The sequence below is a fragment of the Ranitomeya variabilis genome, chromosome 6, assembly GCF_051348905.1.
Source record: "Ranitomeya variabilis isolate aRanVar5 chromosome 6, aRanVar5.hap1, whole genome shotgun sequence".
Classification (NCBI taxonomy): Eukaryota; Metazoa; Chordata; class Amphibia; order Anura; family Dendrobatidae; genus Ranitomeya; species Ranitomeya variabilis.
The window spans coordinates 34,527,036-34,599,124 of NC_135237.1; the positions used below are offsets into that span (position 1 = coordinate 34,527,036).

Sequence of the window (72,089 nt, forward strand, 5' to 3'; positions counted from 1 at the left end):
AGATGAAGACACGGTCAATTGATATAAAATTACAGAAAAACTAATTCTCAAAAGAAAAGCGAAAATATAACAACGCTCTAAACTTATTTCAGAAGTTTTGATTAAGCGGATTAGAAACTTTTAGTAAATAAAACTCCGCTAAGGACGGCTGATGACCTTGATGCCAAATCGACCCAAGAAGTTTATCATCTTCTGGTGTGTTGGAATTAATTTAGGGCATGCAGCAGATTTTTGGTTGTTTTTCATCATTGACAATATTTAGGAAACTGCCCCAACAGTGATGTACTATTACTGTTGTGCTGATCTTGATTCTTGATTTTCAAGCACCACTTTTATAACATCGATATATCGCAAACTGAGCATGAGAAACGTTGGGCCAAAAAAGCAGCATGTATTTTCCGCATATTTTTAGAAGTGGTATTCTAGAAATGTAGTCAGCCACATGGTCTGGTGCTTTTTATATAGCCACACAACTCCTGAGTGAAATATAATATTCTTACATCAGCCCGATTAGAAGATAAAGTGAATTACTCCGAAGTTAGTCACAAAGATTGTCAGTGGTTTTTTTGTTTTTTTAAAATTTGTTTATTAACCATAAAGTAAGAGTATACAATATATACATTTGTACTCATTATTATTACATTCAATATGGAACATGTACATTATATGTATTGTTGAGTATCACAATTTGTATATAACATATTATTTACTCCATTTAAACCATATAAACAAAACATGGAGTCATGAGAATTTACAGTTGTTAAACCACAACTACAACTATATCCTAGTAACTACCTTTCTGCCGCTTGATAATAAACTCGTATCTTTTCTGCGCAACATCTAGAGAGATTTGACACTTTGCACTAACGTAAATGACTATAAATTTACAAAGTAAGGTGAGAGGAGTTCCATCCGCTCCAAATTTTCTCAAATTTACCCGGACATCCTCTATTTTGATATAACGTACGTTCATATGGGATGACCGAATTTACCAACTCAATCCAGGTTCTGAGGGAGGGGCATGAACCCCCCATCCACCGCATCGCTATCACCTTCCTTGCCATAAACAGTGACTCCCGTAAAAAGATCCCAACATGATGACCCCAAGTCTCTTCATCCCACACCCCAAATAAACAAATTAATGGCTCAAGAGGAACAGGAGCTAATACTATGGATGAAAGTAATGATGTCACCTCTTTCCAATATTGAAGGATAATAGGACAGCTCCACATCATGTGGATAAAGTCTGCGTCTGGTGAATGACAGCGCAGACATTCTGGGGAGGGAAGTCGACCCATCTTAAAAAGCCGTATGGGGGTCAAATATGATTGGTATATTATATATAGTTGTGTCATTCTGCTATTAATCGACGGGGATACCCTAAGTGGGGATTCTAAAATTTCCTCCCATTCTTCTATTGTCAGTGGTTTTTGCATTAAAGAGAACCTGACAGCAGCTTTTTGTACTTTTGTACTTCTTTTTTCCAATCTTTGGTTCCATACCAAAGTAATATATTTTATTTTTTTTGCAAATTGTGATGCTAGTTAGCCAGTTTTCACAGACAAGCCACGAGACAGGGGCATAAAGGAGCCCAGGGTCAAATACTAGGAGTGTACATCAAAGTCAATGGGGCTAGACAAAGGAATAGTCAAATGGTAAAGTCCAAGGTTGGGCAGCAAAATCAGTGAATAGCAGAGCACAGAGCTCAAGGAAGACACAAGACTGAGCAAAGCTACGAATAGCAATGGTCTGACCATTATAGGTGACACCTGACAAGAAAGGATGATACCTGGAGGAAGCTCAGCAGGGCTGGATTCATTGGGCCTCTGGAAAATCCTTAATTTGCATGGTGTAGCCTGGCACGCCCCAGCCCTCAATTGGGCGACCGAGCTATCCCATTCACAAAACGAACAGCCCAGCATGTTAGCCCAGCATGTCACTCACTGCGTCCCTAGGACAATGTGTTGCAGAATCGTGACACAAATAAGGCTCAAGTGCAGAGAGCTCGACCCTGCACTTACAGCTCTCAGTACTCTTGGCATCTTTCTCCTGCAGTACAATGGCCCCAATATAGCTCTCCAAACAGTATAATGGTCCCATACAGCCTTCCATATAGTATAATGGAACCACATTATCCTCCATATAATATAGTGGGCCCCACATAGCTTTCAACATAATATAATGAATATAATTGCCCCCACATAACCTTCCATATAATATAATGGGCCTCACATAGCCTTCCATACAATATAATGAATATAATGGCCCCCACATTGCATTTCATATAATATAATGGCCTCCACATAGCTTTCCATAAATATAATGGGCCCACGTTGCCCTTGATTAAAATATATACACTACCGTTCAAAAGTTTAGGGTCACTTAGAAATGTTCTTATTTTTTAAAACAAAAGCACAGTTTTTTTCCAATGAAGCTAACATTAAATGATTCATAAATACACTCTATACATTATTAATATGGTAAATGGCTATTCTAGCTGCAAATGTCTGGTTTGTAATGCAATATCTTCATAGGTGTATAGAGGCCCATTTCCAACAACCATCACTCTAGTGTTCTTATGGTACTTTGTGTTTGCTAACTGTGTAAGAAGGCTAATGGATGGTTAGAATACCCTTGAAAACCCTTGTTCAGGTATGTTAGCACAGCTGAAAATGGTTTGGCTGATTAGAGAACTTATAAACCTGACCTTCCTTTGAGCTAGTTGAGAATCTGGAGCATTACATTTGTTGGTTCCAGTAAACTCTCAAAATGGCCAGAAAAAAAGAACTTTCATGTGAAACTCGACAGTCTATTCTTGTGCTTAGAAATTAAGGCTATTCCATGTGAGAAATTGCCAAGAAACTGAAGATTTCCTACAACGGTGTGTCCTACTCCCTTCAGAGGAGAGCACAAACAGGCTCTAACCAGAGTAGAAAGAGAAGTGGGAGGCCGCGCTGCACAACTGAGCAACAAGACAAGTACATTATAGTCTGTAGTTTGAGAAATCAACGCCTCACAGGTCCTCAACTGGCAGCTTCATTACATAGTACACACAAAATGCCAGTGTCAACGTCTACAGTGAAGAGGCGACTCCGGGATGCTGGCCTTCAGGGCAGAGTGGCCAAGAAAAAGCCATATCTGAGACTGGCTAATAAAAGGAAAAGATTAATATGGGGAAAAGAACACAGACATTGGACAGAGGAAGATTGGAAAAAAGTGTTATGGACAGAAGAATCCAAGTTTGAGGTGTTTGGATCACACAGAAGAACCTTTGTGAGACGCAGAACAACTGAAAAGATACTGGAAGAGTGCCTGACGCCATCTGTCAAGCATGGTGGAGGTAATGTGATGGTCTGGGGTTGCTTTGGTGCTGGTAAAGTGGGAGATTTGTAAAAGGTAAAAAGGATTTTGAATAAGGAAGGCTATCACTCCATTTTGCAACGCCATGCCATACCCTGTGGACAGTGCCTGATTGGAGACAATTTCATCCTACAACAGGACAATGACCCAAAGCACACCTGTATTGGTATCTAGGACACTAATACAGTTACAGTGCCTTGCAAAAGTATTCGGCCCCCTGGAACTTTTCAACCTTTTCCCACATATCATGCTTCAAACATAAAGATACCAAATGTAAACTTTTGGTGAAGAATCAACAACGAGTGGAACACAATTGTGAAGTTGAGCGAAATTTATTGGTTATTTTAAATTTTTGTGGAAATTCAAAAACTGAAAAGGCACTGTAAGCTGGGGGTGGTGCCACCGCTAATACTGGACCCCCCGACTCATGGGCCGCATAGCCATTAGTGGTATGCCACTGGTGGCAAGCTGACATTTTCAATGATACTATTTTGGGGAAATTAAAACTTTCAGATCGATTTTTATTTTAATTTTTAATGAGTTGTGGCCAAATAAAACCTGCAGTCCTTTGAGTTAGAAATTTTTTCAGTTTTTTTTTTATCTGTCATTGCGGCATTTACTGTTTTAGTTTCATAATCTTATATTTTGATCAGCTTTTTCCAGATGCAGCAATACCAAATACATTTATTTTTTTGTTTGTTTTTATTTCTGAATTATTATTGGAGGAAAAGTGGTGATTTAGAATTTTTTTATTTTATTTTTTACATATTTTTAAAAACTTTGTGTGATGCACCTGACAATACAACAGCTTGTGGGTCCACAGTGCACACAGAATGCTTATATAAAGCAAAAGAATTAGATAATGGAACACTCAAAGATGTTGTAACTTGTAGTTCAACGGCTGGATACATTTGGCTGGATATAGTATTTGCTAAACGCGTTTAGGAGGATAATTTCACTCCTTCCTTAATGCTAAATAAGAAAAAAGGTCACAAGAGAACATGGCAAAATAAAACTAAATTATAGAAAAAAATAATGCAACGCAATGATAAAAACATAAATAAAGGAAAATGGTCTAAATCCAGTTGTGTCCATAAGAGGATAGAAGCCCATTCCATGTATAGGGCATTGGCTGCAGGTGATTGTCGGTTATGAGGTCACGGAATGTTGTGACGGTGACTCGGCAACTGGCGAGCGGAACTTCTTTGAGGGTTACAGTTAGTGGAGTGTGAGTATCTTTTTTTTTTTTCTCCTGGTTTCTGTTCTGTCCTATCCTTGTGTATGGGACTTCCACTCCTCATTTCACTCATTCTCTAATAATATTTTAACTTTTATTTAGCTAATGAGCAAAATGTGTAATTTATGCAACCGGCCTTCTATCTTTGTATCCACCATCCATACGTGGGTACAATACAGAGCAATGTATATGGAGCGCCCCACAGGACAGTGGGGTACTCGGAGTCGGGTGCTTCGGTTCTCAGCGGGGATGTCACGGTGGCTGACCTGGTCTGTGGCCCTGGGGGGTGTCCGTTGAAAAATGGGGGAAAGGTCTTTAAAGGGATAGTTCGTGTCGCCACCTGTGGTATTCGGTCAGGGTGACCGACGCTGCTTAGGGGTCCGCTGGGGTGATGTTATGGCAGCTAGATGGTATACCTCCCCACAGGTGAAGTGTATCCTCAGGGCTTCCCAGAGGTGTAGGTGATGGATGGTGTAAGGCGCAGTGAATAACGAGGACACCAGGTTGCAGTCTCTTTACCTTTACTGTAGGCTTCAGTGTCCACAGTCCAGGGCACCGGATCACAGGGTAGGCAGATTCTGGCCGGTCTGAAGGCAAATCCAGAGTCTCCTTATCCAGGTGGAATTCAATAGCCTTCCTATGCACACAGTAACACAGTAGGTTCCCACTTGCATAAGCTCTAATAAGGTCCTCACTGTTATTACTCTTCTCACTGTTCCCCGTGGTCGGATAGAACAAAACCCGTATGACTGATGGCCTGAGGCTTTTTATAGGTACCCTAGAGACGCCCCGACCCCCACAAGTTGCCACCGTGTCTCCTGTGTATAAAGGTCGGGCAGCCAACTTGGAATTGACTGTCCTGCCAGTCTCTGAAGTAAAGCATAGAGATCCTTACTCCCTTGGTATTCTGGCCACCGGTATTCCTGCGCTTCAGAAGGAGGCAGCCTCTCACAGGACAGAACTCCTTCTGGTTTCCTCTCCTTTTGCTATGACTTCGTTTCTCACTCACTACAATACACTTCCTTTCAATGTCTCTTTCTTTGGATGCTGCCGCACGTGGAGCAGGCGCAGCTCCGTGGACCCTCGTCCTCCTCAGACCGCAGTCTGAATCTGACTGAAACTCCCTCCAGCCAGCTCGGTCTGGAGACCTTTCTCTCTCAGTCTCCAGCCAGGAACTCCCTAACTTTCCCTCCAACTACCAGTTTTACCTAACTGTGAGGAGTGGCCTAGTAGATAGAACCTTTGCTCCCCCTGGTGGCTGGAGTGTGAAGTGTGTTGTGTGTGGTTGTGATACCTGGACAGAAGATCTCCTTTATTGCCTCCAGACGTAATATTGCTCTCCCTGGTGGAAGAACAACATTACTGCAACGACCAGGACTCTGGGGCGCTGCACTTAGATAATAGATTACTCATAATTAAGAATATATCATAACTGCCATAAATCTTTATCTATCACCATTTTAATCATAATTACATAATATTTAGATGGTCTAAGGGGTGAAGTTTCTCCTTGGAGAGTGCCAAGTTGGTGTAGGGAGACTTATAGGCCATAAAATGTTTCCCTAGGAATTTAAATCTGCAAGTGGTTTGTCAAGAGAAAGAGGACAGGAGCTCTAGTGCCAACTGTGGGACGTATCTTTTCACTAATGAGAAGCAAAAAGCCCCAAACACTTGTCTGCAAATTAAGTTTCTGGTTTTGTTTTCTATCCAAAGTCTTTAAAGGGTCGATCTTGACCTTTAGGATTTCTACCTGCAATGGTTGGCACTAGAGCTCCTATCCTCTTTCTATCTGAAGAAGTTATTTCCTTGATATGTCAATAATTACATTGATATCTCTTGTGTAAAGTTTTGGTATAAGGAAAGGAATCGAAGAGGTTGTACAATATTTTAAAAATGTTGTCTCCTTTCTTATAAAAACAGCGCCACACCTGTCTGTCAGTTGTATCTGGTATTACAGCTCAGCTCTATTCACTTCTATGGAGCCGAGTTACAAAACCACACATAACCTGTGGACAGGTACGGTGCTGTTTTTTGTTTTAGGAAACCAGTTATATTTTTCTAATCTGGTACAGTCCCTTAAAGGACCATTTCATGTAAACTGGATTGGTTGCAGGTTTTTGTGACTTCCAACAGTTACTGTTGTAACTGGTGATTAGTAATCCATGGCAAGTGATGACATCACACAGTGACATCACGGTAAGGGCCGAGGGGACACTCACTAGAGGGATGCAGTTGGCAGTGAAGTGTAAGTCATCTTTATATTGGCCTCTTTATATGTTGTGACGGATCGCACAGGGGAAGGGGGTGTGCCGACTTCACTCACCTCCAGGGAGGGGAGAGAAGGACCCAGCAAGGATAGGCTCCCTGGCACCACCACTTGCCTCAGGTCAGTCAGGGAACTGCACTGAGAGCAAATAGTCACCGGAGAGGCTTCCCTTATAGGTATGAGTTATTGAGGTGCTCCCAGTGAGGGGGATATACATCACTAGTCCAGGCTATGGACATATATATATACCTCCCGGCAGTCACTATCAGAGTTCCTCACTAACACAGTACAGTGTGCCACCAGTTCCTCGTTCGAAATAAGCCCCGTCTGACAGCAGGCTTATATCAGATCAGAAACGAACAAGGGTAGCGTATAATATGACCAACTGAGCGTGCGGATGTCGGGATTCATGAATCGAGATAAAAGAGCAGCCCGAGATTAATTTTATATTTAATCGACAAAAAGACGCACTAGAAATATACAGATATATACATATACAGAACAATATACCAGTATGCAGTCAAGAGTGTAGTACAAGGGTAAGGTATAGATAGGTAGCAATTATCGTGTTATGTAGCATGTGACCACAGGGAGGCGCTGATGGATCACAGGTCCAAATCTTAGTTATGTGCTTTCCTAGCCGCGTCAGGTAATGGACCCTCCTGCCAGTAGAAAAACTCAGTCCAAAATGAGGGGCTGCCTTATATCTCCTAGGCTGCTCCCTCCCACACCCTGCACCCACCCCTGGGTTTGTGCAGCCTCTCTCCTCCCATATCTGAGAGTATGATTTTCTGTCCAGAACCGAGGAGGCTCATTACTTTCCGCTTGAAGCTCTGAATGGAAAGGCAGCGGTGCCACTGGATTCTGCTGGATTTTATCTGTGCATAGAGACTAAATATGCCTACCATATGTAATTCCTGGTAGCTATGCTTTGTAACTCAATAACACAGAGTGCTACAGGTGTCTGCCGAGCACGGGCGTGTGGGGGGAGGAATGCCGATTCCAATTATGTGCTCGGCTAGTCTCAGAGATATTGCATTCTGTTATTATAGGTCATTTTCCAGATTCAATACCTCAGAGCCTTGATGTGACCTGTGGTGCCACGCTGTCTCCATGTGCTTGGGGCAGAAAAAGGAATCCAGTTTGGCTGTAGCTGCAGGAGAGCTCACATCTTTGTGTTAACCGCTGGGCACAGAGCTCCAAAGAGCTGGTTCCTGGAGTTTAATTTTAGGAAAACATTGCATTGCTTTTTATGGCCTTGGGGAATGCATGCCAAGAGAGTGGGGCTGAGTGGTCTGAAGCAAGTATTTTTGGGCCAAACTTTATCTTGTCGGGGAACTCCATCAGAAATCAAAATTATATCATGTAGATAACGTTTTATCATATTTTAGACCTCCCCCCTTTAGAGGGTGCTAGGGGGCATCACATTCCTGTGTTCCCCACAGCGCACTCCCACAATCTCTCCTTGCCAAGATAGCCCGTCAGTGTTGCCATGGTAGTGGCACCTTTTGTGGCGAATTGTGAAGCGGTATTGCTGGAGCGCCAGGCTCCAGTGAAGCAACCTCCCATTCGTCCCAGAGACAGTGTGCAACCAGCTGAGGGGGTTGTGATCTGTCTCCACGACGAAGGGGTGCCCGCACAAGAAGGGCTGCAGGGCCCATACAATTGCCAGGCATTCCTTTTCCATCGTGGAGTAGGCCACCTCTCTCGGCAAAAGCTTCCTGCTCAGGTACAGGACAGGATACTCCTGGCCCCCTGTGTTGAGCTGGCTGAGCACAGCACCGAGGCCAAAGTCACTGGCATCAGTCTGTACTACAAACAACCACCACAAGTCAGCAGCTTGTAGAACTGGGGAGCTGGCGACTGACCAGTCCACCATGAGCAGCTGCCCCGTGGATCCGCTTAAGCACCTGGGTCAGATGCTCTAGGTGATCCTCCCATGTGGGACTGAAGATGGCAATATCGTCCATGTACGCAGCTACCGTGAACGGCAGCTTTTTCTTGGTGAGGTCCATCAGGTGCTTGGCCAGGGTGCTATAGTGTGAAATACACCTCCTGTAGTACCCAGCGGTCCCGAGGAAGGACATCACCTGTTTCTTGGTCCTGGGGGTGGGCCAGGATGTGATTGCATCCACTTTCCCGGGCTCTGGCTTCAGAACCCCCCCCCCACCTACCCGGTGACCTAGGTAGAGGACCTTGCTCATGCCCAGCTGGCACTTTTCCGGCTTGATGGTCAAACCTGCCCGGTGGATCCACTTAAGCACCTGGGTCAGATGCTCTAGGTGATCCTCCCATGTGGGACTGAAGATGGGAATATCGTCCAGGTACACAGCTGTATACCCCTCAAGTCCCTGGAGCAGTGTGTTTACCATCCGCTGAAAAGTGGCAGGGGCATTCTTCATGCCGAATAGCATCACGGTGGACTCGTACAGTCCAAACAGGGTGATAAAGGCATAGCGCTTCTGGGCCTCATGGGTCAGAGGGATCTGCCAATATCCCTGGCTCAGATCCATGATGGCCAGGTACTTAGCCCCAGCCAACCGATCGAGCAGGTCATCGATGCGTGGCATAGGGAACACATCCATCAGTGACCATGAGCCCCCAGATGTCCACGCAGAATCGGGTTGTTCGGTCCTTTTTGGGGACGAGGACTATGGGCGATGCCCACGCACTGTTGGATGCCTGGATCACCCCCAGCTTCAGCATCTCGTCAATCTCCTGGTGCATCTGCTGCTGCACCTCGAGAGAGACCCGATATGCTGATCGCTGGATTGGGGGGTGATCCCCAGTGTCCACGTGATGGACAGCCAACTCAGTCCTTCTGGGAAGGCTGCTGAACAGCTCCCGAAAGGGGTGTAGAGTAACCACCAGCTGGGACCGTCAGTCCTTGGAGAGCTGGTGGCCAACCTCTACGTCCTCAATGGATCCACCCGCCTTGGCTTGGGTGAGCAAATCCAGGAGGGTTTCGGCCTCTCCTTCCTCGGGAAGGTTGCACACAGGGAGGGCGCCTGCCTCCCGCTCATAATGGGCCTTCATCATATTCACATGGAAGGCGTTCCTCATTCCATAGGCGTGGTCTAGAGTGACCAGGTACGTGACATCATTGAGCCTCTGGTTCACGAGGTATGGACCCTCCCAGGCTGCCTGAAGCTTGTCCTGTGGTACGGGGACCAGTACCCACACTTTCTGTCCCACTTGGTAGCGTTCTGGTAGTGCCAGAGCTTCTGGTCAGCCTGAGCCTGGGCCATATTGTCCTACACCAGCTCTGACAAGGCCATTATTTTGTCCCAGAAGCGCACGGCATAGTCAACAACCGACACTCCAGAGGTGGCCAAGTCTCTTTCCCATGCCTCTTTCACCAGAGCAAGGGGCCCTCGTACACGCTGCCCATACAGGAGCTCGAAAAGGGCAAACCACGTTTAAGCCTGTGGAGCCTCCCGGTAGGCAAATAGTAGGTGTGGGAGGTACTTCTCCCAATCGCTCCCGTGGGAGTCAACATCTTAAGCATTTGCTTGAGGGTGCCATTGAACCGCTCGCACAGACCATTAGTCTATGGATGGTATGGGCTGGCCACCAGATGTTGCATCTGTATTTGCTTACAAAGGGACTCCATCAGCTGCAACATGAACTGGGTCCCTCGGTCGGTGAGCATTTCCTGGGGAAATCCCACTCAGGAGAAAATCTCAAGTAAAGAGGTGGCCACCTTGTCAGCCCGAGTGGACGACAAGGCTACCGCTCCGGGTACCGCGTGGCATAATTCACTACCGTTAATATGTAGCATTTCCTGCAGCTGCTGGGGACAGACAGCGGTCAGATGAGATCCACAGCCACCCTCCGGCAATGCTTGTCAATGAAGGGCAATGGCATCAGTGGGGCTTTGGGGCGCCACCCCGCCTTCCCCACTCTCTGACAGGTGTCACACGAACAGCATTAGGCAGCCACATCGGCCCCCATTTTAGGCAAGTAGAAATGCTGGGCTAGCCTGGCCTTGGTCTTAGCGATCTCTAAGTGTCTGGCCATCAGACCTTCATGTGCGATCTGCCACAACTCCATCTTGGAACGGATAGGGTATCACTAACTGTCGGTCCCTAGGCCACGCCTCTGGTGACTCTTGCTGAACCAACAGCCGTCCCTGGTCCCAGACCACCAGCTCAAGGTCTGAGTCTGTGAAAGGCTGTGCTGCCTGCTCCTTAGGGCCATCAGGCTGTCATTAGCTTCCAACGCTGCCTCAAACCCCTGACTAGACGTGTCCAGAATGGACAAAATTGCCACGTCTTCTGTCAGTTCCCCGGGATCTGTCTCCAGGCCTCCTTCTGTCTCAGGCGCCACTTGGTTGGAAGGGGGAAGGCCGTCGGATCTCCGTGAGGCTCCAGCACTCCCACTCCTGGTGACAGTGGCCATGACCGCTGTAACCCTGGATAGTGCCTGCCTCCCCTCGGCTTCCACACAAGTCGCCGAGTCAGGTGGATTGACCTGGTCTCCTAACATCTTGGGTGTGGGGATCTCGTGCCCTGGGGCCTTACCTGGAAGCTCCACCTCTCCTGTGACAGCACCAACCGCATTGGCATGTTCGCCTTCCTGCAGCTGCGCAGAGCCCAGTAGTTTGGACTCATCTAGGCGTCCTACATTCCCTGTGGAAGCCCCTCCCACCAACACTGGTTCTGTCCTTGCAGCTACCTGCCCCCTACCTCTCCCTCCAGAGCGCACTGTCTCATCACACCTGGGGGCTTTCTCACACCTTCCTGTGTCTTCTGGCTCTGTCTCATCTACTTGTGCTGCATGTGTCCTGTCAGCACAGGAGTGATTCTCAGCTCCCCCTTGACGACGCAGAAGGGACAGGCAACATACAACATTACTTGCAGTAGACAAATCAAGACACAGTGGGGGACCAGGACTTGAGGTCTCAGTAGCCACATACTGTGACACTAGCCGCCCCAAATCTGTGTCAAGTAATACATTCACGGGCATATTCGCTGACAATCCCACCTACCTCATTCCTCTCCCGGCGCCCCAGTCCAGATGAACCCTGGCGACGGGCAGCTCTGGTTCACCACCTCCAATCCTGGAGATGGCGAGGGTTTTTCCAGGTATCAAATCCTGGGGGGACACCATCTCAGGCCGTACGAGAGTTCTTTATTTATTTATTTATTTTTTTATATAGCGCTAACATATTACGCAGCGCAGGGTTATCACAGCGCTGGTGTCCCGCAGTCCCATAGCAGTGGCATGGTTTACGGTGATGGACGGGTAATTGACATAGGACCTCCCACCACCCACACCCATGACAGGGGATGGTTTGGGGATGAGGATGGGGCCTTGTGGTGCTCGGGACACATGGCCCTGAAGTGTCGGGGTTGGTTGCAGAGGTGACACCTCCTGGGTTCTCCCCCTGGCCTGGAGAGGGAAGCAGAGGGGGGTGCCCCTTGCATTCTAGGGGCTGGGGAAACAGGGGCAGGATGAGTCTTACCCCCTCTTCAGGTGCTGTGGGTGGCCCCCTTGGCGTCAGGGGCCCAGTTATTGACATAGTCATCTGCCAGGACAGTTGTAGGAGCGGCTCCCAGTGGTTTCTGGTCACAGAGGTACTGCTGAAGATCCTCTGGGCAGTTCCACAAAAATTGCTCCGTGACAAACGTCTCCTGGATCTACTGGCTGGTGGTGAGCTTCAGACCCTTGGTCCAGTGCTTTGCAGCTCTCATAAGGGTCCGCATGCGGTCGGTCCACGTGTCTTGCAGGCTCCGGAACTTCATGCGGTAAGACTCCAGAGTGAGGTTGAACTGCTGGATCAGGGCCTTTTTGATGCTCTCATAGTCCTGTTACGCCCTGGCAGGTAAGTCCCCGAAAAAACTTCCAGAGACTTACCCCTCAAACGGGGAGGGCTTGAAGAATGGAGTCCAGGTCTCTGTCCTCCTCCGTCAGCAAGGGGAAGACATCGGCTTGCACCTTGGCTGCCTTGGGTTCCGGAGGTGTTGTGGTGGGAGGTAGGGGACCCTGCCGGGCCAACTCCAGCTGATGCTGCCGCTCTGCAGCTTCACGGCGTTCCACCGCCTCTCGCTCTGCCTGGTGCTCTGCTGCTTTCAGGAGGGCTGTGGAAGCTTCCTCGCGCCCCGCCTCAAGACTCGCCAGGGCAGCTTGAAAGAGGGCGTCTGACCTGAGCTGTCTGGGGAGAAGGGCAGTAGGAGGGTGTTCTGCGGCAGCGTAGCACACTGGCGGCGAGACGCTTGGGGGGATCCCCCTTGTTCACCCCTTTGCCGGAACCAGTACAGTCATTCTCCACATTACGGGCTAGCTCTGCTACCATCATTCTTGCCCAGCTTTGAATGCTTGCAGCCAGTCTTTTCAGCCCTCGGTCACGGACACAGTGGCATCCCGAGCACCACACCTCTACAGTACTTGCACTCGGACTGTCTAGTGCTGAGCTGATCTTAAGACCCCAGCAGCAAAAGCTACTGCTGTTAGAGTCTGGAATCAGGGATGCCACGCACACTATTATCTCGATCCCACCGCTGCCACCAATCTGTGACAGATCGCACAGGGGAAAGGGGTGTGTCGACTTCACTCATCTCCGGGGAGGGGAGAGAAGGACCCAGTAGGGATTGGCTCACTGGCGCCACCACTTGCCTCAGGTCAGTCAGGGAACTGCACCGAGGGCAAATAGTCGCCGGAGAGGCTTCCATTATAGGTACAAGTTATTGAGGCGCTCCCAGTGAGGGTGGATATACATCACTAGTCCAGACTGGGGGCATATATATAAACCTCCCGGCCGTCACTATCAGAGTTCCTCACTAACACAGTATGGTGTGCCACCAGTTCCTCATTCGAAATAAGCCCCGTCTGGCCACAGGCTTATATCAGGTCAGAAACCAACCCGGGTAGCTTATAATATGACCAATTGAGTGTGCGGACGTGGGGATTCGTGAATCGAGATAAAAGAGCAATCCAAGATTAATTTTATATTTAATCGCCGAAAAAATGCACTAGAAGTATACAGATATATACATATACAGAACAATATACCAGTATGCAGTCAAGAGTGTAGTACAAGGGTAGGAGGGTATAGATAGGTTGCAATTACCAAGTTATGAAGCATGTGACCACAGAGAGTTGCTGATGGATCACAGGTCCAAATCTTAGTTACAGGTTTTCCTGGCCACGTTGGGTAATGGACCCTCCTGCCAGTAAAAAAATTCAGTCCAAAATGAGGGGCTGCCTTATATTTCCTAGGCTGCTCCCTCCCACACCCTGCGCCCACCCCTGGGTTTGTGCAGCCTCTCTCCTCCCATATCTGAGAGTATGATTTCTGTTCAGATCCATGGAGGCTCATAACTTTCTGCCTGAAGCTCTGAATGGAAAGGCAGCAGTGCCACTGGATTCTGCTGGATTTTATCTGTGCATAGAGACTAAATATGGCTACCGTATGTAATTTCTGGTAGCTATGCTTTGTATCTCAATAACACAGAGTGCTACAGGTGGCTGCAGGGCACGGGCGTGTGAGGGAAGGAATGGTGATTCCGATTATGTGCTAGGCTAGTCTCAGAGATATTGCATTCTGTTATTATAGGTCATTTTCCAGATTCAATACCTCAGAGCTTTGCTGTGACCTGTGGTTCATGAATGTCCCTCTGTAAATATGTTTTTCGCTGATTTTGACATGCAGTGTCTCCATTTTTAATAATTTTTGGAATAAAGAATTTTTTATCTTTAAATACTTTCTGAGCTGGATCTTCGCTTCAATTACATTGCTTTTTATGGCCTTGGGGAATGCATGCCAAGGGAGGGGGGCTGAGTGGTCTGAAGCAAGTATTTTTGGGTCAAACTTATGCTTGATGGGTCAAAATAATATCTTGTAGATATCATTTTCCCATATCTCACATATTCCTTTATCTGTAAGTATTAACCCTGTAATTTCAGAATATCTATTCCCCCTTATAGATTTTCATTCCCTTAATTAATAGTGAATCTTTATTTAATGATCTGAGGTGTCAGTAACCGACTGATCCCCCTTCACTTTTTTCAGAAATATCAAAACAGAAATGAAATTTGATGTCTGCTATAATTCTTTTTTTTCCTATCATTTTAGGATTTTATTGTTTGCGAGCGAGTTATTTGTGAGAGGAATAAGGTAAATGCTTACTTATCCTAAATCTATAATTTCTCTGATAGATTGGGGTCACTTGATGGCGGAGAGTCATCTTCCATGTCACCCATAATCTCCTGCATCTTCTCTTCCCATAGAGAGAAGCTCCATGTGAGTAAGGAGAATGGCAGATGGCTCCGTGTTACCATCGAGCATTAGCCTTAGCTGAGGGTATGTTTCCACTGAGCGGATTACATCAGGATTTGCTGCGGAATGGACATTGCGTACAGCCACAGCGTCCAATCCACAGCGTCCAGATGTTACAGCATAGTGGAGGGGATTTTATGAAATCCCGTATCCACTATGCGTGCATGGCCGCATCCGGCTTCCCTGCGTATCTGGACATGCGGCGCGTCTTTACCGATAGCAGCATATCTATTTATCTTGCGGAGACCCTCCATCTCTGCAAGATAGATATCAATTAACACATCCGGAATCACCGCGCGTATGACAGGGGGCGGCGCTTTGGGCGGAGCGGGGTATCCGCTGCATCCAAAGCGCAGTGCTTCCGAACAGGTGCCATCAATTCTCATTGTCTTCTTACTCTTTAACAGGAGGAAGGTAGCGGAAGAAGAGGAGGAGGCGGAGGAAGAGGAGGAGGCGGAGGAGCAGGCGGAGGAGGAGGCGGAGGAGGAAGAGGAGACGGAGGAGGAAGAGGAGGCGGAGAAGGAGGAAGAGGAGGCGGAGGAGAAGGAGGAGGCGGAGGAGAAGGAAGAAGAAGAGGAGGAAGAACAGGAGAAAGAGGAATATCTGTATGAGATGTATGTATCTGATATAACTGCGATTATTCATTCTCCTATATTCTCCCTGTAATATTACACAGAGATGTCTGCGCTGGTTTTATTAAGGCTCACTAGTATTTCTCTTCCTACCATTTTGGTAAATGTGTACACTGTGTTCCAAATTATTCAGCACAAAGAGTTTAGGAGTGATAAGGTTAGAATTTTTTTGTTTGTCATTTAAACTCATTGATGGTGATGTGTGTCAGGGCTCTTTATATCACTGAAAGCAATTGCAGAGACCTGTGCACATTAGTTTGGCAGTTGTGTCCAAATAAAGGCAAGACTACTTAAGAAGGCTGTTCCACATTATTAAGCAGCCTACATTTTTTGCCAAAATGGGAAAGAAAAAGGATGTGTCGGCTGCTGAGAAGCAACAAATTGTGGAGTATTTAGGTCAAGGCATGACTACAATCAACATTGCCAAGACACTTCATCGTGATCATCGCACAATCAAGAAGTGTGTAGCTGATTCCCAGCACACACGTGTGCGTGCTGATAAGGAAAAATTGAGGGCTCTTTCCAACAGGCAATTGTGTAAGGTTAAAAGAGCAGCTGCAAAAATGCCTTGTCATAGCAGCAGACAAGTTTTTGAAGCTGCTGGTGCCTCCAACGTCCCCAGAACAACAAGATGCAGGGTCCTTAAGAGGTTTGCAGCTGTGCGTAAGCCATCCTGTCGACCACCTCTATCCACTGCACACAAGCAGAAACGGCTCCAGTGGCCAAACGATACATGAAGACTGACTTCCAAGCGGTTTTGTTCACCGATGAGTGCCGTGCAACGCTCGATGGTCCAGATGGATGGAGTGGAGGATGGCTGGTTGATGGACACCCCATGAAAACACGGCTAAGGCGCCAACAAGGAGGAGGTGGAGTAATGTTTTGGGCTGGAATCATGGGGAGAGAGATTGTCGGCCCCTTTATGATCCCTGAAGGGGTAAAGATGAACTCCATAATCTATGTGGAGTTTCTAAAACAACACTTCCTGCCATGGTTCAAGAGGAAGAACCGTGCTTTCCACAGCAAGATCATTTTCATGCATGATAATGCACCGTCTCATGCTGCAAAAAACACATCTGCATCTCTGGCTGCTATGGGCATAAAAGAGGACAAACTTATGGTGTGGCCACCATCTTCCCCTGACCTCAACCCCATTGAGAACCTCTGGAGCATCATCAAAAGGAGTGTCTATGATGGCGGGAGGCAGTTCACATCTAAGCAACAGCTCTGGGAGGGGATTCTGTCCACATGCAAAACAATTGAAGCAGAAACCATCCAAAAACTGACAAATTCAATGGACGAGAGAGTTCAGAAGCTTCTTTCCAACAAGGGGTCCTATGTGCAAATGTAACATCACCTAGAATAAAGTTTTCACTTGAAAACTGTTTGATTTCATTTTGTAATAAGCTGATAATGCTTATAACTTCACAATTGACCATTTTTTTGTTCAAAATAAAAAAAGGATGAAAACTCTGCTGTGCATAATAATTTGGAACATGCATTTTGAGTGTTTATTTTTTTTTTTAAAGATACTGTTTTCATAGGCAGTTTGTTCCAAAACATTGCAATTGTACTAGAATAGTAGATGACTGGAAAATAACAATGACTGCAATTCAGATAGGTAATTTAGAGAAAATGAGGAAATATTATTTGCATAATAATTTGGAACACAGTGTATGTGTAATATTATTATTTTTTTTTATTGTTTTTTCTTTAACAGATTGATACACAAAATGGAGAACGCAAAGTGAGTATTCGGGTATTTATCATATATGAGTGGTATGTGTACCAATAAGGGGAGGACTCCATAATGATGGTACCATGGCATTACCGCTCTCACTCATGGGCATTTACAGTGTTTCCATATGAAGCATAGATTGCTTTCACTAATAGTGACTCTAGATCCTTCCCTAACTACACTATCTAGCTACTTTTCTTTATTTTCCTACTTTCTTTTTGATGACGCTTCATTTGAAAATCCCAGTGCATGCTGTGATACTCAAAGCTTCATCAGGAGACAGAGGCTGCAGTCAATGTACCAGCCTTTGAGCTTTTCCTGAAATGAAATGTCAGCAGTGACCTTCATTTCAGGGGCTGGTCTAGTCCTATGCGATGTGCACAAAGACAGTGCACTTTCTTGCCAGCTCAGATCAGTAGTAATGAGCCTGGAAGCAGAGCAGAGCGCACTGTCATTTCTCCTTGTAAGAAGAATACACGGCTTGTAAAGGCGAGCAACGATCTTCACAAATTATGTCAATTGCAGAAGTGGCGCTGGTCTCTGCATGCTGGGAATGCACAATTACAGTAACTGACAGTGCGCTCTGCTGCCGACAAGAGAGCGCACTGCCTTTGTGCACATCAGATAACTTTATCCGTAGCCTTCCTAAGTATCACTTCTAACCAGAGCTGTATTTTTTTCATATCAGGCACTTTGAGACCAGTTTAATATTCCAATGGATTAATGAAGAGCCACTGCCGTAAGTAACTGGTGTAATCATGGTCCACGACTTTCAATGTTTGTAGTCCTCAGTTTCTTTTCACTATAAGACATAGATGCAGTCAGAGGTGTAACTTGAACTTCTTGGACCCCATTGCAAAATATGCAACAGGGCCCCTCAGCTACCATAACCATTTGTAATAGTGATGAATATATATGTGGCAGATGAGGGGGTCCCAATACGACTGCTCGCTCTGCACTCCCTATAGCTATATGGAAATGTTCATCTCGAATGCCAGAATCTATTTTACATCTATATAGTTATGCCCCTGAATTCTATCATATGTCATTGCATTTACTAACGAGACACACTGTACAGTATAGATGATATTTTCTGTATGTTTATTAAGTATCTAACAAAACTTACATTTGTATAGGCCAGTAACACCAATAAGAACAGCCTGGGCGAGCATGGAATCCATCAAGTAAGTTATTAGAACATTCATTGCTGCATTTGCATTATTGGAACCCATAGACCGGGACTGGGGAAATTCTGGAAAAAATGAATGTAAATGTTATATTTAGTGAGGTAAACTAACTTTAAAAGAATTTCTAATACTTTTTCTGTTCAGAAAAGAGTCAGAGGTTTATCAAGTTTCAAGGGTTAATCACTTGTTCATTTAATGACTCTCTGTGTCGTAACACATTGGTTCCCATTACACAATTACTGCCCGGCACCCTGCACTTGTCTGTCTTAGGCTACTTTCACACTAGCGTCGTACGACGCACGTCGCAATGCGTTGTTTTAGAGAAAAAATGCCTCCTGCAAAATTGCTTGCAGGATGCGTTTCTTCTCCATAGACTTGCATTAGCGACGCATTGCGACGGATTGCCACACGTTGCAACCGTCGTGCGACGGATGCGTCGTGTTGCGTCAGACCGTTGGCACAAAAAAACATTACATGTAACGTTTTTTGGTGCGTCGCGTCCGCCATTTCCGGCCGCGCATGCGTGGCCAAAGCTCTGCCCCCGCCTCCCCGAACATCACAATGGGGCAGTGGATGCGTTGTAAAACTGCATCCGCTGCCACCGTTGTGTTTTTCTTTCATAGTTTGCGTCGGTACGTCACCACGTCGCATTGGGACGTGCGTCGTACGACACTAGTGTGAAAGTAGCCTTAAGGGGTAAATATATGTCAGAAAGGAGGTAATGGAGAGAATGAGAAAAAAAGGACAATAAATGGAAAATCGCCAGTGAATTCAATGTTTCCTGAGTGCCCGTTTGCCCAGTTAGTATTATTCTGTGCAGTGCCCACTGGATGCCCATTTCCAATTTATTGCTCCTATAGCACCCAAATGGCACAGAAGAGCACTAAGAAATAAACAAGTGACAAGTGGACAGTATGGAGGCCATTTGTTTCTGTTCTCTGCCCATGTGCCGCCATTTACCATTGAGTCGCCCAGCCAGGGCAGTGGTGTACTCGGTACCGTGTCCGGTCTGCAGGGGGATGTCATGGTGGCTGCAACCCGGTCCGTGGCCCTGGGGCTCAACGTTAAAGGGGAACGGTCTTTAAAGGAGAAAATGTTTATGAGTCTGTCGTGACGCCACCTGTGGTGTTCATTCAGTAGTGGGACCGACGCTGCGATGAAGGGGGTCCCCTGGGGGATGTTGCGGCAGCACGGGTGTTGCACTTCCCACAGGTGAAGCGTGGTCCCCAGGGGTCCTATGGTGTGTGGCCAAGATGATGGTTTGTGCCGATGAATAAATGGACGAGACAAGTTACAAGTCTGTACCTGGTTTACTGCAGTTGGCAGGCCACAGCCAGGGTACTAGGCATGGGTGATGGTGGTCCGGCCGGCTCAGAGGCAATGGAGGGTTCCCTTTTCCCAGTAGAGATCCGTGAGCCTTTCCATCTAGCGCTTGGTGTATGTGAGGTCCCTGCTGCCTGAAGCCTCCTGCAGAGTCCTCTATTCCCCTTGTCCTGAGACAGGTACCTGTATGACGGGCTGCTTGAGCCTTTTTACAGGGACTCTATCATGCCCCGGGCTCCTCGGGTGCTGCTGCATCTCAGGCGTGGTGCGGGCAGTTAACGTGTAGTGTCATGCCCTCCGGTTCTGCTCTATGTCTTAGAGTCCCACAAAAGCCTCGGGCTCCCGGTACCCGGCTACTGCGCTTCAGTTCTGAGGGTTCCCGGTCACAGTTCCCCTCTGAGCCCTGTTCCTGTCCTTTGCTCCTTCCCTTCTGGCAACTCCACATACAACCCTCCAGGTTGTCTCTCCTTTCCAGAGGCTGCAGCTCCCTCGTGGCTGCCAGGCCTCTCTGTCTGATCTGCGTCTCTCCTAGACGTCTGCTCTCCTTGGTCTCCCTGGACCAACTGACTAGCTCCTCTTCCAGGTCAGGAGACATATAGCCTAGGGAAGCTTCCCTGAATCTGGGTCTTGAGCTCCCCTTCCTGGCCTGGATTCAGAATGTGTTGCATGTGTGTGCCTTACCTGGAGAAGAAAACTCCATTGCCTCTGAGCATGACATTACTCTCCCTGAGGGGAAAATCAACATCACTGCAGCAACCGGTTACCTGAGGTGCTGCACCGTAATCTCCTAAGGCTCACAATGACTGACTTAGGTTTGGTATTTGTTCCACCTCTCGGCCCCACTGCCAGAGAAGGGTAAGGCTGCTGCAGTTCCCCGTCCTACGCCCTAACTCCTGACTGCAGATACTGATCGGCGTGATGTCATAACTGTGCAGATCTGTACTATTATTTATGATACAAGCCGCAGTGTTCTTGGGCTTAGGAGCGCCACCTACTGGAGCTATCAAGGACCGCCCGATGGGTACTCACCGGTTGCCCTAGCGGTCCAGGTGGCGACAGATGGGTGGCGTAGGTAGCGCAGTACTGGAGGCAGACCCCGCACCAGCTGACTACAGAAGGATGAGACGGAGTAACGGTCGACCAGTCAAGGTGGCAAACAGGATGGGAGACCACTGGAACAGGACTTGCAGCACGTGACCACAGGTCAGAGGGGACAGTGGCGGGGCCTAGCGCAGGACTGCCAAAGATGCTAGTGGTATAGAAAAATAGGAGACAAAAAAAAAGAGATATCTTTGTGTGGAAACTTCCTGAAGAAGAAGCCATGAACTTCGAAACGCGTTGAATAAACCACCCGAACACCTTACAGCTATATCTGGATTGATTATTTGTGGATTTTATCCACATTCATCTATTATAAAGATGCTAGTGGAGGTGCCAACCGGACCCTGGGAAGGTAAGGGAACACGGGACAAACATGGAAGTCAGGAACAAGCTGAAGTCAGAGTAACCGGGAAGCACAAAGTAGTATAACGGGAGCAGGCAAATAGGGTAGTCAAAGAACGATGCAGAAGTCAGAACCAGGCGGGCATACAAACAGTACCAAGGCAGTAGGCAAATTCAGAACAAAGGGACAGACCGGGTCAGAACCATACAAGCAAACCAGAGAACAGGTATAAGTCAAAGGCATACCGGGGTTGACACACTCAGCCGAGGGTGAAAGTATAACTGACAAGGAGTGGAACCAAAAAGAGGTATAAAAAGCCTATCTGAAGCCAAACAGAGGCTGCCAACATTAACCCCCGAGGCTCCAACCACTGTTAAGACAAACAGGTCATGATAGGAGCTGTGCAGAACTGAGTGCCACCTGCTGGAGCTGCGCAAAAGTGATTGCCACCTACTGGAGCTGTGCAAAAGTGATTGCCACCTACTGGAGCTGTGCAGAACTGAGCGCCAACTACTGGCGCTGTGCAGAACTGAGTGCCACCTACTGGAGCTATGCAGAATTAAGTGCCACCTACTGGAGCTGTACAGAACTGAGCGCTCTGCTATAAAATCCTAAATTAATCTGCATGATCTCCCCTGTTAATGAATGGTGTATTTATCTTCACTAGGGTGGGTTAATTGGTTCAATCATAGTATATTTCTTATTTGTTTTTTCCAAAATCAAAGTAAAAACACTGCAGTTTTGCATAGATTTTGGAAAATCATTGCAAAAAATGCACTGTAATTGCTATGCATGGTCCCCTTTAAACCTCACTGATAAAGGGTTATGATATGTGTTACTGTTCAGTCGAGAGGAAGAGAAAGGAGAAGATAACATCAATAATAAAGTGATAGAGATAAAGGAGGAGAACATCGGACTGTTAGTCGAGAGATAGTGACATATACAGATATTATTGGCTGTATATGATTGTAAATGTTTAGTAACTGATGAATGACTGGTTATGGGTACAGACTGAAGAAGGTTCGGGCTGGGATTCGTAGGAGATCACACACAGCAGACATGGAGGCCTCCAGTAGACCCCGAGCTGCAATGTCAACCTATCAGCACCCTACGATCGCTTTGCGTGGGGGCCGGTGGCCATACAAAGTGACAGTCGCTGTTGTAAAGCCCCTTTTTACTTCTACTGTCATACTTCACAGCAGCATTTCAATGGTTAATGTAATGTGATCACGGCTATCTCCAATTGCATCAGTTACTGTTGGGCGCCAGCTATGTAACAGAGCCATCACCGGCGGTGCGGGGGGCAGACGCAACTCCTGAGCCCGCTCCATACAGAGAGAGTGCGCCCTCAATAAGGGGTTAATCGGGACCCTTCATTCAGCATATCCTACCCCAGTCTTTATATAACCCTGTGTTATCTCGATGTCAAAGTAGATTATATATGATTTACATGACTTATTTTATGTGTCCAATAGTGAGGAAGATGAGAGTGAGGAAGAACTGGAGGAAACATCTTGGGAGAGTGAGGTTTTGTATTTGAGTAGGTAAGTGGTGAGTGTGACACTAAATATATAATGGGGGATATATACATACAATATAGAACATTATATACTTATAGTTATGACATTTTCCGTCATTTGGTATAAAACATGGCTGCATATACTGTACATAACGATGGAGGAGCAAAAAAAAAAGACCAGTGAGGTCAGATCCTGTATTCATGAGCATTTCTGTACTGTCTATAAAGTTGTTCTCCATTTCTATCCCTCAATTCTATAAAACTCCTTGCAGGCACGTGACTTTTTTTTTCTTCCTTTTTGATGACGCTTTGTTTGAAAATCCCAATGCATGCTGGGATACTCAGACATAACATCAACAGGGGATAGAAGCAGCGGTCTCTGCCCCAACCTCCGCACTATTCCAGAAATGAAGCATCAGCAGTGGCCTTCATGTCATTTGCTGGGCTATTCCCTGCGCAATGTGCACGGTGCACTGCGCACAAAGACTGCGCCTTCTCGACAAATCAGATCAGTAGTAATGAGCCGGCAACAGAGCGTAGCACACTGTCAGTTCACCTTGTAAGATTAGTACCCGGCGTGCAGAGAGGAGCAGCAGCCGCCCACAAGTTATGCCTTTGAATGCTGGGAAATCATCTTACAATGTGCAGTGACAGTGCGCTCTGCTCTGTTGCCGATGAGAGAGTGCACTGCTTTGTGGACATCATGGCAGATAAGTTTTATCTGTAGGCTTCCTAAGTATCAATTCCTCTCATCAGAACTTTTTTTTATTTCAGTTGCTCTGGATCCAATGAAATATCACCATGGATTAATGAAGAGCCACTGTCGTAAGTAACTGGTGTAATCATTGTCCACGACTTTCAATGTTTGTAGTCCTCAGTTACTTTTCACTATGAGACATAGAGGCAATCAGAGGTGTAACTGAACTTCTTGGGCTCCAGTGCAAATTGTGCAAGAAGGCCCCTCAGCTAGACAGCCTGAGTACATGTGGGGGTTGCCTGTTTGTTAGGGAATTCCCACATGTACTCAGCCTGTCTAGCAGCCGCAAATCATGCAGTTGCATCGACAAAAACTAAATCTCCGAGCACGCCAAAATACTCGTAGGACACCCGAGCAACGAATATACTCGCTCATCACTAATAGTAACTGATGAATAACTGGTTATGGGTACAGACTGAAGAAGGTTCAGACTGGGCTTCGTAGGAGATCACACACGGCAGACACCGAGGCCTCCAGTAGACCCTGAGCTGCAATGTCAACCAATCAGCACCATACGATCGCTTTGCGTGGGGTCCGATGGCCATACAAAGTGACAGTCGCTTTTAAAGAACCTTTTTAATACTACTATCATACTTCACAGCAGCAATTAAACGGTTAAACTGATGGACTCACGGCTATCTCCAATTGCATCAGTTATGTAACAGAGCCATCACCGGCGGTGCAGGGAGCAGACTCAACTCCTGAGCCTGCTCCATACAGAGATAGTGCGCCCTCAATAAGGGGTTAATCGGGACACTTCATTAAGCATATTCTACCCCAGTCTTTATATAACCCTGTGTCATCTGGATGTGAAAGTAGATTATATATGATTCACATGACTTATTTTATGTGTCCAATAGTGAGGAAGATGAGAGTGAGGAAGAACTGGAGGAAACATCTTGGGAGAGTGACGTTTTGAATTTGAGTAGGTAAGTGGCGAGTGTGAGGCTAAATATATAATGGGGGAGATATATACATACAATATAGAACATTATATACTTATAGTTATGGCACGTTCAGTCACTTGGTATAAAACATTGCTGCATATACATAATGATAACTGATGGACGAGTAAAAAATAAAAGACCAGTGAGGTCAGATCCTTTGTTCATGAGCATTTCCGTACCGTCTATGAAGTTGTTCTCCATTTCTATCCCTCCATTCTATAAAATTCCTTGCAGTAATGTGACATCAGGGAGGGGCCTAGAGCTAATTAGGACCTGTCAGGTGACCTCCAGCTTCCTCTCCTGCGATGATCAGTGTCCAGCAGAAGAGAGAGACTTGTGCCGCTCTCTTCCTGACCGTCTCTCTCTGCTCCTCCTCTCAGGACAACTTGCTTTCCTTTTCGCAGTCCATATGGCCGACACGGCTGTAGTTCTGCCCCTGTATAATGAATGTGAATTGTTGTGAATGGGGATAATGAACAGAGAGAAGGAGCAATAAACTATTTACTATTCACGATTCAGTGTTCCGGGGATGGGACATCTACCCAAAAGCAGTTCCTCCCTGGGTACATTTCGCCCCCGAACATTTCGTCCCCAGCATTTGGCCCCGAGGATGTTTCGCCCCAGCACATTTCACCCCCAGCAGTTTAACCCCAGCAGTTCGCCCTGTGCAGGGGTAAAATGTGCGGGGGCGAAACATCCTGGGGGCCAAAGGCTGGGGACGAAATGTGCGGGGGCGAAATGTACCCAGGAGCGAACTGCTGGGGGCAAACTACTGGGGGCGTAACATCCTAGAACCACTCAAAATATGCCGAACTCTGCGTGGGGCTTTTTTGCTTTATTTTCTGAATTCTTTTATAAAAACACTGCAAATAAAAAACGAGTCTATGTTATGTGTCCAGTAGTGAGGAAGAGGAGGAAGAAGTGTTCACGGTACATACAACACCAGAGATAGGAGAGGAAGATGGCGGCAAGGATAACACCGGACTGTAAGTAGAGACAGTGACACGTCCAGATATCATGGATTGTAGATGCATTCATAGTGATCGGGGAATGGCTTGTTATAACTGACCAGTGACTGAGGAGGATATAAAACATGGCGGTGCTTATACCTGAGTATCAGAGGACGATTGGGGGCTAATGATTTAGGGGTCTCCTACACTAGGGTTGTAGTAAACACAGTTTTTGTGGCCCCTGGTCTTGCCTGAGCAGTGCTGCCGCTCCAATGTTGCCATGGGGCATTGAGGACAGTTGAAATGATGGCCACTGTGACTAGTAAAGATGGAGGTAGAGGCGCTGGTAGGTGGTGCAGGGAAATTGAGGCTTTCCAGACGGTATCGTGAAATCTCACTGGCGGACAACCTGAGAAACCGATGAGCATTGTGCCTTTTATCTCCATCTCCTGCACTGATCAGTGTTGGTCAGGATGAGGGAGACTCGCATGTCTCCTACTACACAGTTCTCTCACCCTGTACCGGTCGATATAGTGACACGTTACCGTCCTGCCCCTCTAAGTGACAGTGAATGTCATTTGTAAAGGAGATAATGGTGAAAAGGTGAGGAAGGGAGCAATAAATGGTAAAATGGTCACATCACTGCCTCCTAAGTGCCACTGGCCCCTTTAGTGCCCTTCTGGATCCCCGTTTCCAATTTATTGCTCAGATATCACCCTACAGAAAAGCACTAATTAGGGAGAACAAATGGCCAGTGGGCACCTAAGGAGGTGCTGAATTCTACGCTAGCTTGCCATTTATTGCCCCTTTATTTATGCCATCTATTTCTAGTCAGGGCTCGGGTGTCCTCATCTAGTCACCTAAAGCCAAAATGAATCACTAGAGATTTGTACTCGTTGCCGCTCTGCTCGGTGCCGAGGGAGGAGACGGCTGCTGTAGTCTGAGGCCCTGACTCCAGTCACCAGATACAGACCGGCGGGAGGTCACCATTGTGTCACCACAGGGCACTACATTTTTCTAATTCATTTATTAAATGCTTTGGTTCTGCTCTAATTTTGGGAGAAATCACCATGATTGCATTGTATGAACTTACTGTATCTCTCGCTGATAATGGTATTAATGAGAGAGTTACTGCATATAGTCTATGTTATGTGTCCCGTAGTGAGGGAGCGGATGGAGACGTGGAAAAAAATAAAATAATTCCAGAAATAACAGAGAAGGATGGAGGCAGAGACAACACCGGACTGTAAGTAGAGAGACAGGGACATATACAGATATTGTGGGTTTTATTACGACTGTAGAGGTTTATTACTAACTAATGACTGATTATCACTGGGTAAAGATGGAGGAACATATAAAACATGGCTGTACATACACACGGCTGTAGTTGTGCCTCTGCAAAGGGCTCAAAGGGAGAAATAGCATAATGATCGGATGTTCACGGAAGGATGAATAAATGGGATATGGTCACAGAAATCAGTGCCCCCTACATGTCCCTTTTGTCTTTAGTGCCCTCCTGGGTGATAATTCCCAATTTATTGCTCATATTGCACCCAAATGGCACCGAAGAGCATTACAGGGAATCTGTCAGTAGGATCAACCTTCCTAAGCCGTCTATATGGGAATTTGGGTCATAGAAAGTTTTAATAAAGGAAGAGTCAGAGTATAACTCGGGAGAGGATGGCAACGCAATGCTTGGACTGGCCGATGACTTTCCAAACCCGATCTTGACAGAATGTATTTCTATGCTGCTGTTACGCTCGGGTCGGGAGAGCCGCCGGCTAGTCTGAGCATTGCCTCGCGATCCACGTCCGAGTTATACGGCCGTCTGACTCTTCCAAAGACATCAGATCGCAGATATCAATGTGACATTTTATTCATATGACCTACATGACCACATAGATGACTTAAGAGGGTTTGCACTTGTGCAGCAAGACAAGGAGAAGGCTGCTGTAGTGTCTTGTCTTACGCCCTAATGCCTACTGCCGGCGGACACAGCCCGGCGTAATGTCATCAATGTACTGACCTGTATCGCTATTTACTACACAACACGCCATCCTCTTAGGCTTAGGCACCATTTCGTGGAGTTATGCAGTACTGTGCGCTGGCCTGTAACATTCAGAATTTGTCAAAAAAATCTTACACCTATTCACGAATGGTGTATTTTATCCAACAAAATCCCCATAAAATAGCGATTACAGCAATGGTCGGTCATGAGAAAGTTACTGAATATAGTCTATGTTATAGGTCCAGTAGTGAGGAAGAGAAGCAAGCGGTGGCCATGGATGGCCTAAAGGCAGAGAAAGACCACAGCGCTGAGACCACCAGACGGTAAGTAGAGAGATAGCGACATATGCAGATATTATGGGCTGTATATGATTTTAGATATTTATTAGTAACTGATGCATGTCTTGTTATCACTGGGCAGAGACTGAGGAGGATATAAAACATGGATGTACATATTGGGGGGCTATTAATTTAGGGGTCCCCTACACCAGAGTTACAGTAAGCACAATTTTCTGAGCTCCTGGTCTTTTCTGATTATCGATGCCGTTCCAATGTGGCCATGGGGCACTGATAACAGACACCGGCCCCTCTATCATCAACCTTGGTAGTCACAGTGGCCATCAGCAAAACTATTTCCAGTGCCCAATGGCCAATTTGGAGAGGGAAGAAAAATGTGGATTTCTCTGGATTAAGACATCGGATCGCAGACATCAAGGAATCATTTATTCACCTTTCCATGATCTGATGCCCATATTGGCGGCTTAGGAGGGTTGATCCTACCGACAGATTCTCTTTAAATCATTGCATTTATTTAGGACACACAAGTGTCTCTGTTTCTAATGAAAACTTTATTTTTGTCATAGGCCAGAAGTAAAGACGGCGTGGGCCGACACAGAGCCCATCCCGTAAGTAATAAGAGCGATCGTGGCTGCATTTACTTTAACGAGACCTGTAGATCGATGACGTCACATTGTGACTTAAAGGGAACCTGTCACCTCCCCAGGCATTTGTAACTTAAAGAGCCACCTTGTGCAGAAATAATGCTGCATTCTGACAAGGTGGCTCTTTTTCTTTCGGTCCCTGGCACTGCAGCAGTAATCATTTTTGAACTTTGTTCCTCATACCTTGAAATCGTCCGGGAGGCAGGTCTTTCCCCCCAAATCCAGACGCCTCACAGCTGTCAATCATGGCCTCTGCACGCCGGGCGCCACCTCCTCTTCCTTCAGTAGCATCCCCGGCGCCTGCGCTGTACGTTCGAAGGGCAGTGCAACTGCGCATGCCCGAAAAAAAAAAACAACAGCGCAGGCACCGTGGACGCTACTGAAGGAAGAGGAGGCGGCGCCCGGCGCGCAGAGGCCATGATTGATGGCTGTGAGGCATCTGGGCTCGGGGGGGAAGACCTGCCTCCCTGGGGATTTCATGGTATGAGGAACAAATTTCAAAAACGATTATTGCTGCAGTGCCAGGGACCCGAACTAAAAGAGCCACCTTGTTAGTTACAAACGCCTGGGGGGGGGGGGGGGGGGAGGTGACAGGTTCCCTTTAAGCGCAGGACGTTACACGGGACAATATCCCTGTATTTATCCTCATAGACTGATCACAATGATAATGTGAACTGTCTGTGTCTCAATTTGCATGTTTGGATTTTTTTCAGCCATAAACTTAAATGGTGGATACCAAAAGTCTTCAGGAGAACGAGCAGGAGCCAGGTCAAAAACATGTAGGTTCCTTAACCTCTTCCCACTAATGTCCTAATTGCTGTCTTCTAGATGCAAAAAGTATTCAATGATTCATCCTGGCAGGAGATCAGTCCCATGTAAATGCTTGTGAAAGTGATATTTATACAATGAGCTAATAATCAGTAATGTTATCTATCCATATATCTATATCATGTAGAAATGTATAGGAAAGACATTATGTTTATTGTCTGTGTCCTTATGGGACCAGGATTTGTCTCCGATAATTATTTTACAAGGTATTTATTTGTGATCATTTCTTCTATTTTTCCAGCAGCAGGAGTGACAGCAGCGAAAAAGTGCAACGTCCACCAAAGTAAGGAAAAGCTTCCCCCATTGTTGTCTGTGACATGTTGTGACACTGAGGCTAATGATATCGGGGGTAGATACACTTTGTGTTTTCCCTTTATATCTTTATACTATATTGTATATTTTAATGGAAGAAGCCAATACATAAATATCTATCCATACGTCCCATAGAGAGAGAAAAGCATTTCCCTTCCCAATTCCCGACCTCTAAGCTCACTAACCCTCTCATCCTTTCTTCTCCATTCTAAACACTATTTACCAATGTTCTGGCTTCCTCTTAGGATCCTCAGACCATTTTTATGCTGCTTTGGGATCACAACAAAAGATTAAAGAGAAAAAAAAAGGTAAATATTATTTTTAAATTTTTTATTGACTAATTTTAAGATTTACAAAATCTATTTAGTATAATAAGTTTTTAATAATAATCATATAAACAGTCGGGTGGTGACAAATCATTTTTATTCTTATGAAAAAAAAACCCCAGACAATTATAAGCTGACTAGATGGTGGCCCGATTCTAACGTATTGGGTATTCTAGAATATGTAGGTAGTATATAGCACAGGCTACGTACTATATTGCACAGTGACCTAGTATATAACACAACCGACGTAGTATATAACATAACTATGTAGTATATAACAGAGCTACGTAGTATGTAACACAGCGTACGTAGTATATATCAGAGCTACGTAGTATATCACACAGCCACGTAGTATATAACATAGCCAAGTAGTGTATTGCACAGGTATGTAGTATATTGGTCAGCTACATAGTATATAGCAGAGCCACAAAGTATATAACATAGCCAGTATACTAGTATATTGTAGAGCAACGTAGTATATTGCACAGCCACGTAGTATATAACACAGTCACGTAGTGTATTGCACAGCTACGTAGTATATTGGTCAGCGACGTAGTATATAGCAGAGCCACGTAGTATATAACATAGCCACGTAGTATGTTGTAGAGGCACGTAGTATATTGCATAGCCACGTAATATATAACAGAGCCACATAGTATATTGGACAGTCGACGTAGTATATAACAGAACCGACACAGCCACATAGTATATTGCACAGCTATGTAGTGTATAACACAGAGCACGTTGTATATTGCACAGCCACATAGTTTATAACAGAGCCACGTAGTATATTGCACAGTCGACGTAGTATATAACAGAACCGACACAGCCATAGTATATTGCACAGCTACAGTATGTATGTAGTATATTGCACAGCCACATAGTATATTGGACAGTCACGTTGTATATTGCACAGTCAAGTTGTATATTGCCCAGCTACATAGTATATAGCACATAGATGTAGTATATAACAGAGCCCACGCAGTATGTAACACAGCCCACGTAGTATATAGCAATGTGGGCACTATATGCGTGGTTAAAAAAGGCTTAAAATAAAAAATAAACATATACTCACCTTCCGAAGGCCCCTTGAAGCCCTGGTGCCGGTGTGCGGTGCACGCGGCAGCTTCCGGTCCCAGGGTTGGTATGAGCGCAGGACCTGTGATGACGTCTCGGTCACATGACCGTGACGTCATGGCGGGTCCTTCTCGCATAGCATCCTTGGCACCGGAACCTGCCGCGACGTCGAATGGTGAGAATAACCTTTTTTTTAAATTATTATTATTTGTAACATTAGATCTTTTTACTATTGATGCTGCATAAGCAGCATCCATAGTAAAAAGTTGGTCACACAGGGTTAATAGCTGCGTTAACGGAGTGCGTTACACCGCGGTCCGTTAACGCTGGCATTAACCCTGTGTGAGCGCTCAGCGCTGACTGCAGAGCAGTAAAGCAGCGGCCATTTCGCTGCCAGACTATGGTCGTCGCTGATTGGTCGTGGCAATGGTCGTGGGCGTTTTGCCACAACCAATCAGCGACTTGGATGTCCATGACAGACAGAGGCCGCGGCCAATGAATATCCGTGACAGACAGAAGGACAGACAGAAAGACAGAAGTGACCCTTAGACAATTATATAGTAGATGAAGGCGGATAGGGGTGTATAGGAGGGGAGGTAGGAGGATGAAGTGACAGTAAAGTTGTGATATTCAGTATCAGGAATGATCTAATTTCATTATTTGAGCTCCACATCTAGGAGTATGGCAGGTGATAAAATCAAAATGACACTCACCTTTTATAAGTATCTATAAAGTAATAAAGCACATCAGCCGCAGAAGATCCACAGGTCAGTAAATGACCAAACGATATTCAGGAAAGAAAGGAGAGGTTTGTGGATGATTTCCGCGCTCGCTGATCAAGGATGAGACGTATATCCCAGATTGTCATATGGATAGTGGTTCATTCTACGCTCTTCAAAGTACAAAAGACTTCTTCATCGGGAAAGACCACAAGTATAGCAAAGGCAGCAAAAGTACCATTTAAATAGTGCGCAGATTTCAGATGTGAGCGACATACGAACCATGTGATAGATATAAAAAAGGAACATGTGATAGATATCAAAGTTCGGTTAGGTACCACCTGGGATGGTATATAACATACATGCGGTGTGCTAAGATAAAAGGAATAAACGAAAAGCTTTTGATACGGTGCCACACAAAAGGTTGATACATAAAATGAGAATAATGGGGATAGGCGAAAATATGTGTAAGTGGGTTGAGAGCTGGCTCAGGGATAGGAAACAAAGGGTGGTTATTAATTTAGCACACTCGGACTGGCTCGCGGTTAGCAGTGGGGTACCACAGGGGTCAGTATTGGGCCCTCTTCTTTTTAACATATTTATTAATGACCTTGTAGGGGGCATTCAGAGTAGATTTCAATATTTGCAGATGACACTAAACTCTACAGGGGAATCAATACAGAGGAGGACAATTTTATATTACAGGATGATTTATGTAAACTAGAAGCTTGGGCTGATAAATGGCAAATGAGCTTTAGGGTATGTGCACACGTTGCGGATTTCTTGCAGAAAATTCCTGAAGAAAACCGGAAATTTTCTGCAAGAAATCCGCATTTTTTTTTTGCGTTTTTTTTCCGTTTTTTTTCGCGTTTTTTTAGCATTCTGCAAGCGTAATTAGCTTGCAGAATGCTAAAGTTTTCCAAGCGATCTGTAGCATCGCTTGGAAAACTGACTGACAGGTTGGTCACACTTGTCAAACATAGCGTTTGACAAGTGTGACCAACTTTTTACTATAGATGCAGCTTATGCAGCATCTATAGTAAAAGATAGAATGTTTAAAAATAATAAAAAAAATAAAAAAAATGCTTATACTCACCCAGACATCTCCTCAGCGGCCGTCCGGCTCCTCTTCTAGCTGGTCTGTGCGCACAGGACCTCCCGTGACGTCACGGTCACGTGAGCGGTCACATGACCGCTCACGACCAATCACAGGACAGTGACGTCATTCGGCGAGGTCCTTCAGCGCACACCAGCTACAGGAACCGAACGGCAGCGTGCGAGGAGGCGGGAATACATCGAGGGTGAGTATAGGACTGTTTATTATTTTATTTCTTATTTTTTGACCACTTATATGGTGCCCAGTGCGTGGAGGAGAGTCTCCTCTCCTCCACCCTGGGTACCAACCGCATATAATCTGCTTACTTCCCGCATGGTGTGCACAGCCCCGTGCGGGAAGTAAGCAGATCAATGGACCCCTAGGTGTGCGGAATCCCTGCAATTCCGCATTTTTAATGAACATGTTGCTTTTTTTTCCGCTATGCGATTTTTTCGCGGAAAAAATCGCAACATTTGCACAAAAAATGCGGAATACCCTGTAAATAATAGGAGGCTTATGTAAGCGTTTTTTTTCGCGTTTTTATCACGTTTTTATAGCGAAAAAACGCGAAAAAAACGCTAACAATCCTGAACGTGTGCACATGGCCTCAATGAGGATAAATGTAAGGTCATGCACTTGGGTAAAAGTAATAAGATGTATAACTATGTGCTTAATTCTAAAACTCTGGGCAAAACCGTCAATGAAATAGACCTGGGTATATGGGTGGATGACAAACTCATATTCAGTGGCCAGTGTCAGGCATCTGCTACAAAGGCAAATAAAATAATGGGATGCATTAAAAGAGGCATAGATGAACATGAGGAGAACATAATTTTACCTCTATACAAGTCACTAGTGCGACCACACTTAGAATACTGTGCACAGTTCTGGTCTCCGGTGTATAAGAAAGACATAGCTGAACTGGAGCGGGTGCAGAGAAGAGCGACCAAGGTTATTAGAGGACTGGGGGGTCTGCAATACCAAGATAGGTTATTACACTTGGGGCTGTTTAGTTTGGAAAAACGAAGACTAAGGGGTGATCTTATTTTAATGTATAAATATATGAGGGGACAGTACAAAGACCTTTCTGATGATCTTTTTAATCATAGACCTGAGACAGGGACAAGGGGGCATCCTCTACGTCTGGAGGAAAGAAGGTTTAAGCATAATAACAGACGCGGATTCTTTACTGTAAGAGCAGTGAGACTATGGAACTCTCTGCCGTATGATGTTGTAACGAGTGATTCATTACTTAAATTTAAGAGGGGACTGGATGCCTTTCTGGAAAAGTATAATGTTACAGGGTATATATATTAGATTCCTTGATAGGGCGTTGATCCAGGGAACTAGTCTGATTGCCGTATGTGGAGTCGGGAAGGAATTTTTTTTCCCCAATGTGGAGCTTACTCTTTGCCACATGGGTTTTTTTTTGCCTTCCTCTGGATCAACATGTTAGGGCATGTTAGGCTATGGGTTGAACTAGATGGACTTAAAGTCTTCCTTCAACCTTAATAACTGTGTAACTATGTAACTATTACAATATAACTTGTATAAATCTCTGTTCGCATTATAGGATGATTGTTTAAGAAGACAAAAAGAAAAAAAAAGGGAAAAAGAAAAAAAGTGTGAAACCAGGAGAGAACTCATCCTGATCTGGGCTTCACGAGAACTGAAAGTCAGGGTGCTGCATCTATCAGAGAGAAATCCTTCACGAAGATCTGTTGTTCACAGGATTTCTAATGACCTTGGGGTTATCAGTTTACCTTGTTTACTTTTGTATTTATTCTATTTTTTTTGTTACCAGCTTTAGAGATATTTATCTCTTTGCATAGACATCTACCACTATTGTCTATTTATGGGCGGATTTCCTATTTATATGGTCCCCAAGGACGTTTGATATGCATCTTTTTGTAATTCACCGCTGCAATGATGAGTTTCTCTACCAGTGGAACGCAGGCGCCTATTTTTCGGCATTAGTGGAACGCATGCTGACCCAGTACGCATGCGCATTGTCCGATTTCCGGTGAGTGGAACGCATTTGTCCACTTCCTACATCCTTGGAACACAGGATGACTTACTGCGCATGCGCGATCACGTATGCTGCCTGAGAGGATGCTTAGAATCCACAACTGATACGCTGGAATTTATTCCTTCCATTGCGCATGCTCCTCATCCCGGACAGCCTCGTTTATGCCCTGTGGCTGCCGCTAACAGGTGCTGTCGATCTTGGGTGCATTAGTAAGTGCACTTACTAATATAAAGGAGTGACTAGTTGGACTTTATTAATAGTGCCCCTCTTTGCTATATCATTTATATGTGCCTAATATAGCTATTATCTCTTTGCACTTTTTTTTAAATCTACCCAGATACAATACAACTTGTATGTTTTCATGTGTACTATTATTGGCTATATCTTATAATTATGGGTATTATGTGCACACTATATTATATGCCCATTGCATATTAATGACAGCCACACTTTGTATGGCACTGTAAATTACATCTCAGGTTTATTGGACCTTTTTTTCAGCCTGTTTTAGGTGCATCCTTATTGTAGGTGCCCACATGTCTTATGTGTATTTTTCATTGTTTTTAAATGTTTTATGTGCACTTGGTATTTCAATAAAAGCCTTTTTTTATCACATAATCCTCGGTGTGTGCACTGGTTGTTGCTTTACTGTTTCTACATTATATTTTATCAAAGAGCCCGTCACATCAGATGAAGAAGACTATGTTCCAGTTGGATAGTGATTATCATTATAAAGTGATCGAGTGGTAAAAATAATTCTATCAGTATTTGTGTCATTTAAATATATATATATATAGTATATAAAAATGTGTATATATCTATGAGAGTTTATTTGAAATAAAAAGGTCGAATTTACCGCATTGATTCAAGAAAAAAATTGAAATAAAAATATTTTGGAGTAAAAAAGTGTATTATCTAATATATAAAGCTGAATGTGTGCATGTGTGTATGTCTGGGATTGGCATCTGAACCGTCGCAGCTACAGCCACAAAATTTTGCACAGTCACACGTCTGGACCCCGAGAGCGTCATAGGCTATGTTGTGAGGTGAAATTTTAACCCCGCGCTTTCTAATTCACCAAACAATTTTGCCCCTATCTACATAATGGGGAAAAAATGAAAGGAAAAGTGTTGGAGGCAAATTAACAGCTGCCAGATGTGAACAAGGGGGACTTAAAGAATGAGAGCGATGGCGCCAAACAGTATATACCGTACAGTTGCTAAGGTGGGGCCCCGACATGGGATAATCACCACACCACCACGGGGATATGAACACACACACAAAATGCGCCACACACTACCACGTGCTCGAACACATATACCACTCTCAGCGCACATTTCACCACACATACACCAACCTCGCCACATAAAAGTCGAAACACAAAAGTCGCCGCTCAAAACTCGCCACGCGCAAAACTCGCCACACGTGCAAAACTCACCTCATGGAAAACTCGCCACACGCAAAACTTGCACACGCGGAAAAAATGCCACATGCACAAAAGTTGCAACACATGCAAAAGTTGCCTCACACAAAACTTGCACATACTCAAAAGGCACCACACATAAAACTCGCCACGCGCAAAACTCGCCATGCGCAAAACTTGCTGCACACAACTTGCTACACTAACCTGTCACATGCAACTCGACACACAAAAAGTTGCTACACGCATGTCGCCACACAAAACTCATCTCACAAAAGTCGCTACATGCATGTCGCCACACGCAACTCAACACACACAACTTGACACACGAAACTCGCCCTAAAACACACACAAGTCTGGTATTATCCTTCAAAAATAAAAATCTGATTAATAAGCAGACAAACTACAAGAGCAACAAATGTACCATATGGGAATCCGGCAGCTGTCAGTCACATGACCAGTCTATTATGTGTATGTGTGAGCTAATATATACTGCCAGGGGGTGGGCTTACTGTTGGCTGGGGATTTATCAGGCTGCCAATTTAGCTTACAAATACTGAGGTAAAAATACTGACCAAATAACGTGTGAACGAGGTCTAATACAGGAGGAGATGACATACAGATATATACTATATACAGGAGGAGATGACACACAGGTATATACTATTTACAGGGGAGATGACACACAGGTATATACTATATACAGGAGGAGATGACACACAGATATATACTATATACAGGAGACATGACACACAGGTATATACTATATAGAGGAGGAGATGACACACAGGTATATACTATATACAGGAGGAGATGACACACAGGTATATACAGTTAGGTCCATATATATTTGGACACAGACAACATTTTTCTAATTTTGGTTATAAACATTACCACAATGAATTTTAAACAAAACAATTCAGATGCAGTTGAAGTTCAGACTTTCAGCTTTCATTTGAGGGTATCCACATTAAAATTGGATGAAGGGTTTAGGAGTTTCAGCTCCTTAAAATGTGCCACCCTGTTTTTAAAGGGACCAAAAGTAATTGGACAGATTAAATAATTTTAAATAAAATGTTCATTCCTAGTACTTGGTTGAAAACCCTTTGTTGGCAATGACTGCCTGAAGTCTTGAACTCATGGACATCACCAGACGCTGTGTTTCCTCCTTTTTGATGCTCAGCCAGGCCTTCACTGCGGTGGTTTTCAGTTGCTGTTTGTTTGTGGCCTTTCTGTCTGAAGTTTAGTCTTTAACAAGTGAAATGCTGCTCAATTGGGTTGAGATCAGGTGACTGACTTGGCCGTTCAAGAATATTCCACTTCTTTGCTTTAATAAACTCCTGGGTTGCTTTGGCTTTATGTTTTGGGTCATTGTCCATCTGTAGTATGAAACGACGACCAATCAGTTTTGCTGCATTTGGCTGGATCTGAGCACACAGTGTGGCGGCTCTGAATACCTCAGAATTCATTCGGCTGCTTCTGTCCTGTGTCACATCATCCATAAACACTAGTGACCCAGTGCCACTGGCAGCCATGCATGCCCAAGCCATCACACTGCCTCCGCCGTGTTTTACAGATGATGTGGTATGCTTTGGATCATGAGCTGTACCACGCCTTCACCATACTTTTCTCTTTCCATCATTCTGGTAGAGGTTGATCTTTGTTTCATCTGTCCAAAGAATATTCTTCCAGAACTGTGCTGGCTTTTTTAGATGTTTTTTAGCACAGTCCAGTCTAGCCTTTTTATTCTTGATGCTTATGAGTGGCTGCACCGTGCAGTGAACCCTCTGTAGTTACTTTCATGCAGTCTTCTCTTTATGGTAGATTTGGATATTGATACGCCGACCTCCTGGAGAGTGTTGGTCACTTGGTTGGCTGTTGTGAAGGGGTTTCTCTCCACCATGGAGAATATTCTGCGATCATCCACCACTGTTGTCTTCCGTGGGCGCCCAGGTCTTTTTGCATTAATGAGTTCACCAGTGCTTTCTTTCTTTCTCAGGATGTACCAAACTGTAGATTTTGCCACTCCTAATATTGTAGCAATTTCTCGGATGGGTTTTTTCTGTTTTCGCAGCTTAAGGATAGCTTGTTTCACCTGCATGGAGAGCTCCTTTGACCGAATGTTTACTTCACAGCAAAACCTTCCAAATGCAAGCACCACACCTCAAATCACCTCCAGACCTTTTATCTGCTTATTTGAGAATGACATAACGAAGAGATTGCCCACACCTGTCCATGAAATAGCCTTGGAGTCAATTGTCCAATTACTTTTGGTCCCTTTAAAAACAGGGTGGCACATGTTAAGGAGCTGAAACTCCTAAACCCTTCATCCAATTTTAATGTGGATACCCTCAAATGAAAGCTGAAAGTCTGAACTTCAACTGCATCTGAATTGTTTTGTTTAAAATTAATTGTAGAAATGAATCTAAAAATTGGATATATGTTATATCCGTATTCGCGCTAATAAAAACCCAAGGAGAAAAAAATGAAAGAATATAAAGACTTGCGCTGGACTACAGCCTGTGCTGGATTACTTCATTGCTGAGAGTGCAGGATGGCATAAGAAAATATGAAAATAACTCCAAATTAAATAAATGGTAATAAAAATCTTACCCTGCACCAGCGTTCAGACTGACATGAAAAAGTGCTTGATTGCAGACTGTATTCCTCACGCTGGATGGAATGCTTGGTTGTAGGCTGTCTTTTTTCCAGCAACGGCTGGCAGCGTTGTGCTGAAAGAGTAGTAAATCACTGGTTCTGCCCGCATGCGGTGGCTGCCTCGGCCGATGTCAGCTCACCGTTGCGTTCAGCTTGCACTTGCGGCGACTGTTATTCGTGCGTGCAGGTGAATTTCCCTCTAGGTGCACGAGGTGAGGCGCCGCCACGGAAGGACCTGCTTGCCGATGTGAGTAACGTGACCGCCCACGTGAGTAGAAAGTGCACTACGGATGGCGGTAGGGACCACAACAGTTCAACGCGTTTCGGAGACGTCTGTCTCCTTCCTCAGGAATTCCTGAGGAAGATTTTTATTACCATTTATTTAATTTGGAGTTATTTTCATATTTTGTTATGCCATCCTGCACTCTCAGCAATGAAGTAATCCAGCACAGGCTGTAGTCCAGCGCAAGTCTTTATATTCTTTCATTTTTTTCTCCTTGGGTTTTTATTAGCGCGAATACGGATATAACATATATCCAATTTTTAGATTCATTTATTACATACACAATCAATGGTGGAGATTGTTTTATTCGCAGCAGAAATAAGTACCCTGTAATACGCAGCGCCACTCAACTGGATCATTGTAGAAATGTCTATAACCAAAATTAGAAAAATGTCGTCTCTGTCCAAATATATATGGACCTAACTGTACTATTTACAGGGGAGATGACACACAGGTATATACTATATACAGGAGGAGATGACACACAGATATATACTATATACAGGAGAGATGACACACAGGTATATACTATATAGAGGAGGAGATGACATACAGGTACATACTACATACAGGAGGAGATGACATACAGATATATACTATATACAGGAGGAGATGACACACAGGTATGTACTATATACAGGAGCAGATTACCTACAGGTATATAGTATATACAGGAGGAGATGACATACAGGTATATGCTATGTATAGGAGGCGATGACATACAGGTATATACTATATACAGGAGGAGATGACACACAGATATATACTATATATAGGTGAGATGACACACAGGTATATACTATATACAGGAGGAGATTACATACAGGTATATACTATATATAGGAGGAGATGACATACAGGTATATACTATATACAGGGGAGATGACACACAGCAGGTATATACTATATACAGGGGAGATGACATACAGGTATATACTATATACAGGAGATGACATACAGGTGTATACTATATATAAGGGAGATGACAAACATGTATATACTGAGGTGAAAATGAGAGGTGTGAGGTGAAAATGAAAAGGTGTGAGTGCAACATGAGAGGAGTGAGGGAAATAGTGGAGTGATCGGAAAATGACAGATGTGAGGTCGAAATGACAAGTGTTAGGGGGAATGAGAGGAGTGAGGGGGAAAATAAGAGGAGGGGGAAAATGAGAGATGTAAGGGAGAAAATGAGAGATGTGAGGGGGAAAATGAAAGATGTGATGGGGAAAATGAGAGGTGTGAGGGAGAAAATGAGAGGCGTCATGGGAAAATAAGAGAAGTGAGGTGCTATAACTAACCACAGATATTTACTATGCCCAGGCAACGCCGGGCTCTTCAGCTAGTTATTTTATATATGGTGACATAAAATCATGAAAAAAAAGGGAGAGGAAACATACTCAGAATGTAATAGAGCTAGGGAAAGAATTATTTGTAAAACTAGAAAAGCTTGTGCACTGCGGTCAGAGAAGAAATAGAATGTTGGTACAATCTCTTTATGAGTAGTGACCAAATGGTTTAATATGAGAATAACAAATAGTAGGATTAGCACTTGGGTGCACAGGGAATCCACATTGATAAAACACACCTGAGGCTGCGCTAGAGCTGCGCAATAACATCCTGAGCCACAGCCACATCGGAAGTGATAAAGAAAAAGTAAATCAGTGTGGAAAGCAACAATGGGAGAGGTGCAGAGGTGCAAACAACCATTGTTACATGATAATAAGGATATATCACAATATGGCGCAGCTTACAGTATTTCACTTGAGATATTATTGTAACATAAAAAGCTTTTTTGGGCATATTTTTAGTAAGATCAGAGATACAATAATTCTACAACTAGATACACATGCAAATATATGCACAAGCCTATAGGAATATAGCAATGAAACGGCACATATCGGTATGACCTTATATAATAATATATACAAAAAAAAGTACACATATTTAATCAATCGATAAAGGAAAAAAAAGGAGATAAAATATATGTAATTAAAACGTTATAAAAAAGCAATTAAAAAAACCTCTGATATTTAATTGAATCCATGCGGTTTCAGAGTAAATCCAGTATATTTCTTTCCTATTTAATTTTTGATCTGGTGTGTTTGCTGGGATCTGTTCTATAGGGTCGATCCTTGGGTTATCATATTTTTTATCGTGAAAAAGAGTGCAATGTCTAGATAGTCCGTGCAGAAGGAAATCTTCACACATATTATGTCTATGAGAGCGCAATCTGCAGTGTAAACGTTGGATAGTCCTACCAACATATTGTTTCCCACAATTACAATCTATGACATAGATGTCAAAATCCGTATTACAATTCAAGTACTGTTTGATAGGGAATTTTTCGTTGGTAGTAGTAGAGGTTACACAATTAGAGCCATGTTTTATGGTGTATCAACACTGGCAGTGTTTAGTTCCACATTTATAGATGCCTATGGGCTTACAAGTAGAATTTTGAGGATTTACTGTTGAAATTTTTTTAAGGCGGCCGGGGGTCAAGAGATTTTTAATCATAGGGGCCCTATGAAAAGTAATCCCAGGATTTTTCAGGAGAGTTTTACCCAAAAAGGGGTCATTCTACAGGATATGCTAGTTCTTTTTAAAAATATCCCTTATTTCTTTATGGTTATAATTAAATTAGGTGATAAAATTAGACATATTTTGTGTCCAATTTGTTTTTTTTCTTGTATATAAGTAAAATATCCTGTTTTTCTTTTTCAATGAATTCGTATACGGCCGATTAACCAGGTCTTTTGGGTATTTTTGGGCCATGAATAGCTCATGCAGAAAGGAGGCTTGCGTTTTAAAATCTTCTATCCGACTGCAGTTTTTCCTAATCCTTAGGAGTTGGTTGTTTGGAATATTACTGAGCCATTTATTGTAATGGCCACTCCTGTAGGGAATATAACTATTGGTCTCAACCTCTTTAAAGTAAGTCTTAGTGAAAATATTATTACACTCACAAAAAACAGTGATGTCCAGAAAATTGATACAGTGAGGATCATGAAGGGGAGAAAATACCAATCCCCAGTCATTTGTATTTATATAGCTAGTGAATAGTACAATATTATTTTCTGTGTTATCCCATATAAAAAATAAATCATTAATGTATCTTTTTTGTACATGATGATGTGTTTATTCCAAAGACTGTTGGTGATAAATAAATCTTCAAACATACCCATAAACAGATTGGCATAAGTCGGGGTGACTGTGGAGCCCATCACAGTGCCACGCTTTTGATGGTAAAATGTGAAATGATTGTTCTGCAAAATAAATATGAGACCTATTAATATAAATGTATTTTGATTGACACATAACCTTTCATCCCCAGAAAGATAGTTTTGGAAACAAAGTAAACCAATATCATGTATTATATTGGAGTATAATGAAGCTATATCCATAGTAAGGAATACATAGGTTCCCAAATGATTGTCCGTAGGAGTTAGATGACATGTGTAGAGTCTTTAAGGTGACTGTCTAATTGTAAAACATGATGCTGCATAATCTTATCGATATATTCAGAGAGGTTACTAGTGAGGGAATCTATTCCTGAAGTAATGGGTCTGCCCGGAGAGATTCTCTTATCTTCATGATCATGATCCTTAGGTAAATTATAAAAAAAGGAATAGATGGATTATTAATGGATACAATTTTTTTCTCTCTAGAGTCAAGGACCTTATTTTTCACACCTTCTTTAATGAGGTCCTTGCATAGAGGAACTATTGTGGGCAGCTGCTTTTTACCAGTATTCTCATAATAACCAGGTGTTTTTTGTTAATTATTCTAATTTACTGAGATAATGACCTTTGGGTTTTCATTGGCTGTAAGCCATAATCATCAACATTAACCGAAATAAACACTTGAAATAGATCACTCTGTCTGTAATGACTCTATATAATAGATTATTTTCGCTTTTTGTATTGAAGAACTGAAATAAATTAAGTTTTTGATGATATTCTAATTTTGTGAGAAGCACCTGTATTACCACATAAAGTGACAGAGGTTAGAATTGTAAAATGAGTTCTGCTTTTCTGATCTAAAGTTCCAAATTTGATAATAAAGTGTATTGTCTGCAGCCACCACTAGGGGGTAATCATTGCATGCTGATATAATGTTACCACTGCACTTTGTTTCAACCGAAAGCATAAAAATTGTGAGCCTATGGGTATGTTCACACTAGTATACATTTCCGATCCATTCAAGTCTGTGTATGCAGAAAAAAACGTATCCAATATGAAGCCACTGTATAGCATCCATTTTTTTACAGTTACATTGCAATGTGTCAACCTGGCCTAAGAGCTCATGCTGATGTCTGTGCAACATGGTCTGAGTATGGACTGGCTGCAGGACTCCCAACTTGAGCATCACACCCTGATATACTGATATAATTGATGAGGCTGTCATGCTTAGGTCAGGAGACCTGCGGCCAGTCCATGCATAGTGGTTCGCGCTTGGACTATGTTGCACGGACGTCTGCATGAGCCCTAACGCTGTGTAACTTTCTTCCTCTACATTGGTAAAAAAAACAAAAAAACAAATGCACTGTACCCCTGAAAATCAGACAGCCCTGTCTGTATATGCTGATGTTTTTTTAGCTGTCCCCTTTGCATAATATCTCAAAATACTAGTGAAAAAGACAATTTTTTTTATTTTTGACTGTTTTTGTTGCAAATGGATGCACCTTTGTGTCCAGACAAGAGCTGGTTCCAGAGTCAGAGCTGCCACCAGATGAATTTTGGGGCCCCATGCTGGCAAAATTTTTAGGCCCCCTTGAGGCTCCACCCAGGCTCTACCCCAGCTCCGCCTCCACCCCTCGAACCTTCCACAGTCCCACCGCCCACTGTTGGGAAAACTTCACTTCTGCACCATGTTCTCACCAATCACACATTAACAGTTCCCATCGATCACCAGATCACATACATAACCAGCAGCTTTTGCTTTTGCCAAAAGATGTTTTTTAAGCCATCACCACAACAAGGTAGACTTTTTTGGCTGGACCCTAGTCTAACCTATTAAACATTTCTTAAAATATCCTATACTCTTTTTAGGTATATTTTTATTTACGTTTCTTTAAGGGAATGTGTCACATACATTTTTTAAAATGACCAATGATACCACATACAAGGGACAAAAACCGCCACACCATGGCCTGTCTACATATTACCACCACATAGTGACCTTATTAAACCACATACAAGGAACTAATACTGCCGTACCATGACCAGACCTCGTGTTACTACCACACAGTGACCGAATACTGCCAGATTCAAGGAACAAATACCGCCACACCATGAGTAGACCACATATTACTACCACAAAGTGACCCAATAATACCACATACAAGGAACAAATACCATCAGGGTCAGCGTCAGCACCCGGCATACCTGGGCAAGTGCCAGGGCCCTGGCGTGAAGGGGGACCCATTCACGGTACGTTCACAGGGCCGGCATTAGGGGCAGGCAGCTACCTACGGCCTGCGCTCCCCAGGGGCCCTCAGCTAGCGGCACATCACGCAGCCGCTATGGGGCACCTGTGAGGCAGGGGGGCCCACCTGCCACCAGCTCCAACTCCCCCGCCGCATTGAACTATACCGGCGTCTGCCGGTACAGTTGAAAGCAATGATGGAGGAGGGAGTGTCAGATGATGCCCGCTCTGCCCCTGACACTGTGGGTGCGCAATGATTTCATTGCGCACTAATTGTGTTCCAGGCAGTGCAGCAGCAGCCGCCGAGACAGGAGCAGGGAGCAGTGTGGGTACAAGGAGAGGTGAGGAGTGTGGGGTTTTTTTGCTTTTTTTTACTATAACATTGTCAGTGAGTACTGGACTGTGGGGCCATTCTGGGGGGATGGGGGAGAGAGATGTGGGCTGTGCCATATACTACATGGCTGTGCAATATGTTACATGTGCTGTGCAATATGCTACGTGGGCTGTGCTATATACTACATGGCTGTGCTATATACTACATGGACTGTGCAATATGCTATGTGGACTGTGCAATATGCTACGTTGGCTATGCTATATACTACATGACTGTGCTATATACTAAATGGCTGTGTTATATACTATATGGGCTGTGCTATATACTACGTAGGCTGTGTTATATAATACGTGGCTCTGCTATATACTACGTGGCTGTACTATATACTATGTGGGATGTGTTATATACTACGTGGCTGGGTTATATACTACGTGGCTGTGCTATATACTACATGGCTGTGCTATATACTCCATGGACTGTGCAATATGCTACGTGGGCTGTGCTGTATACTACATGACTGTGCTATATACTACATGGCTGTGTTATATACTACGTGGGCTGTGCTATATACTACATAGGCTGTGTTATATACTATGTGGCTCTGCTATATACTACGTGGCTGTGTTATATACTACATGGCTGTGCTATGTACTATGTGGCTGAGTTATGTACTACATGGCTGTGTTATATACTACGTGGCTGGGTTATATACTACGTGGCTGTGTTACATACTATGTAGGCTGTATTATATACTATGTGGCTGTGCTATATACTACGTGGCTGTGCTATATACTACGTAGCTCTGCTATATACTACGTGGCTGTGTTATATACTACATGGCCTGTGTTATATACTATGTGGTCTGTGTTATATACTATGTGGCTGTATTATATACTACGAGGCTGTGCTTTATACAACGTGGCTGTGCTATATACTACATGGCTGTGTTATATACTACGTGGCTGTGTTATATACTACGTGGCTCTGTTATATACTACATGGCTGTGCTATATACTACATGGCTGTGCTATATACTACATGGCTGTGTTATATACTTTGTGGCTGTGTTATATACTACGTGGCTGTGCTATATACTAGTGGCTGTGTTATATACTACGTGGCTGTGCTATATACTACGTGGGCTGTGTTACATACTACGTGGGCTGTGTTACATACTACGTGGGTTGTGTTATATACTACGTGGGCTGTGTTATATACTACGTGGGCTGTGTTATATACTACTTATATACTACGTGGCTGTGCTCTGCTGTATCTGTGCATCATGAATCATGGTATGTGTTAAAGGGGGGCCCACTGAGACTCTTTCGCCCGGGGCCCTCAAAAACCTGGAGCTGGCCCTGACACCCATCACATACAGGTTATACAGTGATCACCAGTGACATTATACGCAGGAGCTCTGTATATAGTGTCAGTGTACAGGTAATACAGGGATCACCAGCGACATTATACATAGGAGCTCTGTATATAGTGTCAGTGTACAGGTCACACAGGGATCACCGGTGACCTTCTACACAGGAGCAATGTATATAGTGTATAGTGTACAGGTAATACATCGATTACCTGTGACATTATACACAGGAGCTCTATATATAGTTTCAGGGTACAGGTAATCCAGGGATCACCGGTGAAATTATACACAGGAGCTCTGTATATAGTATATAGTGTACAGGTAATACAGTAATCGCCAGTGACATACATTTTTTTCATCTTTTACATTTTAAAAATTACAAAAAGGGAAATGGGCTGATACAAAAGATTGGGCACCCTGCATGGTTAGTACCTAGTAGCAACCCCTTTTGAAAGTTTCACAGCTTGTAAACGCCAATTGTAGCCAGACAATTCTTTCAGTTCTTGTTTGAGGGATTTTCATCCATTCTGCTTTGGAAAATTCTTCCAGTTCTGTGAGATTCCTGGGCCTTCCTGCATCTTCTGCTATTTTGAGGTCTAGCCACAGATTTTCAATGATGTTCAGATCAGGGGACTGTGAGGGCCATCGTAAAACCTTCAGCTTGTGCCTTTTGAGGTAGTCTATTGTGGATTTTGACTTGTATTTAGGATCATTATCCATTTGTAGTAGCCATAGTCTTCCTCTTTTCAACTTCAGCTTTTTTAGAGATGGTGTTATGTTTGCATCAAGAATTTGTTGAAATTTCATTTAATCCACTCTTTCCTCTACCCATGAAATGTTCCCTGTGCCATGGGCTGCAACCCCCCCCCCCCAGAGCATGATTGATCCACAGTTGGCGAGATGTTATTTTCCTGAAATTCTGTGCCCTTTTCTCTCCACACATTCCTGTTATCATTGTAGCCAAAGAGTTCTATTTTAACCTTATCGGGCTTTGCTTCTAAAATGCATCAGGCTTGTTTAGATGTTCTTTTACATACTCCTAATGCAGACTTTTATGGTGCGGATGCAGGAGAGGTTTTCTTCTTATGACTCTTCCATGAAGGCCAAATTTGTGCAGGTGTCTCTGAACAGTAGAACAATGTACCACAACTCCAGAGTCTGCTAAATCTTTTTGAAGGTCTTTTGCATTCAAGTGGGGGTTCTGATTGCCTCTCTAGCAATCCTACGAGCAGCTGAAATTTTGCTTGGTCTTCCAGACCTTATCTTGCTCCCCATTGTTTCTGTTAACTGAATTCTAATATAGTCCTAGCAGCAGCAAAGGGGAAAAAAAATCCTCAAGGTAAGTGCAAAACTTTGGATAACCCCTATTATTCTTGCCATATTAGAGCAAATAGAGGTAACAGAAGTGGATTCTCCCATCAGGACCCCACTCTAAAACTAAAAGCATAGATACCCAAAGCTTTAGAAGTCCATTTACACTCCTGCAATTAACACTTATCTTTCCCTTTCTCATGAAAGCCTCACCCTGGTCTTATCTCCTGCAGATTCATCAGATTTGTATTATGCTGCTTCTGCAATAAAATCACGAAGTAAGGAGGATGCGGCCAATGTATGAAAAGAGGATGACGTGACAACTGTCAAGGATGTATTGAAATCAGAACCTAGCCCCAGAATCGCTGCTGTAGTCTTGATCGAGACTAACTCTGGCTATAACCCATGATATCGCTGGCTTTTGTATGGGCCCTAGACCACTGTTGCAGATGCAATGCAGGCTGAGGTGCAGCCTGTTAAAATGACACCACCTCACCGACATGATCCAGTGTGAAGGAGGAGAGACCGGGCTGTGGGGAGCTGTCAGGCAACAGGGACAGGAGAAATAAAATCGGTGATGCCAACCATTTGAAAAGGGACTTGTTTTTTTTTTTTTAAACTTTGCTAGGCACATGCACAATGCAAAGATGTGAGTTCTTAAGCAATAAGGAAGGACAGGACGACATCGAAATGTCACACAGGCCAATGTGTTTCGTTTTCTTCCCAAACACCAGTGTGACGGGTTCCTCAGGGGTGTGTATGTGATGGCACTCTCTTAGGACTCTGCGTTCTAGGTAAGCACATTGTAAAATGGTACAGGACCCCCAAACATTATAAGTAAGGGAGGAGAGTACCCATAATATAAACATAAACTCAGCATGTCTGATGATCTTGATGGAACTGTTATACAGAGAACAGCAGGAACAATGCTTTGTAGGCAAAATGTATGTGTTGTACAGAGGCGTATACTTTACTAATGCATGAGTTGGCACATTTCTTGTGTGAAATAACTTTGTTCTTTATATCCCTTCATCACTGATGTCCATTTGCCTACAGCCCATTTCCAGATTACTTTCTGTGCTGCAGCTGGCTACCTGGACTTCTTTCTCTAACATCCAAGTCTGGCTTACACACTTAGCTTCCATCTCTGTCACTGTTGCCATCTCAAGGTTCCCTCAAATCTTTCATTTATGGCCTTAGGACTTATCAGCTGGGTTCCAGATTCTCACTCACTTATCAGTATCAATTGTAAGCATTTTATTGCCATCCACTCCTTTACAAGTACACAGTTGAACATAAAAGTACACAGTTGAACATAAGAGCTGGAGGGTCAGGATTGTGCTCATCAGTGTTGGCCTTTGTATAGAAATTCACTTTCAATAGCAGAGTGGTCATCTGCTGAGGTTCCCCTATACCCACTATTAGGGTAACTGTAATCAGGGTTGCCTGGTTTGGGCCCACTCATATATTTTTTCCCTTCCGGAGCTGAACCCCTAGTTACTCCTCTGGTGGGGTGCTTTGTAGACTCTCTGAACGAATGATAAATTTATGTAGCTGGTTAAAGGGGTTATCCAGGAATAAGTACTATGGACCTAAGTACTAACAGGCAGGTAGTTGCCTGTTGTGCCCGTTGTTGAACTCTGCTGACACTGAGTGGTTACTGACTGCTGGCGGTTCTGCAGATTACGCTGATGTCACGTCGACAGAGCAGCATTTTCTTTTCTGCTCTGCTTTGTTCACATGACGTGACTGATGCCGTCATACTGATTGACAGCTGGCTCCCTGCTGCATAACTGTGGGAAGCCGTGTGTCAATCAGCATGATGCCGTGTGGCCATGCAAACCTTTTATAGCTGCAGCAAGTACAGGACCTTCCTAGAAGGACCAATGGGAGGCTGCCACAGAGCCTGAGGAACTTCAAGACCTTCCTGGAGAACCAATGGGTTTTGCTGCAGTCTCTAAGCATGTGACCCTCGATCTCCAATGAGAGATCTTACCCTGGGCATGCTCAGAAGGGAAAATCCTGGACTTAGTCCCAAAAGCGTCTGCTCGCCGCTGCCCAGCACTGGCTTCAATGGCAGAAGCTGGAAAAGCAGCAGTAACCCTTTGCACAGAGTCAGACTGAGCAAGACGCTGGGACCGATGTCTCCGCTGAGCAGGCTCCACTGCAGCAGGAGAAGAATGGGGGACCGCAGCGGAGATGGCCCGAGACTCCCCCTGTGCAGAGGCGGGAACTCGACCCCTAACATATAGTGCAATGTATTGAATTCACTCAATTGTGAGTTTTGCGTAGTAGACTATTAAATTTGTATAGGTTTGGCTATTATCCTAAGTCATGTGACAAGGCTCGTTAAAGGGTTGACACTGACTTGTAGGATTGCTACTTCCAATAGGTGGCACTAGAGTCCTAGTTCTCTTCCTCTCTGAAGAGACCATTTGCATAATTAGCATATTTCCCAGAGGAGGATTGTGGTTTTAAGTCTCCTCATTTCGGCATGCTTAGCACGTCGATCTCCGCCAGGAGAAACCATACTTCTTGGATATAGATTTTTGTTGGGATTGATGCTTTTGCATGTCTGGGACAGACAATTAGCTATACTATAATGTTATTATAGTCTTATATCACTTTAATATGCTGCACCAGCTACATTTAGTGTAAAATAAATTCTTAGTCCTTCTAAATGATTGAACTCGATAATGTATATACGTAGAATTTCAAATAGGTGTATGATCCCAATATGAAAACTGCCCCAACCACCGTTTTATAAGACCTTGCTACCTCTGCTGTTTTATCCAGCAGCCTGATGTAAGCAGGTATAAGATGGTCCAACACAACTCGTGGACCAGTGCTATGTGCTTGCTCCACAGGCTAAACTATGCTAGGGGTAACATTACAAAATATAAGAGATAATGACAAGTCACAAAGAAATCCAACCGGTTCCGAAAGTTACTGACTTGTCTTTTGAGATTGCAGTAGCGGTGCAACCCTGTTCACCTGCATTACGGTATGTTGTGTTGTGGCAGTCACGTAAAGCAATTTTTTGGGGATCTGCCAAAATTGCCTTATTCAGCCAGGGAATAAATGAATAGATTGCCAACTGAGCATTGCCATTCCCTATACTGCAAAGGGAAATGATGACTCCAAAGTGTCAATTCACGCGTTTCCAGGAGGAAGACCGGAAGCACGGCACAATGCGGAGTTCTGAGGAAAGATGCCGCAGTCTCATTATTTCTTGAGAAAAGTATTTATTGAAAAACAAACAGACCTTTCGGGAGAGCAGACAAATCCTCTTTAACCACATCAGGTCCATACGCATCTATAGATTTTGGCCGCCCCGGAGCAGAATAATCTTTACATTGACGTTCCTGGTAATGGAGCAGCTTTCTCCGCTGACTCAACAATTCTCAGTTGTCACCTCGAAAGGACTTTTGAGACTGCACTTAAAATTCATATTTTCCCCTTGATCCATTCTGTCTGCTGCTTCAGCTTCCACGATCTCCGAGAGATACAGACAGTCCTGGACCCGGTGTCTCCTGAGGGAATGATCTGGCTGCTCTTTATCATTCCAAGCACAAGTCTTTACTTTGTAAATGACCTGCGGGCATAATATGTTATACCAGAGAGACAGGAAACTCGGTGAGACCCAGGCAGGGAACGCTGAGCGCCGGCGTGAAGACAATGCTAATGCACAGGCATTACAGGTCTAAACATCCCATATTTGCTCAGTTCAGGTTGGATCTCCAAAATGCTCCTGATCGGATCTGACTAGGGCTCTGTTCACATGTCCACTTGGTATCCATTTGTAATGGATCCAGTATTAAATAAAGACATTGCTGTTGCAAACAGAAGGAAATTGGAAAACCAGTTTCCATTTTGTAAACAGGTTGTAAAAAAAGAAAAACAGACACATTGTTTTCCTTTTTTTTTTTTTGCTTCATTTGCAACTGATCAATTTATACTTGTGTTCCGGGTCATGAGCAGTGCTAAAAAATGGATCGGTTAACGGATAACTATCCGTTTCCCATAGTTTTTTTTTAAACTTCGGTTTGCCAACCATTTTATGGTCAGGATAATAAAGTGCCGACTTCGTATTTTTTTGTTCCTGCTGAAAAAGGGACTGCAGCTGTAAAGGAGACAAATGGAAGAAATCTCAAGACCCTTCTGTTCCCATTCAAATAAATGGAAACTGTACTGGTGTATTTTATTTATATATTTTTTATGATCCCAAGACAAATTAAAAAGCAGAAATAACTTTTAGAGATGTTGCACTCTTTCTCTCTATATATAAGAATATAGGATATATATATATAAGAATATCTTCACCAAAGATTCAACACTTATTACAAAGATACAGAAACAGAACCAAGTTTACTACACAGATAAGGGAACAGAACCAAGCTTACTAGATAGTCTCGTTAACAGAAGCAAACTGGGGTCTTGTTGCACACTGATTTCTTTGCTTTCTTTGTCTAGATCATGTCTCCGTCCACTCTCCCTATGTAAGGGCTGATGGAGCACTGAAATATCAGGTACTGGACGTGGCTTCATACAGGTAGATTTTGTGTCATTTGGGGGGGTTTACCCACAATGGGATAATTTTTAATTAGCCAAAAGCAAAATTTCTATCATATTCCTGCACTTGGTTCCTATGGGGAAGGCAGACTCGTATCCACTCTATATGGCAAAATATATGTGGTGCACTGTATTTCCCTATGGGGCATGTGCCTATCGTACCCATAAAGCCCCATTCATTTTGTGTACACCATAAGAGCATTTCTGCACATATACAATGGGTATGGAAAGTATTCAGACCCCCTTAAATTTTTCACTCTTTGTTTCATTGCAGCTATTTGGTAAATTCAAAAAAGTTAATTATTTCTCAGTAATGTACACTCTGCACCCCATCTTGACTGAAAAAAAAACAGAAATGTAGAATTTTTTGCAAATTTATTAAAAAAGAAAAACTGGTCATAAGTATGCAGACCCTTTGCTCAGTATTTAGTCTTCTTGGGAATGATGCAGCAAGTTTTTCACCCCTGGATTTGGGGATCCTCTGCCATTCTTCCTTGCAGATCCTCTCCAGTTCCGTCAGGTTGGATGGTGAACGTTGGTGGACGCCACTTTCAGGTCTCTCCAGAGATGCTCAGTTGGGTTTAGGTCAGGGCTCTGGCTGGGCCAGTCAGGAATGGTCACAGAGTTGTTCTGAAGCCACTCCTTTGTTATTTTAGCTGTGTGCTTAGTGTCATTGTCTTGTTGGAAGGTGAACCTTCGGCCAAGTCTGAGGTCCAGAGCACTCTGGAAGAGGTTTTCATCTAGGATATCTCTGAACTTGGCCGCATTCATGTTTCGTCCTGTCCCTGCAGCTGAAAAACACCCCCATACCATGATGCTGCCACCATGTTTCACTGTTGGGATTGTATTTGGCAGGTGATAAGCAGTGCCTGGTTTTCTCCACACAAACCGCTTAGAATTATCACCAAAAAGGTCTATCTTCATCTCATCAGACCAGAGAATCTTATTTCTCACAATCTGGGAGTTCTTCATGTGTTTTTAGCAAACTCTATGTGGGCTTTCATATGTCTTGCACTGAGGAGAGGCTTCCGTCTGGCCACTCTGCCATAAAGACCCAACTGGAGGAGGGTTGCAGTGATAGTTGACTTTGTGGGACTTTCTCCCATCTCCCTACTGGATCTCTAGAGCTCAGCCACAGTGACCTTGGGGTTCTTCTTTACCTCTCTCATCAAGGCTCTTCTCCAACGATTGCTCAGTTTGGTTGGACTAGGAAGACTTCTGGTTGTCCCAAACTTCATCCATTTAAGGATTATGGAGGCCACTGTGCTGTTAGGAACTTTGAGTACTGCAGACTGCAGAAATTCTGTTGTAACTTTGGCCAGATCTGTGCCTTGCCACAATTCTGTCTCTGAGCTCCTTGGCCAGTTCCTTTGACCTCATGATTCTCATTTGGTCTGACATGCACTGTGAGCTGTGAGGTCTTATATAGACAGGTGTGCGCCTTTCCAAATCAAGTCCTATCAGTTTAATTAAACAGCTGGACTCCAATGAAGGAGTAGAACTATCTTAAGGAGGATCACAAGGAAATGGATAGCGTGTGACTTAAATATGAGTGTCTGAGCAAAGGGTCTGAATACTTATGACCATGTGATATTTCAGTTTTTCTTTTTTTATTAAATTTGCAGAAATTTCTACAGTTATGTTTTTTTTTTTCAGTGAAGAAGGGGTGCAATGTACATTTCTGCCCACTGTAGATGGGAGGAATTATACTATATAGGTGGCTGTGTAAACATCAAACTGTAAAGGGGCCTGTGGTGACCATACTGTCTTGTGGAATGTGGTGATCATACTGTCAGGGGACTGTTGTGACCATACTGTAAAGGAGGCTGTTGAGGGCATTAAATTGTACAGCTGTGGTGGCATTACACTGTATATCGGGGGCTTTGATGGACATCATACTGCCTGGACAGCTATGTTGGACATCATTTTTGTATGTTGAGTGTCAATTGTGGATATCATACCGTATGGACGGCTGTAGTGACTATCATACCATGTAGGGGAGTACAGTTTGGAGAAGACAACGTGGTGAGCAGTATGAGGGCATAGAATGTAAGTCCGCAAGGACAGGGTCCTCTCCCCTCTGTACCAGTTGGTCATCGTAAATTTGTTTACTGTAAACGATATCTATAACTCTGTATGTAACCCTTTTCTCATGTACAGCACCATGGAATTAATGGTGCTATATAAATAATAATAATAATGATAATAATAATAATTAGTGTGAAAAGGGCACTCATTAAGAAGATAGGTTAGCCTGGCTGGGGGACAGTGTGGAATTACACTGATAGGGATTCTAGATTGTGAGCCCTGATGGGGACAGTGCCGATAATGTATGTAAAGGGCTGTGGAATTAATGATGCTATATAAGTGAGTAAAATAAATAAATAGAAATAAATAAACCGTGGTACATGTTGTGGTTCGTAAGGGTGGACGGTTTGGTGGTTATAGCTGATAATGGCAGTAAGTGTGGTGGTTAGAGATCATTACAGGGAACGTGTGGAGGCCATTTACCATAGAAGGCTTATTTAGGTCATAATATGGACAAATGTTTTATGCAAAGGGCATTTTAATAACAATATTATTTTTAAGGGCTCTGTGTTGGGATGTGCTGCAGAAGACCAGAGGATAGGGAATCTGGAGAGAAGAGCTGTGTACGTGAAAAGGCATCTGAAAAAATAGAGATGAATAGAAAGAAAAGACTCAGAGAAGATTTAACCTGTAAGGTTCCTGGATGTACATGTTTATTTGTTGATACTAACTACGTCTCATCAGTACTGTGGTTCCTGTATGGTCTGCAGTCTGATAAACACTGATAAGAACAACTCCCAGCATCTCCTTATCATTGGTAAGGACATTCTGGGAGTTGCAGGTTCATGAGACACAAGTGTATATGGGCCTGGCTTAACATTACAATTGATTGTTGTACGATGCGTGGTGATGTACAGTACTCATGTACTGGTGGCGGTTCTGGTGATGTATACTTGTACTGATGATGGTACTGGTGTTGTATTTATTTATTGACAATTATTCTTATGATGTATTAATTTACTGATTGAGGTTCTGGCGACTCATTAATGTATTGATGGTGGTTCTGGTGATGTATTCATGTACTGATGGTGGTAATAGTGACATACAGGTGCTTCTCACAAAATTAGAATAACATCAAAAAGTTAATTTATTTCAGTTCTACTATACAAAAAGTGAAACTCCTATATTATATAGAGTCATTACAAACAGAACGATCTATTTCAAGTGTTTATTTCTGTTAATGTTGATGATTAAGGCTTACAGCGAATGAAAACCAAAAAGTTATTATTTCAGTAAATTAGAATACTTAGCAAAACACCTGTAAAGGCTTCCTAAGTGTTTAAAAATGTCCCTTAGTCTGTTTCAGTAGGCTCCACAATCATGGGGAAGACTGCTGACTTGACAGATGTCCAGAAGGCAGTCATTGACACAATCCACAACACCGCAACAGAATTATCATGACTACATGAATACAATCAGCAGAGCCATCAGTAGTACATAAATGCAGCACCAGACCAACCATCACAACATGAATACAGCATCAGAATCACCATCAATACAGAAATACAACACAATAACCACCATCAGTACAAGAATATGGCACCAGAATCACTATCAGTTTTGCTGCCAAATGGAATTTGTCGCATGACAGATGTAAAAACCATCATACCTGTCCCCATATGTATAATGGGGTCTGTTTAGTTTCCATTATGGTATCCGCCAAATGTTAGACACCTTAATTTGTCCCCATTACAGATAAGTTATATTAGTTTCCCTGACCATCCTTGTGTCTGACATTGCTAGTTGGCTCTTGTATTGTGTAAATGGTTCCCAAACAATGAATAATTCTATATGTAACTTTGACATCAGTCTCTTTTCTATTCCTTTATTTGGGGGCTGAGGGCACATTAGAGGGTTGGGGCACCATTGTTTTCATCTGCCTAGGGCACCAAAACACCTTGTCCTGGCCCTGGTTGCTGGCTGTAATTTTTGGCCAGTAATACAACAAAAATTATTATTCAATCTTTAAATATTTTTTTTTTCATCAAGTGAAATCAGGTTTTCTGAAAGTATTGGTTCAAATTAACCTTCCCCACAATATGTCAATTTATAGCATTTCACCACTAGATGGTGCTATTGGCTTTTTATCGACATAGATCACATTTGGCCCTATATTCGGCATATACTGTATAAGTTATATATAACAGGAAATGCTCCTGATGTCCATAGAGTTCTACTATACAGATGTGACGACGTGCTTTTATCAATTCTATCAATACATAATGTTTGGGCTCGCCTTTTGAAAAACCTTATGGACACATTCAGGGCACATACTGTATACATATATATACATATATATATATATATATATATATATATATATATATAATAGCTATTGAACCCGTTCTACGCCCGGGTGGCGAGCATTTATATTGGTATATGGTCTCCATCCTGGTATGTGCTGCTCCATCCTGCGCCCCCACCCTGTCATGTGCTGCTCCATCCTGCATCCCCATCCTGTCATGTGCTGCTCCATCCTGCATCCCCATCCTGTCATGTGCTCCCATCCTGCGCCCCCATCCTATCATGTGCTGCTCCATCCTGCGCCCCATCAGTGCGGGCGGCTGTGCTGAGTGCGGGCGGCTGTGCTGAGTGCGGGCGGCTGTATGTGGCTGTGCGTGGGAGGCTGCGCGTGGCTGTGCTGGGTGCGGGCGGCTGCGCGTGGCTGTGCTGGGTTCGGGCGGCTGGGCGTGGCTGTGCTGGGTTCAGGCGGCTGTGCTGGGTTCAGGCGGCTGTGCGTGGCTGTGCTGGGTGCGGGCGGCTGTGCGTGGCGGTGCTGAGTGCTGGCGGCTGTGCGTAGCTGTGGGCGGCTGTGCGTGGCGGTACTGAGTGCAGGCGGCTGTGCGTGGCTGCGGGCGGCTGTGCGTGGCTGTGCTAGGTGCGGTGGCTGTGCTGGGTGCGGCGGCTGTGCGGTGGCTGTGCTGGGTGCGGTGGCTGTGCTGGGTGCGGTGGCTGTGCTGGGTGCGGTGGCTGTGCTGCTCCATCCTGCGCCCCCATCCTGTCATGTGCTGCTCCACCCTGTCATGTGCTGCTCCATCCTGCGCCCCCATCCTGTCATGTGCTGCTCCACCCTATCATGTGCTGCTCCATCCTGCGCCCCCATCAGTGCGGGCGGCTGTGCTAAGTGCGGGCGGCTGTGCTGAGTGCGGGCAGCTGTATGTGGCTGTGCGTGGGCGGCTGTGCGTGGCGGTGCTGAGGGCGGGCAGCTGTGCGTGGCGGTGCTGAGTGCGGGCAGCTGTGCGTGGCGGTGCTGAGTGCGGGCGGCTGTGCGTGGCTGTGCTGAGTGCGGGCTGCTGTGCGTGGCTGCGCTGGGTGCGGGCGGCTGTGCGTGGCTGTGCTGGGTGTGGGCGGCTGTGCTGGGTGCGGCGGCTGTGCTGGGTGCGGCGGCTGTGCTGGATGCGGTGGCTGTGCGTGGCTATGCTGGGTGCGGCGGCTGTATGTGGCTGTGCTGTGCGTGGGCGGCTGTGCGTGGCGGTGCTGAGTGCGGGCGGCTGTGCGTGGCTGTGGGCGGCTGTGCTGGGTGTGGGCGGCTGTGCGTGGCGGTGCTGAGTGCAGGCGGCTGTGCGTGGCTGTGGGTGGGTGTGCGTGGCTGTGGGTGGCTGTGCTGGGTGCGGTGGCTGTGCGTGGCTGTGCTGGGTGCGGCGGCTGTGCGTGGCTGTGCTGGGTGCGGTGGCTGTGCTGGGTGCGGCGGCTGTGCGTGGCTGTGCTGGGTGCGGTGGCTCAGGCTGTGCTGGGTGCGGGTGGCTGTGCTGGGTGCGGTGGCTGTGCTGGGTGCAGCGGCTGTGCTGGGTGCGGCGGCTGTGCGTGGCGGTGCTGGATGTGGTGGCTGTGCGTGGCTATGCTGGGTGCAGCGGCTGTATGTGGCTGTGCGGTGCGTGGGCGGCTGTGCGTGGCGGTGCTGAGTGCGGGCGGCTGTGCGTGGCGGTGCTGAGTGCGGGCGGCTGTGCGTGGCTGTGCTGGGTGCGGGCGGCTGTGCGTGGCTGTGCTAGGTGTGCGTGGCTGTGCGTGGCTGTGCTGGGTGCGGCGGCTGTGCGTGGCTGTGCTGGGTGCGGTGGCTGTGCTGGGTGCGGCGGCTGTGCGTGGCTGTGCTGGGTGCGGCGGCTGTGCGTGGCTGTGCTGGGTGCGGTGGCTGTGCTGGGTGCGGCGGCTGTGCGTGGCTGTGCTGGGTGCGGTGGCTGTGCTGGGTGTGGTGGCTGTGCGTGGCTGTGCTGGGTGCGGGCAGCTGTGCGTGGCTGTGCTAGGTGTGTGTGGCTGTGCTGGGTGCGGTGGCTGTGCTGGGTGCGGCGGCTGTGCGTGGCTGTGCTGGGTGCGGTGGCTGTGCTGGGTGTGGCGGCTGTGCGTGGGTGCGGGCGGCTGTGCTGGGTGCGGTGGCTGTGCTTGGTGCGGTGGCTCAGGCTGTGCTGGGTGCGGTGGCTGTGGGCGGCTGTGCTGGGTGCGGTGGCTCAGGCTGTGCTGGGTGCGGTGGCTCAGGCTATGCTGGGTGCGGTGGCTCAGGCTGTGCTGGGTGCGGTGGCTGTGCGTGGCGGTCCTGGGGGCCTGAGCAGGCGGGGACACCTGGGCCTGATCCAGCGCTGCGCGCCGGTCTGTCTTCCGGGTCCTCTGGCTGTGACTGTTCAGTCAGAGGGCGGCGCGCATTAAGCGCGTCATCGCGCCCTCTGAACTGTGAACGTTACAGGCAGAGGATGTGGACCGGAGGACGGAGGAGCAGCGCGCAACGGAGGAACGGGACAGGTAAATATATCATACTTACCCTCCTGGCGGTCCCTGCTTCTCCGTTGGAGATCGCGGTGTGCGTTCAGTGTTTACGCATACCGCGATCTCCTGGGAGCGTCGCTCTGTGGGGTCTAGACTGCGCCGGCGCTTGCGCTTGCGCAGTCTATAGAGGCTTCGGACAGAGTGACGCTCCCAGCATTATATTATAGATATACAGTATATAGTGACAGAGTCACTGGCATAGTATGTGAAGGGAGATGTGTGTCATTGCGCATAGTGCGGTCAGTGATGTAAAACCAGAGTGTTTTTGCCCCCAGCACACAAGTGCTGAGAGAGTAAATAGGAACCTATGTTGTGGACTGGTTTTAGTGGACCTCCATAGAGCAGGTGGCAGGGGGTCCACCGTATCTCCACCTGCAGAGTCCTGATATGACATGTGTGATGTCAAGGTCATGTGATCATCCAGAGGTGTATCTAGGGTTTCTGGCACCCGGGGCAAGAATTCATTTTGGCGCCAACCCCCCCCCCCAATCAAGGACATATGCGATTTTCACACTCAGTCATGTGCCCACGACCTCATCTCCCTAATACTCTCAATGATCAGTGAAAAACAGAGAAGCGGGAAGAGAAGCTCGTTGTCATAGGACCATAAGTATGAAAGTCGCATATGAGTGAAGTGTCCATGTGACGACTACTGGAACCTGCAGAGCTGAATCCTGACATCGCAAACTTCTGAATTCTCACAACGAATGCACTGCAGACTTTTAGGATTCTGCCTTGCCAGTGGACAGTCATGTCAGCACAAGCATGTGTTTTGTATACTTCTGACCACATTCCAACTAGACGTGCCTGGCCTCGCTCAGTTCATTATCATTGAGTGAGGCCACACATGTCTAGTCAACATGTGACCGCATGTATGTAAATCGCCAGCACCAGAGAATCCTGACAGCGTGCAGTGCGCACTGTGAGAAGTCACAAGTCTGCAGTCACAAAGAATGGCTGCAGACTCAATACAAACCTGGACATCCCCTTTAATGCTCCTAACATAAATAAAAACATGATTGTTAGTCAGTATCACAAATAACATTTACATCCAGGTACCTTATAGATGACGTTGTCTCAGGAGCCGTTCTCCTTCTTTTCTTCATCTTGTCCAGATCCCATGATGCGTTTTCTCATCCACAGCCATCTCTGCAGACTTCCATCTTCTCCGCTCTTTTGCAGAAAATTTCCATATGATGCCCTTAAAGATACAATTGTCATTAAAGTGCTCCTGAATAAAAAATTGCCCCATCCCCAAATTCTCCCCACACATAATGAATCCCCCTATCCTCACTCAAATTGTCCACACACATATTATTGTCCTCTACCCCACCCCATCATTGCTCTCTTCACCACCTCCAGCATTGCCTTCTCCGTCATGCCCATCATTGCCCATTTCACCACCTCCAGCATTTCCTCCTCCCAATCCCATGATTGCCCTTTTCACCACATCCATCGTTTCCTCCTCCCCCACATCCCCATCTTTGCCCATTCCACCACTTCCATCATTTCCTCCTCTACCACCCCATCATTGCCCATTCCACCACTTCCATCATTTCCTCCTCCCCCACCATCCCCATCATTGCTCTCTCCCCGTCAGCCCCATCATTGCCCTCTCCTCCCCCACCATCCCCATCATTGCTCTCTCCCCATCATCCCCATCATTGCTCTCTCCTCCCCCACCATCCCCATCATTGCTCTCTCCCTGTCAGCCCCATCATTGCCCTCTCCTCCCCCACCATCCCCATCATTGCTCTCTCCCCATCATCCCCATCATTGCTCTCTCCTCCCCCACCATCCCCATCATTGCTCTCTCCCCGTCAGCCCCATCATTGCCCTCTCCTCCCCCACCATTGCTCTCTCCCCGTCAGCCCCATCATTGCCCCCTCCTCCTCCACCATCCCATCATTGCTCTCTCCCATCAGCCCCATCATTGCCCTCTCCTTCTCCACCATCCCCACCATTGCTCTCTCCCCGTCAGCCCCATCATTGCTCTCTCCTCCTCCACATCCCCATCATTGCTCTCTCCCCATCAGCCCCATCATTGCACTCTCCTCCCCACCATTGCTCTCTCCCCGTCAGCCCCATCATTGCCCTCTCCTCCACCATCCCCATCATTGATCTCTCCCCGTCAGCCCCATCATTGCCCTCTCCTCCCCCACCATTGCTCTCTCCCTGTCAGCCCCATCATTGCCCTCTCCTCCTCCATCATCCCCATCATTGCCCTCTCCTCCTCCTACACACACACACCATTTACTTTTCTGCACATTCCCCTGCAGCGCACCACACACACACACACACACACACACACACACACACACACGCATGCATGCACACACACACACACACTCCTCTCACCTCTCCTCGCACTCTGCCGCAGCATCTCCATCGCCTTCCTCTGACACAGCAGGCTGCTGAATGATGACGTCATCCAGCGGCGTGTCTGTGTGAGAGGAAGCGCGGGCAGGAAGCAGGAAGACAGATCGCTGCAGCTCCCCTGCTATTTTGTCTTGTAGGCAGCGGAGCTGCAGGGATCTCTCCCTGCCCACCGCAGCCACCCTGCAGGGCCCCTCTCCATCTCCGCACATGTTGGGAGCCGGCACTCTGCAGCTTCTCTGTGCCGGCTGTCAGATTGACAATCGGCATAGAGAACAGCTGACTCCCAGACCGGGGGCGGCAAAATGCAGCCGCCGGGGGAGACATCGGACCGCCACATTAGGCAGCACGACTGCGCCCCCCTGCCGGCTGCGCCTGGGGCACATGCCTCGGCTGCCCCCCCCCCATAGATACGCCACTGTGATCATCACATGGGGTGTTAAATACCTGGCCATGAGAGTCAGTATGTGTCGTCTCTTGGGAGAGCGGGAACTCCCAGATAGCTCCCGGAGGAGCTAAGGACTGTGTGGGTTAACTGCAGGTTGAAGCCTGCAGAGAAAGGACTTTATTTGTTTGATACTTTATTTGTTTTGTTTTCTGTTAAGCCAGGAAGGCTCTTTTGTTATTCTGAAAACTGCCTTGGTGTATGCTGATGTTAATAAACCAGCAGGTGTTACAGCACCAAAGTGTTACTGTGTCTACCTGAAGAAGCAGCCAAGTGTGTCAACCCTTTACATGTGGCGGAGAATGAGGGCAGCATTCCAGGAACAAGCATGGAGGAGGATGTGAAGCATTTCATCCAAGTACAGTAGCAACACCAGCTCGCCAGTCAACAGGAGCAAACGGCGCAGCAGGAGACGAATAAGCTTAAGCACACCAGCTGCAACAGCTGCTGCAGATGCTAACATGGCAAATGGAGCTCCTCACACAGGCGGTTCCTATAAGGCCGGCGGTCTCCTCTCCGCCTCCAGGTGATGATGCGCATGGAAAACAGTAAGATGAGCCGTACAGAAAATGACCCGGTGGATGATGTTGAAGCCTTTTTGACTGTGTTCGAGCGGGTAGCAAAGTGTGAGAGGCTACTGCCAGAGCACTGGGCAGAGGTGCTGGCCCCCTATTTGACTGGTGAACCCCAAAAGGTGCATTACAACCTAGCCCTCCAGGATGCCAAAGAGTTGGGGAAATTAAAAAATGACATTTTGTCACCCCTGGGAGTGACAATGTCTGTAAGGGCTTAGCAAGTCCTCCACCGGGCGTATGCTGGTGACAAACCCCTACTCTCCCAAATGTTTGATCTGTTGCACCTGGTTCAAAAGTGGCCGCAGCCAGAGACTTTCATTCCAGCCCATATGGCTGAGCTTGTAGTGATGGACAGGTTTGTCCACTCCCTCTCCAGGCCAATACAGACCTGGGTTGCCCAGGGCGACCCCCAGAACGCAGACGACTTGATCGCCTGGTTGAGAGTTACCAGGTTGTGGAGAAATCCCTCAGGAAACCAGATCTCGCTACTTACCCATACTGGGATACCCAAAAGGGGGCAGGCTCACCACGGAGGGTGGTTAGACCCACACCTGGGGGTGTCCCAACCCTGCTGAGGGGTCAGCTAAGCCTGTTATGAAGGATGTGGTCTGTTGGCGGTGTCACAATCCTGGACACATTGGCGCCCAGTGTCATATGCCCCCTGAGCCTATGGACTGTAGCTTAGGCAGGCGCTGCTCCTCCTATGCCTACCCGGCCTGCTGTGTGGACTGTAAACCTGGCAAGCGTCCCCAGTCATGTGCCGTGTCCGTCAATGGGGTAATGGATCTGGGACTATTGGACTATGGAAGTCTGGTGACCCTAATCAGTGCTGCACTGCCCCGCCAGTTAATCCCTAACAAGTTTGTGGGCGTCCGTTGCATACACGGAGATGCCAAGGACTACCCTATATCCCGCACAACCATGGGAACAGAATGCGGTGATAGAGCCCATGAGGTTGGGGTAGAAAAGGACTTAATCCATCTGGACATACTGAGGCAGGATTTTGCTGTTTTGAAACTTATGGCAAAAGGGGGCTGTACAGAATGTTTTCAGTTCAAAAGCCAGGCCCTCTGAAGGTGACTCCATCAAAGTCAGATGTGAAGGAGTTTCCCCTATGCATCCTGCCTGGAGAAGAGGATGAGACAGTAACAGATGAGCCCAGCTTCCTTGACTTAGAGGTGCCCAAAGAGAACTTTGGGACTGCTCAACTTCGGGACTTTATTTTGAAGGGGGCATTGAGAATATGACTGTATGCAATGGGGTTGCTCAAGAGCCGGGGGCAGACACCAGGTTCCCTCATTTTGCAGTACATAGAGAGTTATTGTATCAGGTGACCAAACTCAGGGGAGAAGAGATAGTAGAACAGTTGTTAGTTCCAGGACCCTACCGGTGGAGGGTTTTAGACATGGCCCATTCACATGTTTTGGGTGGACATCTGGGGTGCAGAAAACTCAGGAGAGAGTACTACAGAGGTTCTATTGGCCAGGGTGTTACTGAGAGATCCTGAATTATTGTAGGTCCTGCCCCACCTGTCAGATAACTGCTCCTACCTCTCACTTCCGAAGCCCCTTAGTGCTCTTACCTGTGATAGAAATCCCGTTTTAGAGGATTGCTATGGACCTGGTAGGTCCCTTTGTTAAATCAGCACGCAACCATCAGTACATCTTAGTGGTCATGGACTACGCAACCCGATACCCGGAAACAGTGCCGGGAGCTTGTCCATATCTTTGCCAGAACCGGTTTGCCCAAAGAGATTTTGATAGACCAGGGGACCCCGTTTATGAGTAAAGTAATGAGAGAGCTGTGTAGCGTGCTCTAGATCACCCAGCTACGAACCTCTGTTTACCATCCGCAGAGTGATGGGCTGGTGGAGCGCTTCAACAAGACCTTGAAGGCCATGCTCAAGAGGGTCATTGAGAAGGATGGTCAGGACTGGGACTATCTGCTCCCATTTTTGCTCTTTTCTATCAGAGAAGCCCAACAGACCTCCACTGGCTTACCGCCGTTCGAGCTCCTGTACGGCCGACATCCACAAGGGCTACTAGACATTGCCAAGGAAACTTGGGAAGCCGACATCACGCTGCACCAAAGTGTCATTGAGCATGTCATCCAGCTGCAATAAAGGATGGCAGACGTAATGCCTATAGTAAGGAAACACCTTCTCCAGGCACAGGATGCCCAAGCGAGGGTATACAACTGATCAGCAAGGCTAAGGCAATTCCAGCCCGGGGACCGCGTGCTAGTACTTATCCCTACGGTGGAGAGAAAGTTCTAGGCAAAGTGGCAAGGCCTGTATTAGATAGTGGAAAAACTCAGGCCATGAACTAAAAGGTACACCAGCCCGTTCGCAGGAAGCCGCACCAGGTACAGTACAGACCAAAAGTTTGGACACACCTTCTCATTTAAAGATTTTTCTGTATTTTCATGACTATGAAAATTGTACATCCACACTGAAGGCATCAAAACTATGAATTAAGACATGTGGAATTATATACTTAACAAAAAAAGTGTGAAACAACTGAAAATATGTCTTATATTCTAGGTTCTTCAAAGTAGCCACCTTTTGCTTTGATGACTGCTTTGCACACTCTTGGCATTCTCTTGATGAGCTTCAAGAGGTAGTCACCGGGAATGGTTTTCAATTCACAGGTGTGCCCTGTCAGGTTTAACAATTGGGATTTCTTGCCTTATAAATGGGGTTGGGAACATCAGTTGTGTTGTGCAGAAGTCTGGTGGATACACAGCTGATAGTCCTACTGAATAGACTGTTAGAATTTGTATTATGGCAACAAAAAAGCAGCTAAGTAAAGAAAAACGAGTGGCCATCATTACTTTAAGAAATGAAGGTCAGTCAGTCCGAAAAATTGGGAAAACTTTGAAAGTGTCCCCAAGTGCAGTGGCAAAAACCATCAAGCGCTACACAGAAACTGGCTCACATGAGGAAAGGAAGACTATGAGTCACCTCTGCTTCTGAGGATAAGTTTATCCGAGTTACCGGCCTCAGAAATCGCAGGATAACAGCAGCTCAGATTAGAGACCAGGTCAATGCCACACAGAGCTCTAGCAGCAGACGCATCTCTACAACATATGTTAAGAGGAGACTTTGTGCAGCAGGCCTTCATGGTAAAATAGCTGCTAGGAACCACTGCCAAGGACAGGCAACAAGCAGAAGAGACTTGTTTGGGCTAAAGAACACAAGGAATGGACATTAGACCAGTGGAAATCTGTGCTTTGGTCTGATGAGTCCAAATTTGAGATCTTTGGTTCCAACCACCGTGTCTTTGTGCGACGCAGAAAAGGTGAACGGATGCACTCTACATGTCTGGTTCCCACCGTAAAGCATAGAGGAGGAGGTGTGATGGTGTGGGGGTGGTTTGCTGGTGACAATGTTGGAGATTTATTCAAAATTGAAGGCATACTGAACCAGCATGGCTACCACAGCATCTTGCAGCGGCATTCTATTCCATCCGGTTTGCGTTTAGTTGGACCATCATTTATTTTTCAACAGGACAATGACCCCAAACACACCTCCTGGCTGTGTAAGGGCTATTTGACCAAGAAGGAGAGTGATGGGGTGCTACATCAGATGACCTGGCCTCCACAGTCACCAGACCTGAACCCAATCGAGATGGTTTGGGGTGAGCTGGACCGCAGAGTGAAGGCAAAAGGGCCAACAAGTGCTAAGCATCTCTGGGAACTCCTTCAAGATTGTTGGAAGACCATTCCCGGTGACTACCTCTTGAAGCTCATCAAGAGAATGCCAAGAGTGTGCAAAGCAGTCATCAAAGCAAAAGGTGGCTACTTTGAAGAACCTAGAATATAAGAGATAATTTCAGTTGTTTCACACTTTTTTGTTAAGTATATAATTCCACATGGGTTAATTCATAGTTTTGATGCCTTCAGTGTGAATGTACAATTTTCATAGTCATGAAAATACAGAAAAATCTTTAAATGAGAATGTGTGTCCAAACGTTTGGTCTGTACTGTATACCATGTGAACCTACTCAAACCTTGGCAGGACCGTGAATCGCTGGAAGCTCCTTGCTTGGAGTCCTGTCTCGAAGCCAGGATCGAGGAGGTCGAGATCGCTGAGACGCCGGCCAAGAAGCAACAATGTCGAGAACTGCTGCAGCAGAACCGTGACTTGTTCTTGGAGTGCCAGCGTGCACACAGGTCGTGGGACACGATGTGCTAATGGAGCCACATGTAAGGGTAAACCTCCAACCCTACAGAATTCCCAAAGCATGCCAGGAGATAATCTCCAAGGATGTGAAGAGAGTGCTTGACCTCGGAGTGATAGAGGAATCAAGAAGGGGCTGGTCATCAAGTCCCATCATTCTCGTACTGAAGCCCAATGGCGAATGGCGATTTTGAAATAACTACCGCAAGCTCAATGAGGTGTCTCGATTTGAAGCATACCCGATGTACCGAGTGGATGAACTCATTGAGTGACTGGGACCTGCAAAGCACATCACAACCCTCGACCTGACGAAGGGGTACTGGCAGATCCCCGTGTCCCAGAGTGCCAAGGAGAAGACGGCCTTCTCGACACTGGATGAGTGTTTTCAGTACACCAGGATGCCCTTCAGACTGCAGGGGGCCCCAGCTACCTTCCAAGGGCGATGGATCGAATCTTGGCTCCACATTTGGGCTACTTGGATGACAATGTCAATTTAACCCTGACTGGAGTTTGCACCTGCCCAAGGTACAGGCGATCCTCGATGCATTGAGGAAAGCATGATTTACCATAAATCCAAAGAAGTGTGCCATAGGGAAGGAGGTAAGGAGGTGGCCAGATACTTATGCTACATCATCAAGAGGGGTGAGATCAAGCCCCAGTTGAATAATATAGAGGCAATTCAGAAGTGGCCGCAAGCGCTATCCAAGAAACAAGTGAGTGTGTTTCTTGGGATTGTGGTTTATTACCGCTGTTTTATTCCGAACTTTGCCATAATTGCTGTACCGTTAACGGATCTCCTTCTGGGCACCAAGTCGACGATGGTGAAATGGACTTCTGACACAGAGATGGCATTTTAAGAACTCAAGCAGGCTCTGTGCAAGTGGAGCGCCCGCTATGACCGTGGGGTACTCGGACCGGGTTCGACGGTTCTTCAGGGGGTTGTCATGGCAGCAGTGACCCAGTCCTTGGCCCTGGGCATCCAATAAAATTAATGAAATGAAGGGGAAATAAAGATTATAGGGGATTTGTTGGTGACGCCACCCGTGGTGCTCAGCAATAGGGAAATGGCTGATGCTGCGGTTCAGGTCCTCTGGGGCAGATGATGACGCAGTAGAGATGTTTCAGCTCTCCATGGGTAGAGCTAGGCCCCAGGGCAGTTAAAGAGTTAGCGTTAATGATGGTGAATGTTGTGATACAGGGCAGGTGACGCAGTAATAATTCAGAGGACACAGCAAGGTGCAGTTTCCACACTTTACTCACAGTTCTTATGAGCAGTCCCCAGCCGGAGTGCTGTGTCCTCCGAGTCAGTGGTCCAGCCAGCTCTCATGTAATTTGGAGTACACTTTGCCAGAACCCTCTTCTCACTGCGCTGGCTCCTGCCTCTCCTGCCCTGCGCCTTCACACACAGTGTCCCAAGCCAGCAGCCTCAGATCCTGTCGGGCGACGTCCTCCTGGTCCCCTTGATCCTATGTGGCTGCCTTTTTGGCAAATATGTGTGGTTGTGCCTACGGTACATGTAATTACCACAGCCTCCGGTTTGCTAGCTGAGCCTTGTAGTTCTCCACTAGTCTGGGGCCGGTCCCCTACTGCGACCTGGTTCCTCCACCCAACCACGGTCGACGTGGATTTGGGCCCCACGGGTGGATTCCTTACTACCTGTGCCCCTAGGACCCCTTCTTTCCTTCTCTCAGGAGCTTCTTCCTGCACGTCTGCTCTCCTCAAATTCTCCTTACTCTTCTCCTCACTGACTCACTAACTCATCCCTTTTTGCTTCCATGACAGCTCCTCTAACTATCACTCTCTCCACCCACACCTACCTAGTCCCTCCCTGGCCTGGAGAGGTCTAATGTTGGGTGCTAGTGTGTGGGTACTGGGTAGTGTCCCTCCTTACCCGAGAGTGGAGTATCACACCTCTGGCTGAGGTGCAGTACCTCTGTGGTGACTTGACCCTCAGGGGCATCACACAAGCACCTAGTTCTGATTGAACCAGACTTTAGCAAATAATTTGTGGTCAAGACTGATGCTTCAGAGGTTGCTTTGAGAGCTGTGCAGTCACAGGAAATAAATGGTGAAGAGCATCCTATCCTATACCTGAGCTAGAAACTCTTCTTGCGAGAAGAACTACGCCATTGTTGAGAAAGAGTACTTGACTATAAAGTGGATCGTAGACACCCTGAAGTACTACCTGCTAGGCCGTAGGTTTAAGTTAGTGTCAGACCATGCCTCTCTGAGGTGGTTGAGAGAGAAGAAGGGTAAGAACAGCAGGGTGACTATGTGGTTCTTAGCCCTTCAGGACTTCACTTTCCACATAGCACATAGGCCAGGGAGGTTACATGGTAATGCAGATGCTCTTGCAGCGCCCCTGAGTCCAGGTCGTTGCAGTACTGTCGCTCCGCCACTAAGGGGAGTGATGGTACGTCTGATGGCACTAAAGGAGTTTACCTGACCAGGTATCACAGTCACACATTACACTTCACACTCCGGCCACCAGGGGGAGCAAAGGGTTCTATGTATTAGGCCACTCCTCACACTCTGGTAAAACTGGGGGTTGGATAGGAAGTTAGACAGAAGCTGACTGGGTTTTGCCCAGGTAACGTCTAGTGAGAGAAGAGCGTTGCTTGGGAGGATCCAGGGGGGTCCCTGTCAGGGGTGGGATCCTGACAGAGGCCTAGCGAAAGGACAGATCGTTACGGAGCCGCGCCTGCACTTCATTGCGACGGCATCCTAAGAAAGGACACGAAGCAAAGGATATTGTGGAGAAGTGAGAAACAAGATCACAGCACAAAGGCGATAGAACCAGTAGGAGTCGTGCCCCGAGATCGGCAACATCCTACTGAGGCGCGTAGCCGGCGGCCGGAACGCCGAGGAAGTATTGGGCTCTACGCATTACTTCAAACCAACGGCAGGGCAGTTAATTTTAGGTTGGCTGCCTCACCTAAATCACCTAATGAAGACAACGGAGGCAATATGTGGGAGAGGGGCGTCTCTAGGGTCCCTATAAAATAACTCCAGGCCTACCCCATCATACGGGTGCGTCCTATCCATATCATCTGGGGGACGGAGAGAGAACATCAGAAACATACACAACAGTTGTGAGGACTATCCCGTGGTGCTCAGCAGGGAGGTACTACAACACCCAGGCACTAGTAGGTAGGCACTGATTTCCACCTGCAAAGGGAACTCTGGATGTGCCTTCGGACCGGCCGGTCTCAGCCAGCCCTGTTAGCAGTGCTCTGGATTGCGGATGCCGAAGCCTTCAGTAAAGAGGTAAAGAGACTGCAACCCTGTGTCCTCGTTATTTACTGCGATCTACACCGTCACATACACCTTTTATTGGGCGCCCCTTAGCAGGACCACGGACCGGGTCGGGCCATCGTGACATCCCCAGAACCAAGAGACCCGGATCCGAGTACCCCGCTGTCCTGCGTCTGGGGGCCGCTCCACTCTCTTCCGAATTCCCTGTTTGATATCTAAAAGTGCCAAAACCCCCTGGCTTTGGGCAGAGGGGGGGAATATGTGACAGAGTCACTGGCATAGCATGTGAAGGGAGATACGTGTCAATGCGCATACTGTGGTCAGTGATGTAAAACCAGAGTGTTCTTGCCTCCAGCGCACTAAGTGCTGAGAGGGTTAATAGGAACCTATGTTATTGGCTGGTTTTAGTGGACCTCCATAGAGCGGGTGGGAGGGTGAACCCTGCCTTGGTGTATACTGACGTTAATGAACCAGCAGGTGTTACAGCACCAAAGCGGTTCGGTGGCTGAAGAAGCAGCCAGGCGTGTCAACCCCTTGCAATATATATATGTATATATACTGCTCACAAAAATAAAGGGAACACTAAAATCCCACATGCTAGATATCACTGAATGAAATATTCCAGTTGTAAATCTTTATTAATTACATAGTGGAATGTGTTGAGAACAATAAAACCTAAAAGTGATCAATGTAAATCACAACTAATATTGCACGGGGGTCTGGAGTTGGAATGATGCTCAAAATCAAAGTGGAAAATGAAGTTACAGGTTGATCCAACTTCAGTGAAAATGCCTCAAGACAAGGAAATGATGCTCAGTAGTGTGTGTGGCCTCCTCGTGCCTGTATGATCTCCCTACAATGCCTGGGCATGCTCCTGATGAGGCGGCGGATGGTCTCCTGAGGGATCTCCTCCCAGACCTGGACTAAAGCATCTGCCAACTCCTGGACAGTCCGTGGTGCAGCGTGACGTTGGTGGATGGTGCGAAACATGATGTCCCAGATGTGTTCAATCGGATTCAGGTCTGGGGAACGGGCAGGCCTGTTCATAGCTTCAATGCCTTCATCTTGCAGGAACTGCTGACACACTCCAGCCACATGAGGTCTGACATTGTCCTGCTTTAGGAAGAACCCAGGGCCAACCGCACCAGCATATGGTCTCACAAGGTCTCTGAGGATTTCATCTCGGTACCTAATAGCAGTCAGGATACATCTGGCGAGCACATGGAGGGCTGTGCGGCCCTCCAAAGAAATGCCACCCCACACCATTACTGACACTGCCAAATCGGTCATGCTGAAGGATGTAGCAGGCAGCAGATCACTCTCCATGGCGTCTCCAGACTCTGTCACGTCTGTCACATGTGCTCAGTGTGGACCTGCTTTCATCTGTGAAGAGCACAGGGCGCCGGTGGCAAATTTGCCAATCCTGGTGTTCACTGGCAAATGCCAAGCATTCTGCACGGTGTTGGGCTGTGAGCACAACCCCCATCTGTGAATGTCGGCACTCAGACCATCCTCATGGAGTCGGTTTCTAACCATTTGTGCAGACACATGCATATTTGTGGCCTGCTGGAGGTCATTTTGCAGGGCTCTGGCAGTGCTCCTCCTGTTCCTCCTTGCACAAAGGCTGAGGTAGTGGTCCTGCTGCTGGGTTGTTACCCTCCCTCAGCCCCCTCCACATCTCCTGGTGTACTGGCCTGTCTCTTAGTAGCGCCTCCAGCCTCTGGACACTACGCTGACAGACACAGAAAACCTTCTTGCCACAGCTCGCATTGATGTGCCATCCTGGATGAGCTGCACTACCTGAGCCACTTGTGTGGGTTGTAGAGTCCGTCTCATGCTACCACGAGTGTGAAATCACAACCAACATTCTAAAGTGACCAAAACAACATCAGCCAGAAAGCATTGGTACTGAGATGTGGTCTTTGGTCCCCACCTGCAGAACCACTCCTTCACTAAGTATGTCTTGATAATTGCCAATAATTTCCATCTGTTGTCTATTCCATTTGCACAACAGCATGTGAAACTGATTGTTAATCAGTGCTGCTTCCTAAGTGGACAGTTTGATTTT

At 45.9% G+C, this 72,089-nt stretch overlaps 1 protein-coding gene across 1 annotated transcript; it reads left to right on the plus strand.

The window, feature by feature from the left end:
• The first annotated feature begins 4,511 nt into the window (after positions 1-4,511).
• LOC143783210 (uncharacterized) lies at positions 4,512-35,570 on the plus strand. The gene is made up of 17 exons (XM_077271629.1): positions 4,512-4,588; positions 14,941-14,982; positions 15,552-15,758; positions 17,497-17,523; positions 18,203-18,253; positions 18,651-18,698; positions 22,944-23,012; positions 23,762-23,812; positions 24,605-24,673; positions 25,594-25,677; positions 26,804-26,887; positions 27,889-27,972; positions 28,512-28,553; positions 29,303-29,368; positions 29,659-29,700; positions 29,975-30,037; positions 34,521-35,570. Exons 1-16 carry the CDS (start codon positions 4,512-4,514, stop codon positions 30,021-30,023), a joined length of 1,092 nt encoding a protein of 363 aa, XP_077127744.1. The 3' UTR covers positions 30,024-30,037; positions 34,521-35,570.
• Positions 35,571-72,089: the final 36,519 nt, after the last annotated feature.

Excerpts from the sequence above, each read along its gene's own strand:
- LOC143783210 (XM_077271629.1), top strand. The coding sequence starts at position 4,512 with ATGAGGTCACGGAATGTTGTGACGGTGACTCGGCAACTGGCGAGCGGA. Across the intron at positions 18,699-22,943 it reads GCGAGCATGGAATCCATCAA|TGAGGAAGATGAGAGTGAGG; the intron begins GTAAGTTATTAG and ends TGTGTCCAATAG. Across the intron at positions 28,554-29,302 it reads GCCGACACAGAGCCCATCCC|CCATAAACTTAAATGGTGGA; the intron begins GTAAGTAATAAG and ends GATTTTTTTCAG.